The 69,697-nt window shown below is 52.1% G+C and overlaps 2 protein-coding genes across 4 annotated transcripts; one reads left to right on the top strand and one right to left on the bottom strand.

Annotated features, from left to right (window-relative positions):
- Positions 1–39,972: 39,972 nt before the first annotated feature.
- Positions 39,973–48,964, top strand: Tmem179 (transmembrane protein 179). The gene is made up of 4 exons (XM_051152189.1): positions 39,973–40,389; positions 45,788–45,925; positions 47,032–47,110; positions 48,328–48,964. Exons 1-4 carry the CDS (start codon positions 40,085–40,087, stop codon positions 48,505–48,507), a joined length of 702 nt encoding a protein of 233 aa, XP_051008146.1. The 5' UTR covers positions 39,973–40,084; the 3' UTR covers positions 48,508–48,964.
- Positions 48,965–51,310: 2,346 nt separating this feature from the next.
- On the bottom strand, positions 51,311–59,862 carry C1H14orf180 (chromosome 1 C14orf180 homolog). 3 transcript variants are annotated; one of them, XM_051152157.1, is made up of 4 exons: positions 59,601–59,862; positions 54,913–55,039; positions 53,115–53,244; positions 51,311–52,768 (listed from the first exon to the last, which is right to left on the bottom strand). In XM_051152157.1, the coding sequence occupies exons 2-4, from the start codon at positions 55,021–55,023 to the stop codon at positions 52,722–52,724; spliced, it is 288 nt and encodes a 95-aa protein (XP_051008114.1). In that variant the 5' UTR covers positions 55,024–55,039; positions 59,601–59,862; the 3' UTR covers positions 51,311–52,721. The 3 variants fall into 3 exon arrangements, with proteins under 3 accessions (XP_051008114.1, XP_051008123.1, XP_051008133.1); XM_051152166.1 differs by lacking the exon at positions 59,601–59,862 and adding an exon at positions 58,118–58,381; XM_051152176.1 differs by lacking the exon at positions 59,601–59,862 and adding an exon at positions 58,163–58,381.
- Between the last annotated feature and the right edge of the window lie 9,835 nt (positions 59,863–69,697).

Below are 69,697 nucleotides of genomic sequence, written 5' to 3'. Positions count from 1 at the left end.
GGGATAGTCTGAGGTATTTTGATGCTAATTACTGCTTGCTGTCTGACCCACCTTTTGCTTAATAAAAAGCCATTCCACCTGGGCAGGGCAGGAGGGGCTAGGGGAGAAGGAGGGAGAGAGAGAGAGAGAGAGAGAGAGAGAGAGAGAGAGAGAGAGAGAGAGAGGAATTCTGGGAAGAAGAGAAGAGAGAGACTTGAAGGGAAGAGAGGAAGGCTGCCACGGGTTAGATGGAGGAGAAGCACATGGTCGGCGTGGATGGAGAATCTGGCCCAGATGAAGAACATTAGCAAGTATTTGGGATTACGGATGGGAGGTAGCTTGATAGAAGTTATTGGAAGCAGATGGCATGGGATTGAGGCAGGGATCCCATGCCTGAGGCCCCACTATGGGAGGTAGTTTAGAGGATTGATATCTGCCCTGCCCCAGGTTAACTAAGGCTATTTTAAAATATAACAAGTGTCTGTGTCTTAATTGACCGCTAACCAGGCCTGCAGGTAATACAGACAATTTTAAAAAACAATAAGTGAGTCTGGATTGGGAGGCTCTATTTCAAAAAGAAGGAAGAAGAAGAAGAGAAAAAGGATAAGATAGAAGATGCCAACAGCAGCAAAAAAAAAAAAGAAAAGGATTTCAGAGAAAACTGGCCGAAAAGCGTGCAGGGCATGAAAAATCAAAATCATGATGAGCTATGCATGCATGCTTTACACTCCATGGGAAGGCTAGATGGAAGCAGTTGTCGCAGAGGGTCGGGGACCCTGAGCCCCTCCACCCTCCACTGCTGCTGACAGCCAGGGTTCCAACAAGCACTAAGCATAATGTCGCCATGGCCACAGAACATTTTGGGGGATCGGGGGGGTGGGGGGAGTAAAGCATGGCTGGCTTGTGTGTGCGGGCCTAGGTCCCCCTAACTCCTGCTGCCCTCTGGTCCTCACACCTGGCCTGCTGCTTCTGAGCAGGACTGTGCTGGCCACCCAGGGCTCTTGATGCTATGCATGATAAAGAGCCAGAGTTGGCAGAAGCCGGGCCTACCACACCAGCCTACCGTAGCCCTCCCTGGTGGACCCGTCCCAGAATCCTGTGGTCTTCACCTGTATCAGTAGATACCACCGGCTTGGAGCTGCGCAGAGCAAATACTACAGCTGGCTGGAGCCAGGGTCCTGGAGGCCCAGAAGCATCCTCTTGGGTGAACTGGGGTCCATGGTGTCAACTCCTGTAACTATTCTGCTGGCTAGCCCTGAGCTTAGGCCACCAAAGCTATGCCTGGTCACCGAAATCAGGTCCGGGACATCCCCGGCCCAGGCTCATATTAGCCTGTTCTATCCCTGATGGTACTCAGAGACCCACTAGTGCCCAAGCCCCCAGTTCCCATGTCTAATTTGGGGCTTTATAGCACATGCCCACTGAAGCCTTGACACCCGTTTGCTTGCTAGTTTCCACCTAGGCCAGGGAGGAAAGAGGAGCACTCCACCAGCAGCTGGGAGCACTTGGTGACTGGAGGGAGGTCTGGCTAGGTCGAGCCAAGCTCCCAGGGAAGACTGACAAGCGCCTGCAGCTGGAGCCGACACTGCCAGGAGCCACAAGCTGGGCTGAGGACTGAGCCTAGTCAGACAGCAGTCAACAGCGGTGTGTGTGTGTGTGTGTGTGTGTGTGTGTGTGTGTGTGACATTAGCAACAGTACAACAAATGGAGCCCAAGGCCAGGATGTTGGGCCCAAGCCAGCCAGCACCAGCATGTGATATATAGTGGGCCTAGGATGCATCACAGCAGCTGGGCACACCCACCTGGCATTGCTCCTACCAGGTTGGGGTGTGGCCAGTCTTAGAAGAGGGCCATGGTTCCAGAAGCCCCCTCTCACCTGTTGCTGGGGATGGAACACGTTGCGTCGTGGACGCTGGGCAAGTACACCGTTACTGTTACTGCGCTGTCCTTGCCTTCATTACCCCTGCCCCTGCCGTTTCAGACAGTGGTCATCCCCTTGGAGCAGGGACATGGGCTCCTCAGCACTCAGAAGGAGGAGCCTGTGTCAATGGTGCCTCCTCATCCTGGGTCCTTTTCACAGACTGGGGACACCTGCTTGTGCAGGGTTGGGGACAAGCCCGACTAAGTTAAGTATCACCAGGCCAGAATTTCCAGGCATCCCGAGCCACCAGGTACCAACATCCAGCGGTTTTGTCCCAGGGTGGAGCCCATGAGACAACCTATGGGTCTGAAGTGACCACGAGCAGGGTCCACGAGCAGGCGCTACAGCTGGTTGGACTGGGTAGCGGCAGAAAAAGAGTGGTGCCCTCATTGCCTGTGTTCTTTTGGTGACACAGCGCTCTCTGGTGGCGATATAGGACATCGCTCTCTTTTGTTCATGACCACTGGGTGGCGGTTTGCAAGGCCCAAGGCTGACTTGAGCTGTCCAGATTTTCCACTCCCACATTCCCCTCTGACTCCCACCTAAAGCACAGAGGTCGAGCGCCCGTGGGGGTGGAGGTGGGGGTGGGGGGCAAACAAAGCCCTTCACAGACAGAAGTACAGGCTACGTGGCCCTTGGCCTTGCCTGTCAGCTGACCTCTCAGTCCTTTCTGATAATGGAACTCTGTGGTTTGGGGGTCACCATAACAAAGTTCCTTTTGTCTCCATGGACTTGTTTGTATGAACAAAGATGCTCAGTGCTCACAGCATTTGAACCCAAAAGTGGGCGGGTAACTGGCACTGAACACCCCTCCACCCCATATCCCAGCCACAGCACACACACATGAACTATTTTCAAGCACAAAGTTTATCATATTAGTACAAAGTTATGCTGCTGTGTTGTGATTTTTTTTTTTTTTTTTTTTTTTTTTTTGTGACAAGTACTCAAGAGAAACAGTTTAACAGGAGTGGGCGGGGACTTGATCACAATTTCAGAGGTTTGTTTTGTTTTGTTTTTTTGGTTTTTTTTTTTTTTTGTTTTTTTTAAAATTTATTTATTTTCATTTTGTGTGCCTCGATATTTTGCTTGCATGTATGCATATGTGAGGGTGTCAGATCTTGGAGTTACAGACAGTTGTGAGTTGCCATGTGGGGTCCTAGGAATTGAACCCAGGTCCTCTGGAAGAACAGTCAGTGCTCTTAACCACTGAGCCATCCCTCCAGCCCCTTGTTTTGTTTTTTGAGACAGGGTTTCTTTGTGTAGCCTTGGCTGTCCTGGACTCGCTTTGTAGACCAGGCTGGCCTCGAACTCACAGCGATCCACCTGCCTCTGCTTCCTGAGTGCTGGGATTAAAGGCGTGGGCTACCACCACCTGGCTGCCCCTCTCTTCTGACCATACTCCCCTCCCCCCTGCCCAATCCAATCTCTTCCTCACAGTGTATTAGCAAATTGAACCCATCACGGGTTAAGCCATAGATTTTCCTTAAAATCGCATCCTCTCTGGAAATGCCCTCTTAGGCACACTAGAGGAGTGTTTTACTGATATAGGTGTCTTTTAAGCTAATAACTTAGTACCAGAAACTTTAATCCCAGCACTCTGGAGGCAGAGGCAGGGGGATTTTTGTGTGAGTTTGAGGCTAGTCTGGTCTACATACAAGTTCCTGGTAAGGTAGGGTGGCACAGAGAGACCCTGTCTGAAAAATCACAGGAAGGGGAGGGGGAGAGGAGGAGAAAGAGAACACAGAATCAAATCAGCTTGTGGTTCACTCACTGGGACAGGCATGGTGGGGTATCCAATGTCCTCTGCCACTTGACTTGAAACGTACCGAAGCCCATCTGGCAATGGACTAGCTTGCTGGTGGGCAGGGCAGATGGGGCGGATCCAGACCACTGGTGTTAATCTACATGAGAGGGGAGGTAGGTGCACCCACTGTGCAAGTTTTTCAAATTTGCTGCGTTTGAAAACTTTCCTAATAAAATGGTGGAAGACATGTCACAAAAAGATGAAGACTACAGAGGCCTCAGAGTCTGGTGTGGTCCCGTGGTCTGGCCCAAGCTGCCTCTGGCAAGTGCGGGACCTCTTAGAGGCAGGACAGCGCCTGAGTGCTTGGAGGGCTGTGTTGGCCGGAGGTTGATTCTTAGCATGTCAAACCTGTTCCTGTTCTTTTAGAGCATAGAAGCAAAACGGAAGGAGAGAAACCTGTTCTTTAGGATCCCAAGTGTGGGATCGGAACGGTTTAGTGAGAGAACAGGTGATGTTAATTCACTAGAAAAGCAATCACCTTGTGCAGGAGCTTAATTGCTGCCATCTGAAAAGATCCCGTGAACAGACTCTGGGCGGAGATATATCAATGAGCCCAGAACTGGCGGTGGGGAGGATTGGAGATTTGGGATAGATTTGGCTGTTCATCGCTGCCCTTCAAGACCCTCCTAGAGAAAACCACTGCAGAGCTCCGGCTCCTGCTGAGGCTCTGGGGTCTGGTTACCCCAGGTTCCAGTGGAAGAAATCCTGCGGCTCCTGACCGGAGAATCGTTCCTCGGGACTGATATCCTTAAGGTTTTGTTGTTGTGTCAATTAATCCTCATTTCATACTGTTTTGGTTAATCCAGTTATAATTGACGTAGGCTCGGTCAACAAGTTGTTAATAAAATATTTTAGAGCCGGGCGTGGTGGCGCACGCCTTTAATCCCAGCACTCGGGAGGCAGAGGCAGGCGGATCGCTGTGAGTTCGAGGCCGGCCTGGTCTACAAAGTGAGTCCAGGATGGCCAAGGCTACACAGAGAAGCCCTGTCTCGGAAAAAAAAAAATTTGGTTATGAAAGTTGAGTCTACACAAAACTGTTCTTTATAAATACCCAGAAAATACAGTGACAACAGAGGGGATAGAGACAGGCTCTGGATTTACGTGCGCCTGAAACTTGTTTGAGTCGTATTTCCTTTCTTAGCTTCTTCAATGAAGTTCCTTCCATGCTGTTGTTTGGGCACATGAACACAAGGTTACTGTGGTGCTGTGGGCAGAACCTAGGGCCTCATACCTGCTAGGTAAGCACTCTACCGCTGGCCCATTCCTAGCCCTACTCCTTTATTTATTAATTATTATTATTATTTTTGGTTTTTCAAGTCAAGGTTTCTTTGTGTAGGCCTGGCCATTCTGTTGACCAGGGTGGTATTGAACACACAGATCCTCCTGCTTCTGCCTCCTAAGTACTAGGATTAAAGGTGTGCACCGTCACTCCTTGATCCATTATTTTTTTATTTAACAACTTATTTTTATTTTATGTTTATCATTGTTTAGTCGGTATGTTTGTATATCCACCGTGTGTGCGCAGTACCAGCAGGGGCCAGAAGGGGGTGTCAGATCCCACGGAACTGGAGTTATAGATGGTTGTGAGCTGCCATGTGGGATACAGGAAATTGAACCCAGGTTCTCTGGAGGAGCAACCAGAGTGCTTTCAACTGCTGAGCCATCCCTGCAGCCCCCAACATTCATGATTTTTGAGATGCAGTGCCCTCATTATACTTAATCAAGGGTGGCACGTGACATGGCATTGCCTCTGTAAGTCATTTGGATGTCATCTCCTCTGTGCTAGTGTGGCCACTCTACTGCACTGCCTGTGCACCGAGCTCTTAGTGCCTGAGCACTAGTGTTTCACTGCCTTTAGTACTCAGAAGATGGATGTGTAGGTGGTGGCATGGTCCTCATTCTGGGCCGCAGAAGCAGACTTAACCAGCCTTCAAGAGCCGAGGGTCAGGTGTAATCTCCATGCATGTTTTTGACCATTTTGCCAAGTAGATTGGAAATTGAACCTTTAAAAAAAAATTCATAAAGCGTTATACTCATTTCTCTGAGTGCTCCAAGACCCACTCCTACCTTCCTATTCCCAACTTCATGTCCTATTTTATTTCATTTTTATAATCTTCTGAGTCCAATTTGTGCTGCCCCTATACTCCTGGGTGTGGAGTCATTTCCTGGAGATGGACTCACCGGGGGCCATATCATTGGAGAAGATCGTCTCCCACTCTCAGAAGCCATCAGCTGTCCCTAGCTCCTCAGTGAAGGGCTCGGAGCATGCTGGGATGTGGCTGCCTGACCTGATGTAGGTTGTGGGCTGGGAACCATGGCTGTGGTGGGTCCCTGACTGCAGCCACTCCATGCCCAGAAGACATTGTCCTCCCACCCCCTGATCCTCCCGAACTGCCAGCACTTCCTGCCTCTGTTCTGAGATGATACCTGAACCTTGGGAGACTGTGTGATGGAGGCTGCAACTATTATGGGGTGCAGGAGGCAGCTCCATTGGTGAAGTGCTTACTGGCAGCTGCTGGTAAAAGCTGAGCATGCAGCACTGGGGAGGCAGAGGCAGGCGGATCGCTGTGAGTTCGAGGCCAGCCTGGTCTACAAAGTGAGTCCAGGACAGCCAAGGCTGCACAGAGAAACCCTGTCTCGAAAAACCAAAAAAAAAAAAAAGCCGAGCATGGTAGTCGCCATGAGTGGTGGCACATGCCTTTAGTCCCAACACTTGGGAGGCAGAGGCGGGTGGGTCTCTGTGAGTTCGATGCCAGCCTGGTTTACACAGTGAGTCCAGGACAGCTAAGGCTACACAGAGAAACCCTGTCTTGAAAAACAAAACAAAAACAAAAATCAAAAAACAAACAAACAAACAAAAAACAAAACAAAAGCAGTGGAGTCAATGAGAGACTATATAAAAAAAGATGGACAGATCCTGAGAAATTACACCAAAGTTGTCCTCTGGCTGCCACCTTCTGGAACACACATATGCATAACACACACTAACACACACATGCACACACACACACTTACACACATGCACAAGCACTCACACACATGCACACACATCCATGCTCATTCACACACATGGACTCACACGCATGCACTCTCACACACATGCACACATACGCACTCACACACACATGCACAGGCACTCACACATACATGCACACACGCACACCCAGTCATACACACATGAACTCACACACATGCACACTCACTCCCATATACATGCCCTTTGCACACACATGCACACACACGCACAGGACTGTGGTTATCCTTGTAATTTGTTGTACTGTGCTCGGAGGACTGTTGGGCCACCTCCCCTTCTAAATCTGCTCAGATTTACTAAAGTTCCTGGAATGCTCTTTTGTGTGTTTGTTTAGTATTTGAAAGGAACGCTGCTTTCTTTCAAGGCCTACGTATCTGCTAATTTATGTGGCTAATTGTTCTATTAATAACCCCTTTTCCTTTACTCATGCCTTTGATCTGGCAATTACTGATGAGGTATGTTGACGTCTCCCACTGTGATTGTGGTTTAGAGAATCTCTCCCTGTGTGTCTAGCAGCTTTTCTCCATATGCTCTGGAGCAAAGGTTAATAACTGTGATGCGGTCTCCGTGGATGTGTCTGTCTCGCCCTGTCGGGGGCTCTGCCAAGGTCTCTGCCAAGCCTTGCATCTAATTTCTGAATTCAATTTCCTCCAAGATTGTGTGGGGTTTTGCTCCTTAAGGATTTTGGACCACAAAAATAACGGCCTGACTTCTTATGCCGATGGAGAGAAATGTGAAACACAGGAAGCAACACAGCCCATGATGCCCACACTGGGTCACCCTGGGGCTGCTCCATTCTCCTAGTCCCACTGTCCCCTCTCCCTGTCCCCCCTCCCTCTCCCAGAAGCTCAGGCCTCCTCAGACTCAGCCAGAACTTCCTGGACCCAGTCCCCCAATCCTACAAGGTTTTGGATGTGATGGTCCCATAGTCAGCTGCTGCTCCTATGCGCCACTGCAAGGAGGCTATGGGCACCGTGGGAGAGAGCAGCTCTGGGCTGGTCTTCAGGCATCTCAGAGATCGGGTGGTATTTAAACAGAGCAGAGGGAAGGATGTGTGTGGGGTTTCCTCTCCATGGGTGCTGCACCACATCAATTAAAGGCCAGAATGAGGTGCAAAGGCTCAGAAGAGGGGCAGCCACATACCTGTTGGAGCTGGGGCACTGGTCTCCCTGTCTTCAGCTTGGGACCTACACTCTTGGCCCTCCTGGTTCAGATACCGCAGATCTGATTGTTTCTGTTTCCCTTGAGAACATGGCTGGACCCTAGACGTGACCCACTGGGCTGCTGTACATACTGGAGCGCTGGACTCAGGTTATTCTGTGCTTTGGTTGCCTACTTTGGCTTCTTCCCAGCAGACTCTCCCTCTTCAGGGGTGGGGATGGGGTAGGTGTGTGTGTGTGTGTGTGTGTGTGTGTGTGTGTGTGACAATGTCTGTCTGTGTTTGTGAAAAGCCTCACTGCTAAGTGAGAAGGGTCCTGGGCACACCCAACAGGGCACTATCAACTGAATAGAAGATATTTCTTTTTAATTCCAATGTTGCCCACCCCCAAACCTCACCTTGTCTAATATCCATATTAAATAGAAGTTTTTCTCTTCTTGTCTTGCAGAGCCCCTGGTCTGGGTCCTGGCTGCACTTCCCTGTAGACCAATCTTCCCTACAGGGACGAGGACCCCCTGGAGGGTCCCACACTGTACCCTTCTTCACCCACACTTCAGCCTGCTATCCTGCACGATCACTGGGTGGGGACTAGAACCTTCCCAGGGGCTGGGAGCAGGTTAATAGGAGTGAGTGGGCCTCCTATGGGCGGGGGCCTCCTGCACCCAGCGTAGGTTTTTAACTAACAGTTGTGAACTTCTCACAAAGGGGAGGGACTTCCTCTACCTTAGTAACCAGACACCATTAAAGAGGAAAACTAGCCAGGGGCAGATACAGCTTTGAGACATCAGCACCTGCAGTGGGCATGCAGAGCTACCCCTGCGGTGGGGACCAGCTCTTTCCCTGGCTCCATGGGCCCCCAGAGCACAGGGCCATCCAGGTCTGGCCCTCTCTGGCTTCAGCTCAAAGTATTTATCCTTTGGTCCCTGCCCTTGATGGATGGGTGACCTGCCACCAGGCCATCCATCCAATCAGGATGTCCTTTTCTGGGACATGTTCACAAAGTCCTGCCCACTAGTACTGCTCTCTGTCCCTTTGAGGACTGACCTGGCTGGCCCCACCCCATCCTCATAGAGGGACAGAAGTCATGCCTAGCTCAGGGCTGACACCCGGAGTAAGTGTGTGTATTGGATCTGATGTTGCTGCACAGAGCTGCTCCAAGCACAGCTAAAGCCTAACTTCTCTTCTTTTTCTGGAACCACTGCTGGCTCTCTGCTTGGCCCACTGCTTGCCTATCACATCTCCAGAAACCACCTAGTAAGTGCAGCTCTTCACTGGGCTCCCTGGGGCCTGAGTATGTGGAATTCCCTTGCAGGGCCTTCTGCCACTTAAAGCAAACAGGGGTAGGGTGAGGTGGTGGGGGGGGAGGGGGGGGCTCACAACAGGCTGGTGTCAGGGAAGGGCAGCTGGTCCTGTAGGAACCTGAGGTAGTCCTGAGCCCTTCTGGGGACCAACAAGGAGGCAAGGAGAGAGCCTGTGAGGTGTGTTGCTTTACATGAGGTTAGACCATGGAACCCTTGGAGACTGGGCTGGAGGCCCCTTTCCCCATGGTCAATCTGGGCCATTCAACTTGTTCCACCACTCAGCCTGGCACCAGCTGGCCCACAGACCTCCTGAATGAGATCAGATGGGATCATGGGAGATCAGATCTGGTGCCAGGGAGTTGGAGGCCATCTTTAAATTGCTAGGGATAGGAAAGACAGGGTCAACGTTGTCTAGTGTGCTCTGTACAGAGGATGCCAACTGGGGACACTCTACCCCCTGTACCTTGTCTCTGAGGGGGCAGCTAAGGCCCTAGCTGGACAAATCTCGTCCAAGGCATGATGTTTCCCAGGCTGGATGAGGCAGGCTCTCCTAGCCCTGGGGCAAGCAAGGGTCCTGTGGAAGGTCTTGGATGACAAGGACATTTCTAGGAGCCCTTGAAGTCCTGAGTCTGTTCTTTTGGCTCTGTCCTCTTGTTTGTCCAGTGGTAGCCTTCAGTGGATGCTAGGCCTGTGGGGCAGTGAGACTCCACTCCCTGGAGGCTGCGCTGCCTGGCTTTCCCACCTCTAGCAGGTGCCTTGGCCCTGGAGGCTCCCTCCCTCCCTCCCTCATTCTCAACCTGCTCTTAGCAAGGCTCTTGTCTGTCTCCCTTCAGCAGGCAGGGGAGTGCTGGACTTTTGGGGCCTCAGCTCCATGCATTGAAGAAGTGAAGTGGGGTTGTGGCCTCTCTTACCTCTTGGGCATTGATGGTGCCTCGAGGAGACCCAGGCAGCTGGAAGGGTGAGGTGGGCGAAGAAACTCAGAAGCTTGTGGTCCCCGTCATGTCGTGTCCCCCCCACCCCCCCACCCGCCAACGTATGTGGGCATCCCTAGGCTCTGCCTTATGTCATCTCAGGGATGAGTCTAGATCGGCAGATGTGACTGGAGCTGCAGAGGGCACTGTTGGGCACAGCAGACCATGTCATGTGACCCAGACCAGGAGGGAAGCCAGGCTAGGGTTGTTTCAGGCCAACAAGTGAATGAAAACCTACGAACCTGACTGCAGAGAGACCCCAGCCCGGGCCTGGTCCTCATTCGTCCTGGGCTCACAGTAGCCACAAGGGGGCGCTGGAGCTCCGCCGGTGCTCATGGCTGGAGAGGCGCTTTCCAGGGATTCCGTGATGCTGTTGCCGGAAGCCAGGCTGGGGCCTTCAGCAGGCCCAGCAAAGAGGGGAGGGCTTCCTGGAATGGAAGGCAAGGCCCAGCAGGAGGCCTGAGGACTGAGGCTGGCTGGATGCTGGGAATCTAAGCTAGGATGAAAGGAGCAGGTGAGAGTGGGGTGGGAGTGGGTCAGCAACAGGAATTCCCCAGTGTGGTGACTTTTCTCCCAGGAGCCTATAGGTCTCCCCTCAGGAGCCAGGGAGCAAGGAGTAGGTCCCATCTCAGGGACAGAGCTGAATAATGCATGCTACACAAACAGAGTTATCAACACCAAGTGAGGGGGAGGGGAAGCCCAGGCTGTGTTAATATTTATTAAACCCACAGCCCGTCATTCAAGAGCCTCATAAATATTAATTGCTAGTTAAACATTTATATGAACGAGATTGCTTCTCCTCCCCCTCAAAGAAACTGTTTGAAGCTGGTGGTTGTGGTGGCCTTGGGGGAAGTGGGGTCTCCGGGGAGTGCTTGGGAGGGAGGCTAGACTGAATCTGCTGGGCTCCCCTTTGCAGTCTCTGGCCCCGAACCAGTCCCTTGCCTGCTTTAGTCAGAACCTGCCTGTTGTCCACATCCAAGTTCCCCAACAGCTCCAGCTGACCTCCAGGACACCGGCAAGGACCTCATAGTGAAGGCGCTCGCCTGCAACTGCAAAACCAGTGTTTCTGACACTGCGCTCCGGGATCTGTCAGTCATGCGCACCTCAGCAAGATGGAGTTGGCGGGTGATGGTGAGAATCTGGGTGATGGGGTCAGCTGTGGTGCCATTGCAAGGGCTCCAGACAGCTCGTTCTCCAACTGGTGCAGACCTTTGGCATCAGAGCATCTTCTGGCTTGTTCCTGGTTGCCCCAGTCCCGTGGCCAGCGGTACCGTTGTTGGGCTGACTTTGAGTATTGATGTGGAGGTGTGGTGACTGGGGTGGGGGTGGAGGAGTCTCTAGGCCTGAGCTCTGTCTTCACACGAATGGAACATGTCTGCCCTGCCTTCAGCACCCCAGCCCTTCCCACATTTTGGTTTGCTCGTGTGGCTTTTATTCAGCGTAGCCAACTTTTAAGACAGCATAACGTGGGGGAATCTAACTTCAGTTTGCACTACATCACAAGCCAGTTTTCCCTGCTGCTGTGTCGTCCACTCCCCCCAACCCCCACCCCACGATTTGCAGGGTCCCCTCTGACCACCGACACGAGCTCTCACGTGCCTGTTCAGTCAGCGTGGTCCTTAGTGGCACCTCGCCCGCTTTCTGTCATTTTATTTTTGGTTGCCATGGCTATGTGGCTTGTCTCCATCCTGGCAGAGCCTGCCCTTTCCCTGTTTTCTTCCCAATCAGCCTCCCCATTCACAGGCTTTTATTCTTCCTTTGCTAGCTAAGAAAAGAGCCTGCAGGAACTGTGATTTGCATGACATTATCAGAGACTCATTTGGGGACAATTGTTGGGGCTGCTATCCAGTGTCACCCTGTCTGACTACAGCACCTTCTCCTTTCACAGGGCCCAGCCCATCCTGTGCTACCTTAATAATTCCCAGCTACTTAATTGCTTCAGCTGCTGTCAGGAACAGGTCTTATTTGTTGCCTGGGTCCTGTGGTGTGCAGGAATATTATTGATCTTTGCGGCTTTATCTTGTAGCCGTGGCTTGTCCCAGCAGTTGTTGATCCGGTTACATTTCCTACCCAGGAGCCTTGTTATCCACAAGTCCTGGCAGCTTTATCTCTTCCTTCGCCGCTCTTAAAGCTCTTGTTACTTTTGTGTGACTTGCACTGTTGCCCAGGACTTTCGGGATTATGTCGGGCAGCGAGGCGATAAGAGATATGTCCTTGTGACTTCTGGTCATGTAGAGATTGGAGCTGAGAGGTCTCTCTTAAGTCTGACATTTCCTGAGGGTTTGGAAGATGGGTACCACCAAGGGAAGGAGGGGCCCTTTCATCACAGCCTTCCGGGAGTTTACGAAGTTATGAATAGGCATGAGATTTATGGATCCTTCCCTGTTGTCCACTGGGTCTTTCTCTGAAGTCTTGCATCCCCCCACCCCAGTCCTTCGGGGGAGCTCTGGGTCACTCATACTCCTCTCTGATGGGCAGACACTATTGCTTTTTAACCACTTTGCTCAGTGCTGGTGATTGGAAGGTGGGCTGTTGTCTCATGCACCCCTAAGAGAGAGGAAACACTGCCTATAAAACCCCGACACGATTCTTTATCATATACAAGTCCGACTAGATACTCAGCAAAGAGCTCCTTTGGACTTATTTAATCATAGGTTTTATCATAGCTCTTATGCATACATAAAAAGGAAAATAAAAATGGGTTAAAGTGGTGCTACAATGTCCAAACACCCAGAACTGGGACCCTCTGAATTGGATTGCAATTTGGTGTCACTGGGGCCACACGCTGGGGTCCAAGTGTTTGAATCCATGAGCCCGTGGGAGACATTTCCCGTGGGACAGAATATACCTGGGAAGTAAGTCTCTGGAAGTTTCTTAGCCTGGCCTCCTTCCCTGTCCCTGCTCTGCTTCCTGACTGCAGATGCAGTCTGACCAGAGGCTTCCTGCTACTGCCGAGCTGCCTCCCTGCCCACCCCTGGAACCGTGAGCCAAAATAAACCTTCCTCCTAAAATGCGTTTCCAGTCAGGCATTGATTGCAGCAGTGTGAGAGAACTTGCTGAGACTCCCCAGTAAGAGACTCCCAGAGACTGGGAAGCACTGCTGGGCCTTTGCCTGAGGTGCAAAGCACTGCTCCTTCCTGCCCTACAGCTGCCTGTAGTCTTTGGGGAGGGGCGCGTGCCAGAGTGTACAAGAGGGGAAGGTTTGTTGGGAGTGCAGCATTGGTGAGGTCATCGCCCTTCTCGGGTGGAGTTTTTCATGATGAAGGTGCTTTCCTGTCATCTGTGCCACCTTTTGGTTTGTTGGTGTCCTATCAGCCTGAACATAAAAATATTTACTTATTTATTTGCACTTCTTAGGAATAATTACGCCAGACTCTTCTGTACCTAGCATGTACTCCTGCACAGACAGCAGCACAGACCCCACTGGCTAGCGGTCACTGTCCCCAGCAAGCCTGATGCCACTCCAGGTAAGAGCTACAAGTCATCGTACTTCTGACCAACTGGTTGGCAATGCGGGGCTCCCAGATGCCCTGCAAGGGGAGGGTTGGTCACACATGGGTCAATACTCGAACCTTGGGGGCTGAAGAGATAGCTCAGAGGTTAAGAGCACACTGGCTGCTCTTCCAAAGGTCCTGAGTTCAATTCCCAGCAACCAAATGGTGGCTCACAATCATCTATGGTGTGAACTAGTGCCCTCTTCTGGCCTGCAGGCAAAAACACTGTATACTTACTAAATAAATAAGTCTTAAAAAATAAAAATAAATAGAAAAAAAAAAAAAAGAATGTCACTCATAGCAATGTGCGGTGGTGTGCGCACACGCATGCGCGCGCGCGCGCGCACACACACACACACACACACACACACACACACACACACACACACACACAAACCCCAAAAAGCAAACAAACAAAACACTCCAACCTTGTTGTGAAACTTGCAGCCCAGCGCTAAGGAAGGTAAAGAAAACCAGTGGGTTGGGTGGAGGGGAAGCAGCCAGAGACTTTCCATTCAGGAGACTATATCCAGCTTTCTCTGGCCACTGCTGCGGTGACATCTGCCATTCATTGACACCCCTCCCCCCCAGCACCCCACGGTTGAATCAGCTGCGTAGGCAGAAGTTCCTTTCTCCCTCATGGGTCTTTGCGTCCCCCAAGAGCTCGGTCGAAGAGGACGACTTCCCCCTAGAGGAGAGCTGTTCTTTGACTGAGGACAAGGTTATCCGCGCCTCCCTATAGGAACTGCCAAAGAAACTGTTAAGATATGGCTCCACCCAACGTCAGCTGGTCACTGCTCTTCTTCAGTGTCATCAGTGAGGCGGGAATCCTATTGAGTCTGTGCCAAAGACTACGGGAGGCGATCTGGGGTGAGGAGTGGTGTGGCCAATGCCTGTAGGAAGCCGCATGCAGAAGAGAAGGTGCACAGTTGTGTTCTCTCCCCATGGCTAAAGGTTCCTCCCAGGCGTCTGGCCTCTGACTCAGCGGAGAAGGTTGGGGGTGTTGGGGTGCAGGCTAGTCCAGATGAGGCCTCCGGGCTGATGAACTGGAGCAGGTGCCAGGCCAATGGGAGGCAGGGGGTGTGGGGGCTCACCAGGGTCTGCTGCCCCCTCTTGGCTTCTGAACAGGGAATTCCTAAAAGGGGCTGGGTTTCTATTTGCTGCACTGGGCCACCTATGGAAGAGTGGGTAGCGAGAAGGATAAAAGGAAGAATGGATGGAGGAGTGGCAGGAGAGATGGGCGGGGGTGGGGCGGAAGGGTAAAGGGGTCCATGAAGAGTGACAGAATATGGCGTAGTGGATGGAGGGAGAGATGGGTGCGGGTGGAAGGGTGAATGAAAGCGTGGATGGAGAGTGGTGGGGTGGGTGGAGGGGTGGATAGAGGGATAGATGGAATGGCTGATGGAGAGATGGGTGGGGCAGTAGATGGAGAGTGACCGGGTGGGTGGAGGGATGGATGGGGAGCAGAGAGATGCAGAGATGCAGCCTGGAGGGTGGGGCTGGGAGTGCCAGAGCCCTGTGGATTTCCTCAGTAATGTGCAGGCTTCTGCTTGCACAACCTTTTCATCTCGGGCAACCTACGGAGTCTCCCCGCAGCCTCAGCTACTCTCTTGAGACAGAGGGGGCGGGCCTTAGACATGGGGTCTGGATCATAGACTAACTCAGACCACAGACAAGTGAGCAAATCCCAGGCCCTTGGATCCTTCAGGGTCTGGGGCTCCTTCCAGGATGGGCACAGTGTCGGCTGACAGTCCTCAGGCAGGACCCTGGGGTACCTACACCCTCCCACTTGCAGGGAGCAAAATGGAGCTTTGGGGGGAGGGGAGTGGCTTAGTTTGGTTAATTATTCAATGATTTAAGTAAGATAGCAAAGGGCTTTTTTAAAAGATGATTTGCATATAAACATTATGAAACCCAATATATCCGCAACGCTGGTAAGTTAGTGGGCCGTAAAAACCCAAGCGTGCTGACTTCTGGGTGGCCAGGAGTTCTGGGCTGGGAAAGGTCAGTGCAAAAGACGGATGGACTCAGTCTGTTAATGGCCGGGAGTCAGTGTGGGAAAAAATTTATCCCTTCCCATGCGGCGATCACTCCTCTCTGGTGGCATCTTAAGCGTGCTCCTGTGCGTATAACCTTAATTTAGTCATAAAATAGAGGCAGCAGTTCAGAGGCCACCGAAGCGTTAAATCCATAGCGCTGGAAGTACTTGCCTGGCTGGTCCTTGCCGGGTTGGGAAGGAGAGGGGACTGTCAGGCTGGGTGTAGTGGCTGGCACTGGGTAAAGCTGTTGGGGACCCCTCTGCTCACTCACAGCCACTGGGCCTGGGCGCCGCCTTGGAAGATCTCCTCATGAGGGCACTCTGCCCATGACAGTGCGGCCTAGAATGGCAAACTCTCAGCCTAGCCTTGGGTGTGGTGGTGTCAAGAAGCACCCACAGGGCTGGAGAGTTGGCTCAGTGGTTAAGAGCACTGTCTGCTCTTCCAAAGGTCCCAGGTTCAAGTCCCAGCACCCACATGGCAGCTCACAGCTGTCTCTACCTCCAAGATCTGACACCCTCACACCAATGCACATAAATTAAAAATTAAATAAGAATATTAAAAAAAAAAGCACCCACAGCCTGGTAGGAGAGAAAAGCTTTGTCACACCCACAGCCTTGACTTAGAGATGGCTGGGACAGAGAGACAGGAAGACAGAGGCACCCTTTGCCGAGCAAGTTTGTTTCTCGAGGGGTGAGGCGTCCTCATGGAGGTGCAGTGCCTCATGAAGTCTTGCAGCAATCTGGGTGTGCAGAGCCCTGTCTGCTGCAGGGGGAGCCCCCAGAAGTGGATGGACTGAGACAGACAGGGAGAGTGATGGGGAAAGAGAGGGTAGATCTGGAGAGGATGAGGCAAAGCGGGGTTAGCAGTGGAATTCTGGCAGGGCGCTCATGCCCCAAGGGCAGCAATGATAGGCCCACTCTGCCTAGCTGCCTGGACTCCCTCCTCCTGGGCTGCTCACTTCCTACCATACTGTTACAGTGGCAGGTCTTGTAGCCTCATCCCGCTAGCCCTCAGTTTCCTCTTTGTGACGTGGAGACACCGATCATAGACATTGTTGCAGACTGGGTAGGAGCTTGCTGCCTCTCTCTCTAGTTGAGCAGTGGGGCAGGGTGGGCAACCAGAGCTGGGGCCCCTGGTCCTGGCCCTTGTTCACCAGGAGAAGGCTGTTGGGCAGCGGCTCATTCCAGGTCTTGGGAGGGTCTGTGATGTGGGTACATATCATGTCTGCCTTCAGGGCCCAGCCACTTGCCACAGCGTGGCTGAATAGGCAGAAGGGACACGGGCAGGGAGGGCACCTGGTCAGCCTTTCCAATCTCTTTCTGACTCCCAGGCCTATGCAGGACACCCTCGTCCAGGGCTGGTGTGGGCTGGATCTTGGCCAGGCAGGTCCCTTCAGCTGCCTGAAGAGTCCGATGGGACAGTTTGCAGCAGTGACTTTTCACCTGACAGTTGATGGATGTTGTCTATTATAGTCATTTAATCAGTGCCAATGTCCCTGGAGCCTCTAACAGGCTGTGTGCAAGAAGATGAATTGGGCTGAATTTGTCAGGAACAGGAACAGGGTAGGGGGCTGGTGTGTGTGTGTGTGTTGATCCTGCCGGCTGCACTGGGAGAGAGACAGGCTGAGTCCAGGGGTTTAGGGGAAAGCTGTGTCTACCACATAGTGAGGAACATACGAGGCTGCATAAGAGCCCAGGGGCTGTGGCCTTTCCATGGCAGGCACTGCAGCATGGCTGTCTCCCACTGTGGGGTCTGTGGCTTCTGTGGGCCCAGTATCACTTCCGCCTCTGCTTTGCTAGGGATCTTGTGTTCTGAACTGTGGGTACCTCACCTCCGAGGGAGGAGCTGTTTTTGGGCGAATCACACACGTTCCTTATGTGGATGAAATCAGATGTGTAGACGCTAGCAGGACAGGAAACGGGATCCAGAGAGTAGACTGTGTGTCTTGGCCCAGAGCAATACTGTTGACTGTGATTCAGAATGGTAGGGTGGGATGCTCCAGTGCCCAAAAACTCAGGGCCTAGGCACGTTCTCACCCCCTCAAACATGAGGCCTTCACCCTGTGGACACTACGGCTGGGTGGTGCAGGAGTCCGCATCCACACCCGTTGTCTCTGCGGCCCTGTGGCTGTGGAGGAGGATGAGGTCTGTCAGCTCTTTCCCGTGCAGGACTTAGGGAGTGAGCAAAGCCTATGTCCCGTGTGTGAGCAAGACAAAGTTCTCCCACCATGCTCAGGAAAGGGGCAGAGCTGGGTCATGCACAAGTGGCTGTGGTCATCTCAGCCCCTCCTGAGAGCCACTCAGCAGCCAGCCGCTGACAGCTTTGGGAAAGATGTGTTCTGTCCACAAGGGCAGACAACCATACTTGTCACCTGCCTGACTTGCCCTATGTTTGACAAGGATTTAAAAGGGGTCAGTGGCGGTGAACGCCCCAGGTGGGGCCGTGAGGGTTTGGACACATGCCGCTGCGGTCCACTCTTCCACCCACTCTCTTGCCTGAGTCACGTGGCTTTTCTTTTTAAACCATCCTTTGTAGGAGGTTTATACATCCTGGATTGGAATCTTTACTAGACACACACACACACACACACACACACACACACACACACACAGTACTCAGTTGCCTCCACTTGTCTTCTTCCTGTGTTTGTACTGTATTTTGGCGTTCCGGCATGTTGTAGTTTAGTCCAGACACATTTGTCATGCGGCCTCTTCACAGCATGAGGAGTCTGTGGCTCCCGATATCACTTGTGTCATAAGCGAGCTCTCCTGTGCTCTCTTCTGCAGGTGGTGGCGAGGCGATGTGGCCTTCCAAGGTTCTTTATTCCTTGTGGAATTGAATTTAATCCTTCCTAAACGCTAAGAACATTCCAAGGCCGTTCGCTAAACAGAACAACTTTGCTCCTGCCCTGTGCAATACCGGCCTCATGGGCTACCTGCAGCTACTTAAGTTTAAATTAATTTAATTAAGCACAATATATAAAATTCCACATCTGGAATCAGACCAGTCACGTTTCAAGTCACACTAATGGTTACAGCAATTGTTAAGGACGGTAACAGTGGGGACACACAATTAGGCCGTTTAGTGGCATGTCGACACGGGCTGCTGCCTCAATTAGAGCCGGCAGGGGACAGTTGGAGAAATTTGCCACATGTCAAAAATACCAACTGTGGGTCATGAAGGGCACCTCTCATCAAACTGCAGTGAGCTTAGGAACAGCAGAACAAGGTAATAACAGAGCCCTTGGGTGTGAGTGAACGAGCTCGGGTAAGTGGCCGTGCTCAGCCGGGGCTGCGTAGCCGAGCCTGGCCTGTGAATGGATCTGGTCGGTGGGTTGAGGTCTCCTGGATGTTTGGGTCAGCTGTCCCTCTGGTGGTTTGGTCCTCTGCGCCTCCATTCCTGCCCACATCTTATGCTCCCTTTGGTTCCGTTTCATGGTGATCATCGGCGATGCAACTCATTGCTACCGGGCTGTTTTCTTGGTCTCGTCGCTCCTCCTTCCCGAGGGTCCCCTCCTCAGCTGCCCTTTCCCCTGCTTTCTCCTCCTCAGTAGTTTCTGAGATTCTGAGCTCCTGTGCGATGTTAGGATCTTCCACTCTGTCAGTTTGCCAATTTTGCGCCAAAGTTCTGTGCATTTTTCATTTCTATGCGTTTGAAGCTATATTTACAAATCTTTAGCAATTCTCTTAGTGTGTTTTCCTTGACGTCTTTGTCTGATCGTATCTTTTGAGGTGCGTTTCACTGTCTTGAATTCCTGGACCCTGCAAGCAACCCTGCTTTAGCTAGGTGCTGTGTGTCATGTGTGCGCAACCACACCTAGGCCAGTGTTTTTGTTTTTTTTGAGACAGGGTCTCTCTGTGTAGCCTTGACTATCCTGAACTTGCTTAGTAGACCAGATTGGCCTCAAACTCACAGCGATCTGCCTGCCTCTGCCTCCCAAGTGCTGTGATTAAAGGTGAGTGCCACCACTGCCCGGCTAGGCCAGTGTTCTTTTTTTTTTTTTAATTTAATTTTATTAATTTATTCATATTACATCTCAATGGTTATCCCCTCCTTTGTATCCTCCCATTCCTCCCTCCCTCCCATTTTCCCCTTACTCCCCTCCCCTATGACTGTGACTGAGGGGGACCTCCTCCCCCTGTATATGGTCATAGGGTATCAAGTCTCTTCTTGGTAGCCTGTGTTCTTATTGTGGATATATCTCTTACGAAGGTGTTTTGTAGTGAGAATTTTGGAACCTTGGTTTCTTAAAAAAACAGCTATATTATAAGAGTGTGTTTTCATTTTAATCCCAGGTGTGGGAACATGTGGTTGCTTTGCAGCAACTGACTATGATTTGTCGCGTGCTCCAGCAGAGGTGTGGTGTTGCCAACTGCAGGCAATTTCTGTGATTGGGTGACGTTTGGAATTTTGGGAATTTTGCAGAGGGTACATAAATGCTAGGGCCCCAAGGGGTGGGTGGTTGTTTGTTGTTCAGGGGAGTTGTTGGTGGGTTGTTGGCTGCTGTTGGTCACAGTTTGTTAAGTAGTCATGTGCAAAGAAAAAACAACAAGAAGAAATTAGACAATCTGACTTCAAAGATGAAACTTTCCCCAAGGAGAGGTGCGAGCTATATTCCTAAGCAGCAGGAAGCTGCCTAATAACCATGTTGTCCCCTAACCAGCAGGAAGCAGTCTTTTTTTTTTTTTTTGGTTTTTCGAGACAGGGTTTCTCTGTGTAGCCTTGGCCATCCTGGACTCACTTTGTAGACCAGGCTGGCCTCGAACTCACAGCGATCCGCCTGCCTCTGCCTCCCGAGTGCTGGGATTAAAGGCGTGCGCCACCACACCCGGCCCTCAGGAAGCAGTCTTGTCTAACAGCCATGTTGCCCCCTTTCCAGCCCCCTCTTTCCTTTCCTCTCTATCCTTTTTTCTCTCATATCTAGTCTTGGGGGTTTAAAGGGAAGAATAAAAGGTGTGAAGAGGAAGGGTGGGAGAAAGAAGAACTCGCACATAGCTAATGCAGCTACAGTGTTTGGCTGGACTCTGCTTTGCCAAACTTGTGTTTTCAATTTGTAAGCTCAGTTCATATATATTTATTGATACACTTGAGTATTTCTACAATTTTACTTTTCAATTATTTCCAACTCTCTTTCTTTCTCCTTTGTTGGCAATTTCTCTTGTTTTATCTCCTTTCATTTCAGATGTGGGCATTTTAAGTTCTATTTCTAGTCTTATATGGGCTCCGGAGCTCAGACTGGTCATGCATTAGTGTTCCACTGTGTCTCAGCCTCCTGAGTGCAGGGCTTACAGGCATGTGCTCTATGACCAACTGCAGTTCTTCCTAAGATAAACACAGCATCCGAGCAGAATCTCCCAGCCTGCCCCACAGTAGGTGGACCCAAGAACGTCCTCACTGCAGCAAGCCCATGTGTCACATACTGTCCTGAGCTGTCCTCCTGTTCTACCATTCATATCACTAGCTCATTATTATTTTGTGTTAATAACCGGGCATATGTATGTATATATCTATCTATCCCCATATATCAGACTACCAGACTTGTTTACATATGTGTATGCATGTTGTGTATATATATATCAGACTTGTTTACATACACACACACACACACACCAGACTACCAGACCTGTTTACATATGTTGTGTGTGTATGTATGTATGTATATATCAGACTTGTTCACACACACACACACACACACACACACACACACACACACACACACCAGGCTACCAGACCTGTTTACAAGCTTCTTGAATCTCACTCCTGGTCTAGACACATTCAGCATGTTGCTGCACTGCTTGGTGACTTTGAGGCTTGAATAAGACACTGCTCTCACAGGTACCATAAACATGTTTTCCAGTTGCTTCTCAAACTTCCTGGTCTCATCTTTTTTCTTTAGTTCCTCAGAGTGAGGGGATATTAATATTAAAATTTCAGTTTTAACATATTGCAAATAATCTCCTTCCACTAGCGCTCCCAATTCTGTCTGGCAGCTTAGCTGGGTATAAAACCCCACATTGGCAATGTGATATATTCTCTCTGCACCATGAAGCCATCTTTCCACCACCCTCTGCCTTCCAATGCTTCTAGTAATTTACTGCCAGCTGAATTACAGCTCCATTGCAGGTCTCCTGCCACCATGAGCTGGCCTGTGGCTCGCTTCACCCAGGTGATGATGTCTCCTTCTCAGTTCGTTGCTCTTGGAGGACGTTTTGTAAGAGCAGATTGAACAGGGTGGCTTTAATTCCGTCTAGACAGATGTTGGTTTAAGGAGAGGAAGAGCCACACAGAGGAAAGGCCATGTAGAGGTTTGGTACACAAGTGGTTGTCTGAAAGCCAAGGAGGGGCACTTATAAACTTGCTTACAGGGTGCTGTGATGCCTTGACTCTGGGCTGCCAGTGTTCAGAACTGCAGAGATGAGTCTTTGTTGCTGGAGCCTCCTCACTCTCATCTGTCATGAGATGACAATTCAAGGGAAATTTTTATTGTGATAAAATATATTAACAACAATTAAACTCTAAGGGCTGGAGAGATGGCTCCGCAGTTAAGAGCACTGGCTGCTCTTCCAGAGGCCATAGTTCAATTCCCAGCAACCACATGGTGGCTCACAACCATCTGTAACTCTAGTTCCAGGGTATCCAATACCCTCTTCTGGCTTCTGTGGGTATCAGGCACACACGGTGTTCAGATGAGCATGCAGGTAAAACACTCATACCCATAAAATTAAAAAAAAAAAAAAGTACAATCTTAAATTTCTGCAAAATCCTGTATGAAATGCTCACTGTTTTGTGGTGTGTTCCTCAGTGAGTGTGTGCTGATGAAACAGCACGCCCCTGAAGCACAGAATATGGTACAGAGAAGTAAAAAGGGGCATGCCCTGGTGCGTGTGCCTGGGAATGACACTGCTGGACGGTGTGCTTAAAGTGGCGTCTCCTGAAGCAAGGCTATCACAGAGGTGGGCCATAGCTTGGTTGTTGTCTCTGGTGAGGATTTGGGGGGCAGAGGGCATTGCAAGCAGCTGCTGAGGAGAATTGTCTACACTTTAGTCACCTTAGTGGAGAGACGAGCTTGTATAGAATGTGTAGGTAGGGAAGGGCACACGGTCGCTGATGCAGACATGCAGATCAACATGTGTGTAACCGGGGAGGGCTGATGAGATGGGCACCGCAGTGTCTCCTATGGAGGATGCCAGTGTGAGTTGAGTCAGGGGTGTCTACTCTCCTATGCATTTCTTTGCAACTTCCTTGTGACTCCATGATTATTACAAAATAAAATGTTAAAACCTATGGAGCTCTATCTTTCTCTGTCCCTGTCTCTCTCTGTCTCTCTGTCCCTGTCTCTCTCTGTCTCTGTCTCTCCTCTCTGCCTCTCTCTGTCCCTCTGTGTGTGTGTGTGTGTGTGTCTGTCTGTCTGTCTCTCTCTCTCTCTCTCTCTCTCTTTCTCACACACACACACACACACACACACACACACAGAGTTGCTCTTTGTGCTGAAATAAGCTGCTGACTCCTTGTACTGAACTGTTGTGCGGCTCGGGCTCCCCTCACTCATGGGCTTCCGGTGTCAGTACACACATGCTAGCACCCACTGCTTCCTCTACTGAGGCTCCACGAAGGCGTAGAGTCCCCAAAGAGACAGTCTTACCTTGTAGCTTTCTTTTCTAGCATTTTGCTATTTTTTGTGTGTGTGTATTTGCTTTACATTAACTTGTTTGGTCCATTAAAAAACAACAACATTATCATCATCAACAACAAATACCAACCCAACAATCTTGTTGGTGATTTAACAATAAAGTAAAATAAAAAGTTAAATAAAGAATTGACTTTGCAAGTCAAAGTAGGGACTGGAGAAGTGGCTCAGCAGCTAAGAGCCCTGCTCTTTGCAGAGGACACGGGTTCAGTTCCTGGCATCAAAACTGTCTGTAATTCCAGTTCCAGGGGAATCTGATGGCCTAAAACTCACAGAGATCCACCTTTCTTGGCCTCCCCAGTGCTGGGATCACAGGCATGCACCACCATGCCCCGCCCCAATATATCTTAAAATAAAGGTCAAAGCATATGGAACCAGTATCTCTGGGGTGGTTTTAGTTTTTTGTTTTTGTTTGTTTGTTTTCATTTTCAGGCTTTCTTCCTGTAGGATTGCTGTTTTGGTTTTGTTTTTTGTTTTTTTTTCCAAAAAGCTTATTCCTAGAAAGATACCCAAGCTATGGGTGCCACTATGTTGGGTGAATATGTGGTAAAGATGGAACATGTGGTGGAGAGATAGGAGAGAAAACAAAGCTGAAGGGTTCATACACTGTGGAGGAAGGTACAAGTGGAGACTCATGGCAGGCGGACCCGAGGAGCCTGGGCAAGCACCTGAGGCCATGGTGATGTCCGGGCCCGTGCTGCTGCCAAGGGCCATGTCTGGGTCTGTGGTCCTGCTGCAGCTGGGGTCTGTGTTGATGTCTGAGGCTTGTGTCACCACTAAAGACCATGTAGATGTTTCTGGTCTGTGCTCCCACCCGAGGCCATGTCGATGTCCAAGTTCTGTGCTGAGCTCCACTTTCTTCCCTTTGACCCCACCCCTTGCCACACTCTGGAGAGCTGGCCCCGCTGCTCCTCATCTGCCGTGAGGTTTGAGGTGACACGGCTGAGGGAGAGATGCTCTCTCCGTCCCTGTCCCTCATTGTCTCTTGACACCTCTAGCAAGTGGAAGAGCTGGCATGGAGGTCATGAGAGTGGGAGAGCTGGTTCTGCCTCTCATCAGTTGCAGCATTTGGGACAGAGAGCCTTATACTTTGCCTTGGCAGCACAGTAGAGTTGGCCTTGGTATCATGGGGGCAGGTGAGTTGTCCCTGAGGGCATGAGAGGGAGAGCTGGCCCCACCTCTTGCTGCAGCATTGGGTGAGATAGCCAGGGCAGTGCTGGAGAGCTGGCCCTACCCCTTGCTGGCTGCAGCATTGGGTGAGCCAGCCAGGGCAGTGCTGCAGAGTTGGCCCTGGTGGTGTGGGTGGAAGAGAGCTGGCAGGCTGACCAACTCAGCTTCCACCCAGGCCCAGATTCAGGGCTGTGAGTTGGCCCAACTCAACATTTACCTCTTCTATGAGCTGCTGGAGCTTGTGAAGGGGCCAGGCTTGCAGATCCAAAGCTGCAGGATCTCCATGACACAGGGCAACAACAGGATATCTGAGAGGAATCCTGGTGAGGATCCAGTATTGATGGTGTGTGTAGCAGAAGCCAGAGACCTCCAACCAGACCAATGAGCATTTGCAAGTAAAGATGAGTGGACAAAATGGTCTCCTGTATGACACACAGCGACACACTGCAGCTTCCACAATGAGATTTTTGTTTTGTTTTTTAGTTTTAGGTTTTTTATTTTTGTGGGGCTGGGGGGTAGGTTGCAAGAGTAGAAGGGACCGGGAGATGAGTGGGATTGGGACGCATGGTGTGAAATTCACAAAGAATCAATTAAAAGTTTTTATAAATAAATAAATTTGTTTTTTGTTAAAAAAGAAGTTTATTCCTAAACCGCCTTCCTCCCTCCCCTCCCCCACTTCATGGTTCTTTTTTGTTTGTTTTGTTTTGTATTTTGTTTTTCGAGACAGGGTTTCTCTGTGTAGCTTGGCTGTCTTGGACACACTTTGTAGACCAGGCTGGCCTCGAACTCACAGTGATCCTCCTGCCTCTATCTCCCAAGTGCTAGGATTAAAGGCTTTGCCACCATCACCCAGCAGTCACTTTGTGGTCCTTTGATGGAGATTTTCTGAAACACTGTTAGTGCTTTCTGTGCAAAGACTGCTGGCTTTTGGGCACTAACTCACAGCCTCACACGTCCAGCATAGGCCGGGGGTGTGGAGTCCTTGCTCGTTCTGATCTCAGAGTTTCTTGCACTGTGTTTATTCTCTGAAAATCATTTCTGTTTATGTTTTGTATATTATTATTAGGTCAGTTTGGGTATAAATATTTTTCTAAAAATTTTTTCTTTGCCAACAAAGTGCCACACAGTGAGTGATATAAAACAGAGACACTATCTCAAAGCTCTGGACATGTCCTCTGAGGTGACCCAGGGCTATGCTTCCCAGAGGCTGGGTGTGGTGTGTGAGTCTTTCTGGGGAGATGTAAACAAGTGTCTGTGCACTCCAGATAGGACACTGACCACAGACGAAGGAACTAATTCCACTGGAGTGTAGCTTCGCGAACTGGGAAGTTTATTGGAGTCACTTGCGGAAGCCTGGCTGAAGGGCTACTCACAGGAAGGTGTGGTGCCAGAGGCAGCTGCAACACGGAGAGTCTCACTTCAGCCTGGGAGAGGACTCACAAACGCTGCGATCTGGATCTCTCTGCACAACCTGCAGTTGCCCCATTGGTATCTTCGCTCTCTTGCACTTGTCTACTGCTTGTGTAACCCTGGGAAAGGCTTTATGAGTCTTGTGCCTTTCTGCACTTCAGGAGCGAGTGAGTTTAGTAGTTTCCTGTGTCATAGGAAACTCTCTCCTCCCTCCTCCTTCAAGGGTCAAATATTTCAATTTGTAGGAAAAAGTCACACAGAGCTGTGCATGCACGCTCCTCCCCTCTGCCTGCTTCTGTGGCTGGCTGGTGCTCTTTGGCATTCCCTGCTTGTAGAAATAGCACTTGTGTCTCTGCTTTGGTCTTCTCATCAGACAGCCCTCTACCTGAGTGCTGGTGCTCAAATGTCCCTCTTCCTGTAATGGCTCAATCAGATCAGATAAAGAGCTTGGCCCCCTCCCCAGCTCCACTCAACTCATCACAGAGAGATTCTACTTCCAGGCAAGGGGCCGCTGGCAGGACTCCATCATCCCTACAGTCTGACACACAATGCCAGGCTTTCAGATTGCACACACAGGTATCTGTGAAGTGGCATATGGCCGTGAGCTGAGGAAGGCTATGTATGAGCTGCGAATGGCTGTGTGTGAGCTGTGTGTGAGCTGAGGAGGGCTGTTTGTGAGCTGAGGACAGCTGTGTGTGAGCTGAGGAGGGTTGTGTGTGAGTTGAGGAGAGCTGTGTGTGAGCTGTGTGTGAGCTGAGGAGGGCTGTGTGTGAGCTGAGGAGGGCTGTGTGTGAGCTGAGGAGGGCTGTGTGTGAGCTGAGGAGGGCTGGGTGTGAGCTGGGTGTGAGCTGAGAAGGGCTGGGTGTGAGCTGGGTGTGAGCTGAGGAGGGCTGGGTGTGAGCTGGGTGTGAGCTGAGGAGGGCTGGGTGTGAGCTGAGGAGGGCTGGGTGTGAGCTGAGGAGGGCTGTGAGCTGGTCTTCTCCAGCATTGACGTCTCCTTGCCTCTTCTCCTTCCTATAGTCAGGGGAGCCTGTGTTTTCCTACTTTGTCAGTTTCAATTCAGAATTTGACTTGATTTGATTGATTGTTGGTTGGTTTTTCGAGACAGGGTCTCTCTGTGTAGCCTTGGCTGTCCTGGACTCGCTTTGTAGACCAAGCTGACTTTGAACTCACAGCGATCTGTTTGTCTCTACCTCCCAAGTGCTGGGATTAAAGGTGTGCACCACCATGCCCGGCTCAGAATTTGATTTGTGACTTGAGTCAAATACTCTTCTGTCCTCCACCTCACGGAGGTTCATGCTGCTCTTCATCATCTTGATCTTGCTGCTCTTGTTTGAGTGAGGAACCTATTTCCCTTTCGTATTCCATTATGGTTAGAATTGAGTTTTAATCACCATTTTGACTATGTCCCATGGAGTCAGCTGAGGGAACTTTTTATTAACATTCTAACTGTGCACGTGTGTGTGTGTGTGTGTGTGTGTGTGTGTGTGTGTGTGTGTGTGTGTGCCTGTGTGTTCCTGCCATGGTGTGGGTATGTATGAAGGCCAGACAATTTGTTGGAATTGGTTTTCTTCTTCTTCCTCATGGGTCTTGAACTCAGGTTGTCAGGCTTGGTAACACGTGCTTTTACCCTTGAGCCATCTTACCAGGCCTTTCATCACCATCATCATCATCGTTGTCATCATCATCACCATCATCACCATCATCTTCATCGTCATCTTCGTCCTCATCGTCACCATCGTCATCATTGTCGTCATCAACAGCGTCATCTGTTATGGGCATGAGTGTTTTGCTTGCGTGCATGTCTGTGCACCGTGTGCCCTCCTGGTGCTCACGGAAGCTAGCAGAAGGTATTGGATCCCTCGGCCCTGGAGTTACAGCGGGTTGTAAACCACTGTGTAGATGCTGGGAACTGACCCCACGTTCTCTGCAAGAGGCGCCTCTCCAGCTCCTGGGATCATTACTTCTAAAGGCGACTCTGTGATTGCAGTTTGTAACTCTCCACATCTGACAGTTACTCAGGAGATTACAGCATCTCCCATTTGGAAGGACTTTTGCTTTTCTCATTTTATCATTAACTTTTAATTTTGTCATTTATGGTCAGGGACTGTCACATGTGATGTTTCTGCCTTATGGAATGTACCGCTTCCCGTGATCCATCCGGAAATTGGCTTTCATGCCCGTCACATGCGCGCTTGAGAGGGTGCAGTCCCTGACCCCCGTTCCAGCGGGGAAGCTTGTGTGGGGTGGATGTGAGCTCCTCAGGCCTGGGCTGGGCCATCCTCACTGCTCTTTAGATCTTTTGTCCTTCGTGGCCGTTTGGTGGTGCCACTCAGATCTCTCTTTCAGGAGAAATGCGTTGCATGGCTTCAACGAGGGCAGTTAGACAGCAGCTGTGCCTGTGTGTGCCTGAGGCCACTTTCTTCCTGGACTGCCGCAGGCAGTGGCAGTGCCAGGTGGCCTCAGGACCGGTTGCTTCCCCCACGCATGTGGGACTCCTCGATGAGCAGTCTTTGCTGAGAGCCTCCAGGTGGGTTTTTGAGACTTTTGTCAGGTGTAGGTGTTTAGAGGGGTCCCTTCATAAGCTCTTGTACCCTAACTCCATCACTGGCCTTGCCCTGGAGGACAGGAGTACTGGTGTTCAGGATCGGGCTGGAAGTCCTGTACCCGCTGGCTCCCAGCAGTGCTTGTGTCTTCTGCAGGTCATGGCTGAATTATGCTACCTACTGCTTTATCTGTGGTGGGAAACCAGTCTTTTGCCTTAAAGTCTCTTTTGTCTTTAAAGCCAATTTCTTGGCCTTCTTTTTGCCTGGGGGCTGAGTCAGCAATCTTTCCCGCATCTCATTCTAGGGGTGATGGCATTGGAAGGGCGAGTACTTCAGAGTCCTCCCAAGTCTTGCTGGACTTGAAGCCCTACCCTCTTGTACCAGTCACTTGTGTATGTACATTTCCTGTCTGTTTTTCCCAGGGCCGCTGCCTTGCCTTGTGCACCTCTGCAGTGAGGACTGAGCCTCAGAGTGATGGCTGTCCCATACTGGCCTTCATCCTCTTTTTCCCTCAACCATTCTGCTCCAGTTCCTATTGTGGTCAGGGCAGCTATGTGAGGTGCGCCTTCGCTCTTTCTCTTTCAGTTGTGTCCCAGGTGGGTATTCTGTCTTTGCCCAGGGATGGCTTCCACATGGTTCTGTTCTTCTCCCTGTCTGTCCTGTCCTAGGATGAAATTGGACCCAACAGAGCAGTGAAGCCTCTGGTACCTTGTGTGTGTGTGTGTGTGTGTGTGTGTGATGGTCTGCCTCCTTTTGTGCGAGATTAGCTCACTTCAGGGTTGTTCCTCCAAGCCTGCATTGCCTGTGGACCTTGCTGGAGCTGAATGTTGTGAGCACCACTGCAGGTGGGTGGTCTGGCCCTGGCACCTGCTGGGAACTGGGAGAGTGAGATCTTCATGCAGAACAGGGACATAGTTCCCTCTGTGTGAAGCTGCGGTGGAGGCCAGGGGGCGTAGAGGAGGCAGGACTGAGAGCCCCATGTGTCCAGAGCTGTGTACTTGTGGTGGCCTCTGCAGCTGCCACACTCAGAGCCCTGAGGTCCAGATTAAAGGAGTGGTGGCGAATATCGTGGGTGTGTGTGATCCATGCAGTGTGGCAGAGCATGGGGCAGTCTGTACAAATACTGTTTGTGAAAGACAATTAACAGTTCAGCTACATGAGGGCGGTTCTCATTTTCACTTTCAGGGACAGAATGTTGGCCCATGTGCACAGATCTGATGTCTTGCAAATGACTGAGAGCAAGCCATTATAACTTATTATTTAAAATAAATTTGGGTTCCATTTTGGCTGTCTTAGATTTGGAAGTTTTTCTTTTGAAAAAGGAAAGTAAAGTGACCAAAAGTCACTATATACCCATATTAAGTTAAAAAAAATAATAAAAGTATTGCAAGATGTGTGTGTGTCGGGGGGAGGGGTGCAGGTTCATGGTCCAAAAACTCAGGAGACCATAATAGGAAGATGGTAGAGGCTGGCTTGGAATACAGAGAGACCACTCCAAAAAGAAAGAAAGAAAGAAAGAAAGAAAGAGAAAAGGAGGAAGCAGAACAGGAAGGAGAAGACAAGAGGAGGGGAATAAAAGGAGGAAAAAGTGGAGGGAGAGAAAGGAGGAGGAGGAAGATGAGGAAGAGAAGGAAGGACACGAGGAGGAGGAGCAGGAGGAGGAGGAGCAGAGAGAGGAGGAGCAGGAAGAGGAGGAGGAGCAGGGAGAAGAGGAGCAGGAGGAGGAGGAGGAGCCACTTCTCCGAGGGCAGAGCCTCTCCTGACTTGCATTCCTTTCCCCCTTTCTCTGGTCACAGAGCCCAGGTCAGGAAGCTCACCCATGGGAAAGCCCCGGGTTGAGGATCTGGAAGGGCTTGAAGCCGTAGTCCAGAGAATGAGGATGTGGGAGCTTTGCTCACAGCTCAGCTTTCCACTTAGGGCTGAGAGTCATAGCTGGGACAGCGCCATGCTGGAGATAGAAGCTTCCTTGCCCAGCTAATAACGAGGGGGAGATGGCTGATACAGACCTTCATGTCTGTTTTGGGAGAGCAGGAATCTCCCAGGGCCACCAGTCCTACCGTGGTTTGCTTCTTTGCAGTTTGGGTTGAGGCATGTTGTAGTTCCCGACAGAACATTTCTTCATGACCAACATGCCACAGGTAGAGCTGACTTAAGGTGGTAAAGGGACAGGCAGGACATGAAGCCAAAGACACTGGGCCTTCTCATCCCATTCCAGTCACCTAAATGTGTTTATTGGCAGCTTCTTTCTAGGGAGGTCGGGGGTCATACCTTTGCATACTGCCCTCCTGCCCGCTTGGGTTAGGTGAACAGGACCTGCTTGGGGTGTTCTGTACAGTCCAGGGAATGAGCGACAATAGATGCAATTTTGGCTTTGAGTGAGTGAGTTTACTATGTATATAGCAAGCAAGTGAAAAACATGAAGCCATGTGCTGAGTCACCCGGCTGAAGAGTGTCCTGGGGAAGCGCTGTCCAGGCAGCTGGCTGGATGTCACCCCCTATCCAGTGGAGTCTGTGTGACAAGTACTACACAGGCCTGAGACTAAGACCCCTTTTTTGAGGCTAAGACCCCTGAAGAGAAGAGAGGCTCCTGGAATGGGGTCGATGTTCCTGCCAACAGAGAAACTGCAGTTTCAAAGCTCTCATTGCTGGGAGCTATTTTCTATTATTTCTCTCCAATTCTAACTTTATTTCACTCCCAAAGTAAGACTCCTCAAGCGTAGCAATGGTTGCTATAAGACCCTGGCCCGGGACTGCAGCCAGGGACTGTCCGTGGCCGAAGCAGTTCTCCTTCACTTCCGCTTATTAAAAGAAACATGACTAGAGATTAATAATCAGTTAATAAGTTATACTATGTCCTACAAAGAAATGGGGGGGGGGGGAGGAACACTTGACAAAATGATGCTTGGATTTGAAGTCCAGGATCCAATGTACTATTGCTACCACAGATGGATTCTCAGTGAGTTCAAATATCACCTGAGTTTGTCAAGGGCAGACAGCCCTCCAAGAGCAAGTACTCAGCTACTGAGGAAAAGTTCACGTGGAAGAAGGAAGATGGAGATCCCAGCAGGAGAGGCAGGAACAGAATCACGGAGCCACTGAAAACCAAGCAAATACCAGTCAGTCCCCAGAGGGGGATGAAATCCTTGGTGCCTCTGCCAGGGAGAGGGCGTGGCCTGTGAAAGCCAAGGAGGGAGGGACTGGAAAGATGGCTCAGCAGCAAAGAGGGATGGCTGCCCTCCAGAGGACCCAGGTTTGGTTTTTTCAGAACCCGTGTCTGGTAGCTCACAACAGCCTGTAACTCCAGCCTCAGAGGATCCCCTATGGGCACTTGAATAGGTGTAACATACACTCATTTATGCTATACATAAATAAAAATAGAGTAAGTTAATTTTAAAAAGCCTAAGGAAACGAAACATAAAGCCCTCCACAGGTGGGCTGGTGGCAGAGTAGACACAGGCAGAGATGGGCTGGAGGCAGTGCCAGAATCCCAGGAGAAATGTGACCCAGAGGACAAAAAGCTTGTGAATGCCACAGGTCAGCTAAATGTTAGGGTAAATTTGGGGGTTTCCAAGCCATGAGACAGGGGCAAGGAGGAAGGGGCAGTTTACTACCAAGTTTTTATAGTTTTCCAGTTAAAAAAAAAAAAAAAAAAACCGGGTTGGAGAAATGGCTCAGAGGTTGAGCACCACTTACTCTTCTAAAAGGTCCTGAGTTCAATTCCCAGCAACCACATGGTGGCTCACAACCATCGATAATGAGATCTGGTGCCCTCTTCTGGCCTGCAGTTGTACATGCAGGCAAAACATTGTATTCATAATCAACTAATATTTTAAAAAGTAAACATATTTTTTAAAAAAAAACCTATGCATCTGTTTATCTGTTTCTATCTCCCGGTTCAGTACTTCTGTCTCTATCCGCCTCTGTCTGTATTTATCTCTCCTGCCAAAAGAGTCCATTTTCCATGTTGTCATGTTGACCCTTGCTGGAGGCAGTTGCTCAACCCTGGACTTCAGGGCATCCAGAACTGTGAAAAGCAGGTTTCTATTTTTTAGGTTTCCAGCCTGTGTTTTCCATAGATGCAGCAGAATACCCCAAGACTCACCATAGTGCTGTGGGCCCAGCACTCTCTCCACAGCTGTGGGATGAGGTCATGTGTTGCTGGATTAACATAGGCATTCACTGCCACCAAGGAGGGTGTCTGCACCCATCAGCTTGGCACTTTGAAGTAAGCTTTGTGACAGACAGTCCCCCCTGCTGAGAGATCTGACTGCTGCTCAGTAGTGCATGATTTCCATCCTAAGGTTGGCCAGAACCTATCCAGCCTCCCAGTTCTGGAACAGTCTAGCAGTTTTTGTCACTGGCTACAACAGAGTAAACGTCGGTGCTCATATGTCTCTACAGCATGGAGCTTGCACTGGCATGTTGGTCCTTTAGAGAGCATAGCCAGGTCAGGGGAAGGGCACAGGCTGAAGCTTTACCCCAGGCTGTTGTTAATTTATCTCCAGATGACACGGGCCATCTTCCTGGCCATGCCTTAGAGCCCCAGCTTCCTCAGGCTGCGAGTGGACAAGGCTAGCCTTGCACAGTGGCTTTTGTGTGCCTCTTGATTTGAACTAGAACAGATGTCTTTTGTATTTCAGGAAGCACACTTACTCCTTTGCCTTATCAGCTTGCAGAACGCGCTGCACATTCGAGTGATGGCAGCGCCTGCTCCGACAAGTCCAAGTGTTTTCTCTGTGCCTATAGTTCATCTTTTGTCTCAAATCATAATGCGTTCTATTTTACCACAGAGGGCGCAATTTTTTCTACGGCCTAGTTTCTTTGCTTTTTTTTTTCTTTCACTTTATGGTTCTGTCTTGTGTGATGGAGCCACACCTCGCCTGTGACTGTGCGGCATGATCCCGTGACTTGTTTTCCTCCGTGGATTTTACACCAGACACCAGAGCGTATGACGTTTACACCCGCGGGTCTGAGTGGGGCAGGCTTAGTTGTGTGTCTCTTTCCTGGGCTACAGCTGCCTGATGTTTGTTAGCAGGCTTCTGGCCAAGTCCAAGGCTGTTCCCGGTGAGGAGGGCAGTGGACAAAGCCACACTCAGCCCTCGATTAATTTAGAATGCGGAAGTCTACCCATAACCCTGTGTGCTCCTGTGGCACTGGCTGGTCTTGGTGAACCTGTGTCTGTGTGTGCTGGGCCTCTTTCAGCCCACCCCAATATTTTTGGTGACGGTCGTTCCCATGTGTCCCCCCCCTCCCACTATAGCCTGCTTCAGAGCATCACCCCAAGTTGGGTTTCCGGAAACACTTGACTCTGAGGCTTGTGGACAGGGAATTTTTGGGTTGGACCAATACTGGTGGGTCAGTTGGCAGGGTCACCACACTGGGGGCAGGGTGACACCTCGCCAGTGGCATGAGACACAGCCACCAGCCACATCATGGATAAAAGGCAGCTGCCATTTTAACATTTGCTAGTTCAGCTTCTGACATTCATAGAGAACTTAGCTGGTGATGGGCAAATGTCCCTAGTGGCTGGAGAGCACTTCACCAGGCTTGTCTCTGCGTTGCTTTAGGCCAGGCAGCCTTGATCTCAGTCTGTCTGCTTCCACAGCACCCAGACTGATCCTATCCATCTACAGGTCCCACAGCTTTGCCATGTTCTCTCATGTTTGTTTAAAAGTCTGTCCTGGTCCACGCAGTTTGCAGGCAAAGAATTCCCTGGTCTTCAGGGCCCCAACTGCGTGCTGAGTCATGGATTTTCCTCTTGTCTGTTAAAGGTCAGACTTGATGGTGTCTTCATTGCTTCTGTTTGCTCTTTCCTTCCTCTTTCCCCACGTTTCCTGCTGAATCAGAGGTGACTGTGGAGGATGCCATCTGTGTGTCATTTACTCATTGTAACTCTTCTGTAGGCAGGCTCTTTTTGGACAAGCAGCTGACACTCAGTCATATGTCCTACAACAGCCACCATAGCCTGCTTGCTTACCATCCTGTCCCATACATGCCGCTCACAGGACTTGCAGTAGATTTTTTCTAATCAACTAGGCATTTAGGAAATGTCCTATCACACACAGCAGGGACAATGCCACGGCCATGGCAGCAAGGATGCATGCCACCCCTAATCACATGGGGAAGGATGTTCACATCCACTCCTGTGGATGCCTTACCCTTGAGAGCTCAGCATCGGCGACATGTGTTTTTGCCACAACAGGGACAATGTGGCTGTGCCTTCCAAACTCATATTTGGCTCTGCCGCTCCCTGTTCGGGTGCCGAGTGTTTTGTGACATTTCCTGGGGAGTCTATTTCTATTTGTGCCAGAGGGCAACAGACCAAAGAAACTGTCTGCCTAAGTCCAACTTGATGAAGCAAGGAGTTTAATTGGGGTTACTTACAGGACCATAGGCAAGTTATCGGCAGCTATACCACTGAAGACAAATCTTCCTCCCCAACAATTATCAATCATTTTTAAAAGATTTATTTATTTATTTATTTATTGTATATGAGTGCTTTATCTGCAGAAGAGGGCATCAGATCACATTATAGATGGTTTTGAGCCACCATGTGGTTGCTGGGAATTGAACTCAGGACCTCTGGAAGAGCAGGCAGTGCTCTTAACCACGGAGCCATGTCTCCAGCCTCCAATTATCAATCATTTACATATCCTTGAATTGGGTAGGGAGTTTTGAGCCTGCCAAGCCTTTCCATGAGGGGACATTATCAGGATCAGTCTTCTAAGAGTCATATGCAGGTTACTACAACTGGTCTGATTTCAAAATGGCAGTGACCATGCCGAACCTGGAGGACAGAGCTCCAAAATGCCTGTCAATGGTTGAATCTACCGAGTCAGAACACACGAGCCTTTTGGGGATACTTCCCATGCAGGCTGTATAGGAAGCTCTGTCGGTGTCACAGAGGCTAAGGGCATTGCAAGGACTAAGGCTGGGTGCAGCAGGAGAGCTCTTGCTTGGCTCTGTAAGAAAACCTAGCGACTCTGAGGATGGGACGCATCCTGGTGGACCTAAAGTCGGCACAGGCCACGTTTTCATCTGCAGAGGACCGCTGAGGTGGAGCCTGAGAAGGACATGAGCCACCACTGCTGGCTTTGAAGATGGAACTGGAGGGTTGGGAACCAAGAGTCTAGAAACTGGGAAAGCTAAGGAAAACCCTTCCCTAAGACCCCCAGAAGGGAGGCATAGCCTGAGTTTAGACTTTGTGCTCCAGAGTGTCAGGGGACAAGCCTGTGTTGCCCAAGCTACTCAGTCTGTTGTAATAACAAGAGAAAATGTGTATTAATATCTCTGAGGCACTGGGGAGACAGGGAGTCTACCCTATGGGAAGTGGAAATGCCAGAATGGCCCGGGCAGACCGAGGAGGAGGGCCAGGGCCTCACACATGGGATGTGAAATGGCCTTTGGAACATCTACCTGAGGTCTGTGTCCCAAGCAGGTGGCTGCAGAACCTCTCCTAACTAGAGCTGTGTGACTGCATCAGGGAAAGACACCTGTACCGCCGCAGATCCCAATGGCGCCCCCTGGAGGTGCATGGCGGGAGCACACAATTCTCAGGTACCTGAGAGGAGGATCAGAATGACACAGCAGAGGGGGCATCTCTAGAGGACGCGTGGGCACCGTCCCTCAGACACTGTGACCTCTTGCCTAGTTTCTGAACTTGAGCCATTTCCGACCCAGAACCACTGACTGGACACAAGGAAGGGCCAAAGAGAAAGGACAGAGCCTGTTCCCGCTTCCTCACAATTGATCCCTCAGGCCAGGTCTGCACTGTGCTGCTGCCTGTGGCCCTCAGCCTGTTTCTCAGGAAACATGACCTCCTCGCTCATTTAGAGGAAGGCTATTGGATTTTTATATGTTTGTCTGGTGTCCAAGCGTCTTACAAAATATTCTTCAAAATTCTAATTATCGTAGCAGAATAGCTTGAGAGCTCTTGGTGCAAAGTCACATTACCTTCCAATAAAGATAATTCCACTCGTTTCCATGGATACGCTATGAGTCTTATTTTCTTGTCTCTGTTCACTAGATAGAATCATCAAATAAGTGATCAACAGTAGCTGTGACAGTGAGTATCCCTGCCTTGTTTTACATCTGAACAGGTACAAACTTGATGCCTTAAAGGCAGACCATCATACTCTGGTGGCTTCTTCTATTTCCACACAGAAATGAAGAACTGGAAAGGGAAACTCCATACAGTAGCGTTCAGATATGCCTTGACACAGAGTGTAGGTTTCCCCCCTTTACTCCTGCACCTCAACTCTTCTTGCATTTTTAGGATAAATTTCACTTATGTGTATTTTATTATTAATACATTAAATTGCATTCAATTTACTGTTTTATAAAAAAATTTGTATCAATATTTGTAAATGCAATTTGTTATTATTTATTTTCCACACTGTTCTGGTAAGGATTTTCCATTAATGTAATGCTGTCTTTTTAAAATGAATTGTGAGATCTGGATGTAGTTGGGCCCGTCTTTAGTAATAGCACTTAGGCAGCAGAGGCAGGTGGATCTCTATGAGTTCAAGATCAGCCTTGTCTACAAAGTTTATATAGATTGAAATTACCTACATAATAAAGGGGTTCATTTTATGGCTTAAATTAGTTGGACAAGGTGTCCAGACATGTGGCTAAACATTATTTGGGAAATTTTTTATGGATTTAAAAAATAAAGTCCACATTTAAAACAACTGGGTAAAGCCATTTTTCTCGGGGCTGTGAGTGGGCTTATTCCATCAGTTACAGGTCTCTATAAAACAAACCTAGTGTACTTGGCTGCTTGGGACAAGAAGGGATTCCACGTCAGGATAACTCTGAGCTTGAACCAGGTCTCATCGTGGTCCCCAGTTTTCCAGCCAACCCCGTAAACGGAGCTTTCCAGTTTCCACATCCATGTGAAGTAATTCCTAAAATAGCACTCCACTCTGTCTTTGTCTCTGTCGAAAAAGGACACACATACATTGGCATTGTACCGCGCACATTTGTGTATATACGCATCCTGTTGGTTCTGTCTCTCTGGAGAATCTCAGCTAACACAAATGCCAAGGCAATCTCTGATTTCAACCACAGTCCAGACGTGATTTGATGTGCTGGGGTGGGGCTCCCCTTCTCTGAGGAACAGGGGAGGGGGGTAGAGGGAGGGAAGGTGGGACTGGAAGGAGAGGAGGGAATGGGGCTGTGATCGAAATGTAAAGTGGATAAATACATTAATTAATTAAAAATGTATTACTTTATTTTATATGTGTGGGCATTTTGCCTGCACCCACGTCTGTGCAACGCTTCCATGCCTGGTGCTTGCAGAGGTCAGAGTTCAGAAGAGAGTGCCAGATCTTCTGGAACTGGAGTTATACACAACTGTGCTCTACCATGTGGGTGCAGCCCCTGCGTTTTGTTTTGTTTTGTTTTTTTATTTTAGGTTTAAGTGGAACTCATACATAAGAGTACCAGAGCCTGTCCCTTTCAGATGCTGGCATTCAATCATCCCTTGGACTCAATCTTTCTTTCTTTCTCTCTGTCTCTGTCTCTCTGTCTCTTTCTTGGTCTGTCTGTCTGTCTCTCTCTCTCTCCAGGGTTTCTCTGTGTAGTCCTTGCTGTCCTGTACTTGCTTTGTACATCAGGCTGGCCTCAAACTCACAGCAATCCACCTGCCTCTGCCTCCTGAGTGCTGGTATTAAGGTGTACGCCACATGCCCAGCCTGTTTCCTTCTCAAATGTCAAGGGCTTTAATTTTTTAATTTTTAATTTTTTTTATTTTTTGTCAAAGCTTTCAAGTGCTGATGAGTGGATAGGGTCTGTGTTCAGGTTGGGGCAGGCTGAACTTCCTAAATGATCCCCCTGGTTTGGACTGGGGGATTTAGCAGTGGAAGAAACCCTGGGTGAATTCTCTGTGGAAAGGGCAGCTGCTGCAGACCTTGTGCCTGCTCTTTATATATGTTCTCAAGAGATGGCAAATTGAATCTTTTGTGCGTGGAGGCGGAAAGCAAATGGTAAGGAGCGTGAGGAGATATTTGACCTCCCAGAGAGAAGCAGAAGACAAGTGACACACTGATGAGCCATCCTCCCTATGGACAACCAATCAGACGGAAGGCTTCGCTCGGGAGAAGGTTCTGCAATGTGAGTGTGTGGATTATCTTTACAATATTGTCAGACACGAGTTGCCAACATCACTTCAAATGTTCATACCTCACAACCCAGTCATTCCTTTCCTAAGAGTGTGTGGCCGCACCAGGATTTCACAGCGCAGAGCTGGAAACAGCAAACACTAGGGACATTCAACATCCCCCCCAGAGAGGGACAGTTGTACACACCACGGAGCAGTAGCAGTCATTGTTGTGGAAGGTTACACAATTACTAAAGAGGATAGCACAGACCTGCTTGTGCAGACGGAGACCAGTGCCTACTGCACATTGTTGGATGAACGGGCTCATTTGTGGACACAGGCATTGTGGGAAACATTTTTGTAAATTGTGTGTGTTTATGTGCAAAATGTCTGGGTAGGTGGACATCAAATTGGTTTTTTGTTTGTTTGTTTGTTTTTTGAGACAAGGTTTCTCTGTGTAGCCTTGGCTGTCCTGGACTCACTTTGTAGACCAGGCTGGCCTCAAACTCACAGCGATCCACCAGAGTGCTGGGATTAAAGGCGTGCGCCACCATGCCCGGCTAGACATCAGATTGTTACAAGTGGTGATGATGTGACAGGGTGGAGAGAAGAGGACGGAACTTGGTATCTTTGTATTTCACATATTGCTCATTGTAATAATAATAACAAAGCTCATATCACTTCAGCAATAAAACAAAAGAATTTTTAGTGCCTGCAGCTATAAAAAAAAAGCTGATGTAATCTATATGCAGAAGGAGGACTCTGGGGCTTGTTCACTCTGGGAATTGGATGAACGGTTACTTGGTGTTCAGGGAAACTAGAAAAGTCATTAATTCTATTAATTAATGCACCAGCAGTTTCATCGCAGCAAAGAGGTCTTAACGAGGTGCCACTATTTATCTCACAAACGCGGACTGGGGGGCCCCACCGTGGGGTAGAGGGCATGGTTCTCGGAGCATAAGCAGTTCACAGGCCCGCCGCAGCCTAGAATACTCGACCGGTCCTGACTCCTTCACTCTCTGCCTCCCGCCTATATACTCAAGAAAGTCACCCCAGTCAAGACTGCAAATCGGTCCCCATCCTTCAGCCTCTTAGCCTTTAGCTTCTTGTGTCCTTACTGACAATGTCGGGTCCCCCCAAGGTGATTTACTAATGCCCGCGCCCCCTGCCAGGTTTCCCATGGCACAGCTCCGTCAAGGCGGTCTGGCCTTGCCGAGTGTGGCGTGCAGCTAGTCTGCCACCTCCACAGCGGGAGCTGTCCGCGGTGCTGACCGTAGGCGCGCCCCATGGTCGGCCGGTGCGCTCGCGTCTGCGCGCAAAGCGAGAGACCCGCGGGCGCCGGCACTGCGCAGCCTCCTACGCGGCTCGGGCCAGGCCTGCGCGGCGCCCGAGACTCGCCGCCCGGCTCCTGGAGCGCTTGCATCCTCGGCCCGCGGCCTCCCGGGCGGCTCCTCTTATCCTGGCATCACCATGGCGCTCAACAATTTCCTCTTTGCTCAGTGCGTTTGCTACTTTCTGGCCTTCCTGTTCAGCTTCGTGGTGGTGGTGCCTTTGTCCGAGAACGGCCACGACTTTCGTGGCCGCTGCCTGCTTTTTACCGAGGGTATGTGGCTGAGCGCCAACCTGACGATGCAAGGGCGAGAGCGCTTCACGGTGCAGGAGTGGGGTCCGCCGGCTGCCTGCCGCTTCAGCCTGCTTGCCAGTCTCCTGTCGCTGCTGCTGGCCGCTGCGCACGCATGGCGCACGCTCTTCTTCCTCTGCAAGGGACATGAGGGGTAAGTGGAGGCCTCTCAGCAGCCCAGCACAGTCAGGCGCAACACTCACACAGCTCCTGGCGACCCACCAGGCCCTCCTTTCAAGGGGTCGGGGGGGGGGGGGGTGTCACGAGTCCCTCCTACCTCTCCTGCTGCGAGGCCTGCTAGTGTCAGAGGCCTCACTGCTTCCAAGCAGACTACCCTTTGTCTACACACAGGCCCAGGGGCCATGATGTCTGACCCACATGACCTCCTTCTGTTCCCAGAGAGAGCATCACTCCAGTCTCCAGGCCCTGTCCGCTTTGGGATGCAGATGTTGCACTGTCATGGCCTCATATCTGAGCTCTCCAGCTCAGCTAGTCCACACTCTCTCTGCCCACACTCCGTGGACATTAGCAACAGTCCTCTCTTGTGGGTGGGGGAAGAGACCACACTTTGGAAAGGTGGTGTGTGTTGGGGTCTTCTATTCCTGCAACTCCATCTTGGGAAAAGAGTATGTCTGGAGAGCTCCTTAAGCTCACTCCAGGCGCTCAGGCCTTGGCCGGGGGTGGGGGGTGGGTACACGGTGTGTGTGTGTGTGTGTGATGTGTGTGAGTGTGAGTAGAACCTGCTTTGCTGTCCCAGTACCTCCTTTAATGCTTTGTCACTTGGCTGGAGCCAGTGGAATGTGGTCATCCAGTGTCCTCAGCCAGCAGCAACCAAGAGCCCACCCTCCCTGTGACTGAGGCTTCCTGGGTCCTCGAGTGACAGGTGCTTATGCATGGACAGGGAATTCCCAGATCCAGCCTTTCCCAGCCTGTGTTCCACCCCACCTCTGTTTGTAGTAGGTCCTCAGTCCCTTGCAAAGAGGCGGGTGATGATCACCAGGCTCTGAGGCTCTGAGGATGCAGGAGGCAGGAGGTTGTTGGGTGAAGTAGACTCTTGCTAGCGCCACAGATGAGGAACCTGAAACAGTTAACATATTCTCATCACACCACAGGCGGAAAGTCCAGAGTCAAAGTGTCCTTATTCCCCGAGGAAGGTCCTCCCTACTCCTCCTGGTGGTCCCAGCCTCCTGTGCATTCCTTGGCTTGGGCCTGGATTGTTCCAGTCTCTGCCTCTGCCTGCCTTTGACTAGCCTCTTCTGTTTCTGTGTCTGCTTCTCCTGAGGGAAGACAAGACAGACAAGGTACCTTGTCCACAGGTACCAAGATTAGGACTTGGAGCTGGGTGAGGCAGCACATGCCTTTACCCAGTACTTGGGAGGCAGAGGCAGGCAGATCTCTGTGAGTTCGAAACCAGCCTGGTCTACAAAGTGAGTCCAGAACAGCCAGGTCTATCACACAGAGACACTCTCAAAAAACAAACACACAAACAAACAAACAAAAATTAGGGCTTGGGTGTGGCTTTGAAGAGATACCATTCAACTCGCTATGCTAAGGTTTCGATGGAAGTCTGTTGGAAGCCAGGGATGGTGCACCTGAGAGCCTCTAAGTGATGTGGACCAAACTCTTGGCTGTGAGGCTGGGGTTCTGCCTAGGGCAAGCCCGTGTCAGCTGTAGGACAGAATCTTGTTCCTCTTCAGGACCCCTTTTTGACCCTCGGTCTTTCATTGTTCTGATGAACCTGAGTGCTTTTGTCACCAAACTGGGAGTCACCTCACTGTGTGCAGATTGGGGCAGGTGGGAGCACACTGAGACAAGAGCCATTGCAGTGGATGGTGGGAAGATATGGGCATGATTTGACAGTTTAGACATGTCGTCCTCTGGCCTCCTGGGTTTCCTCAAAAGAGAGATGGCCTCAAGGTACCCATGGCCTAGCCAGATGGACTCGAGAGTAGCTCTCTAGGGAGGACCCAGGTGTTGTGGTCTGTGTATGGGAACGCCAGAGTCTGGGCACAAGATGAGGAAGTGAAGAGCCCCTGAGCTTGCAGCTGGAAGACTTGACGACACAGGGCAGACTGTTCCCCACCAATTAGGCTGCAGACCAGGACACACCAGCTTCTTCCTTTTGTCACTGTAGGTGTTCATCTGCCCAGGGCAGTGTCATCACAAGCCCATCTTAAAGACAGAAAGGCGAGGCCTGGAGTTTCCAGCCATCCATGGCTCCTTTGCTGTGCTTGCCCTCCCAAGGAACAGTTCAGACCGACTGACGACGCAGGCGCCGTGGCCTTCCATCACACACTCAGCTGAGGCCTATGGCCGGATTTAGAGACAGTAGGTGACTTGGCACACCATAACACTTTGAGGAGCTAGCACGGTTTTTGACTCCACACCAGAGGCCAGGTCTGGGCAGCTCACACTCCCTCTTGTAGAACAACTGGGGTCTCTTGCCCTCCGCTTCTGTACTTGGTGCTCACCTGTTTTTCGCCAGGCATGACCTCTCTGCAGGCTTCTATAGACCAGCATGACTGTCTAGGGACACCTGACTTATATAGTCCTGCTTGGCTATGAGTCATTATTGTCAAAGGTCATGTGGCTGTCTGGCTGCTGTCCTTCACCCTGTCCCCTGTACAGTCCAGGTGGCAGCAGCCAACCGTGCTGTCACTGCTCACCAGAATTCAGTTTGTAGGACCTAGGCACAGCTCTGGTGAGCCACCCCAGGCCATGGATACCCATCACAGCCAGGGAGTTGAAGCCTGTGCAAGCATACACTTAGTCTGTGTCCTCAGGCCAAGCATAGAGCCCGGGGTGTAGGAGTCACCACACAATGGCGAGGGACAGAAAAGTGTCTGGACCATGAGGTTTGCGATTTTGTGGCCACATTATGCCCTGTTATGATGGGGGAGTCATGATCTGGCCAAGACTTGAGTCAGCCCTTCAGTTGCCCCCAGAAAGTCTGGGGCCACAGAAGCCTGTGATGGTTAATGTGCCCCGTGGAGAGCAGTGATTACAGTACAGTTACCAGTGCTTAGAACAAGTGAGCAAGTGTCAGGTCATCAAAGGAGTCTCAAGAGAACAGGACAGGCAATTACCATGAGCTCATTTACAGTAGCAGACAAGGCTTGTCAGGCCACTGGATACCCAGTCTGTGGAGGCTACCAGGCTTGTCAGTCCCTGGATTTACAGGGCTTGTCTGGTTGTGTTCCAGTATTCTCTGGTTGTGAGATCAGGTGCCAGCCTCAGAGGTCACTAAAGGCAGAGTGCTACCCTGTAACCTCTTCTGGGACTCTCTTGGTTGCTGCTGAACATATGGGACATATGCTATGAGAGAGGAATCATTTTTTCCTTATGTGGGGTATGTCTGCCATGCTAAGTAGGCTCTGGGTGTTCAGGCGTAGGGGTGCAGAGAGGCAGAGTCTAGGCCAGCATTGCAGAAGGAGGGGTACCACTTCAGTGAGTGATCCCTGGCACCTGCAGTTTCAGGGATGTGCCCTTGGGGAGATGGAAGGGCCCAGGTGAGCTGTGTGCCTAAGACTTTGCTCAAGAGCAGCCCTTTGGACTGGAATTGGTAGCAGGCTGTGAATAACGAATGGACTAGGGAGCACTGGCTTAACCCATCTGCCTGCTCACACCTGTCTCTCAGCCTTCAGATTGCTCCCAGGGCTTCCCGGGATAGCTGTCGCCATGGAGACAGCACATCCAAGACTGGGCACCCCTAGATGCAGTGAGAGGAGGATGGGTTAACCCTGTGTGTGCTGTGCCTGTCCACCCACTGTCCTGTGTGGGCCTGTCCTTGGAATGTGTGTTCAGGGACAGGGAAGAGTGGTATTCTAAGCCCGGAAAACGGTATACAGGTGTGGCTTTGTGCAGAGCAAGTTCTTCAAAGGTCTGAATGCCCCATGTTACATTGAGGGAGAGAGAGAGAGAGAGAGAGAGAGAGAGAGAGAGAGAGAGAGAGAGAGAGAGAGAGAGAGAGAGAACCAATAAACAGCAAACCAACCCCATGCCCCCAAGCCCAAACGAAAACAATAAAAAACAAACAACTGAGAGGAGCTAGAGACTGTTGGCTGGTGGTGACCCAGCTCAGTGGGCTGGCAGCTGGGACCAGATCTGCTGTACTAGTCTCACTTCAGGGACATGGGCTACCAGAACACTGTGCCCTGAAGGGGTTCTAGCCAGATGCTGCACATGCGCACATGCCCTGCTCTATCTAGAGATCTCAGAATGCTGCCCTACCCCCTCTGAGAGGGACAGGGTGTGATGCTGGGTTACAGCCGGTCTCACCTTCCTGTCTGCACCAGGCCGAGCAGTGGGAGGCAACAGGTAGGTTGCTGTGTCTGGGAACGTCAGGCACTGTGGACACTGCTGCTGGACAGGGACTGCGGAAGGACTGCAGGAGGGGCAGCTGTCCCCTAGGAGGGGTGCTGTCTAAAATCCTCAGTTCTCAGCTGTCCTGTGAAATTGGGTTTCTACGGCTGGACATGCCTGTGTCCTTGCCTCTGCCTGTGTGGACTTGGCCCTGGCTGGCCTGGATCACCCCGTTTTTCTTGGTGGGACAGCACAGGCAGAATGAACTCTGGGTAAACTACTGGAGAGGGCTTTGTGGGTGGGCATGGAAGCACCCCAGTTTCAGTCTCTAGGTGTCTAGCTCCCCACTCTGTACACCCTGAGTTCCTGGTGATTACATCAACTTTGTGCCTCTGCACAGCTGCAGGTGAGCTCCCTGAGGGCCTGGGAAGGCAGTGGGTTCTTCTCCTGTCCAGGCCTGTCCTGGCACAGTACAGGGTGGGCAGTGCACACTCTGGAGTACACAGGCACAGTTGCCCACTGTGAAGCCATTTTTGTCATTTTGTTTAGAATCTGAGCACTGTTGGCCAGACCTCCTGTCAAGCCTACCACAGGCTGGAGGTGGGCGGAGCCCTTATCAACTGTTTTACTCTGTGCAATGGACCTCCCACAGTTTGGGTGGCCCTGGAGATGGTGGGGTGATACCTCTCACATGTCCTCGTTCTCTGGGTAGGGGAGTGGGCTGGGTTAAGGTGTGACCTGAGGTCAGGCTGCCTCTGGCTCCAGGCAATAGAGCGGAAGGGAGAGAGGGGTCTTCTCCTCCTCCGCATCCCCTTCTCTACCCAGGGCTTAGAAGGCCTGGTGCTCACACCTTGGGGTTTGGAGATCCACCTGTGTCTTTGAGGGGACGCAGATCCATAGCTGTGACATAGAGCGACTATGCAAGTAGGTGGCCTAGGGCACCTTGTGTTTTCACTGTGTGTGTGCTGGCTCCTAGGCTTTGGGACTCATGATCTTGAGTTCTTGGCTTGGCCCTGATTCCCCAGTCCAGCAATGGCGGCAAGGCCCCAACCCTGAGTCTGTGAGAGAACAGGAGCAGCCGCTCAGCACTGGAACATCGCATGGCAGCGGAGGAGAGGACGCAGGCTTTCTGAGCTCCATCCAGTCCCACCGGGGCCCCGGGTGCTCACCAGGAAGCCTGTCTCAGTGGGAGCGGCTGGGGGACGGAGGCCGGTGGCTCCCTTAGCATCCCTCTCTTGGCCCCTCTGCAGCTCCTTCTTCCACGCTTTCCTGAACCTGCTGGTCAGTGTCTTTGTGGTTTTCCTGGTCTTCATTGCCAGCACCATTGTGAGTGTGGGCTTCACCATGTGGTGTGACACCATCACCGAGAAGGGCGCCGCACCCCACAGGTATGCTTGGGCCCTGTTCCATCAGCCACCTACTTAGAAGACCAGCCCCTTACCTGGGTCCCAAGATGTTTTCCTTCCCGAATCCCATTCTGAACCTGTGGCCCCGCCCCCCCACCTGTTGCTTTGTCCCTAAGACCCCCGCCCACTCAATGTCAAGCACCTTTTTCTCTGGCCTACCCAACTACAGCATCACACATGGAAGGTTTTTGTGAGCCAAGAGACATCTTATGACGTCAACTGTAGTTGGCATTGCCTGTCTTACTTGCTAGTTTCAGTTCCTGTTGCCGCCGTGAGGCAGTGGGAGTTAGTCTGGTTGTTGAGTAGAGGCTGTCCTCACGGTACCCCCTTGACACTTGGGCAGGGCCACTGTCCAGTGTGTCTCAGGGACATCACTTTCATCTCAGACTGGGGAACTGAAGCAGCCCATGACTCCAGTGCCAGACAGAGTGACAAGATAGATGAGGCTAGCCCTTGTGCTCAGGGCCAGTTGGAGAGGTCTGCAGCTCCTCTTCCTTGAAGCCTGTCCTGCTCTACCCAGTGAGGGGTCAAAGCTGACCCCCAGCGGAGTTCCTAGAGGCATCTGTCCCCTTGGGGGCTGCCGCCTCTGTCTTAGTCAGGGTGACTATTGCTACGATGAAACACTATGAACACTATGCCAAAAGCAACTTGGAGAACAAAGGGTTTACTTTGCTTACATTTTCACATCGCAGTCCATTAGAAAAAGAAATTGGGATAGGCGGCCAAGCAGGGAGGAACCTAGTAGCTGATACAGAGGCCACGGAGGCGTGCTGCTTACTGGCTTGCTCCTCATGGTCTGTGCAACCTGCTTTCTTATAAAACCAGGACCTCCAGCCCAGGGGTGGCCCCACCCACAATCAGCAAGGCACTCCCACATAAGTCACTAATTAAGGCTTGTCTGCGGTGGATTGTTTCTCAGTTGAGGTTCCCTCCTCCCAGGTGGCTTTAGCTTGTTCAGGCTGACATAAAACATAGCTCACTGTTTGGGGTGGTGTCCTCTGCTCCCTAGCCGGGCACTCTGCTGCCTTTTGGCTCTGGGGGCTCAGGGGCTCCCAAGTCACCAGCCACCTGACTTCCTGCTGTTTTAGCTGCGAGAAGTTCCAGGAGATGGACTTGGAGCTGAATGTGGACAATTCTGCCTTCTACCATCAGTTTGCTATCGCTCAGGTAGGTGGAGTCCTAGGCAGGAAGAGGAGTGGCTATGTTGGGGGGTTGGGGTGGGGGCCAGGGCAGACAGAACTGACTTCTGATCTCAGGCAAGGAAACAGACTCAGATAATGGTGGGCCATGCCGGGGAGGGTGCAGGCGGTGGGAGACTTCCCTGGAGGAGGGTGGGAGAGCTGGGTCCTTGAGTAGGCTTGCATGGGGGAGTCGGGGAGGGGGGGGACAAGAGAAGGCACGGGCAGACATGAGGATTAAGCTCAGAGTGGAAAGTGCATGGTGGCTGGGAGGGAAGGGGAGGGAGGGGGGCAGGAGGTGCTGGAAAAGGTTGCCGGCAGGACAGAGTTTAGATTCTGGTCTGCTTCCATCCAGGAAATACTGGGGTGGGGGTGGGGCCCTGAGCCACCTGCTGAGGGTGAGATGAGGGCCTGCCCTAGGAAGATCCCAGACTCATCTTGCCCTACCTTTCATGTGATTTTTAGATTATGGGACACATTGGTAGCGCCCAGGGGAAAGCTTTAGGGTTTTCGTGTCCCTTGATGTCTGTGTTTGTGCCCTGGTGCACAGAACCTGCCCTTTCCCATACTGCATGGGGCATTTATCCTTCTGTGTGGCTTCTGGAGGTCCTGATTGTCAAAGGCCAGCCCGAGACAATTCTTGTCACTGCCAAAAGCCCTCGGAAGTCTAAAAGTTCTTTGCCGAGATGAGCTGAAGCAGTCACGGAGACCTTCACGCTAACTTTGGCTTAAGATGCTTTAGGGCTAATTTGGGCCAATCAGATGGAGGAGGCATGCACAGTCTGAGGACGAACTGCTCTAATGAGCATTAGGCTCGGTGGGTGCAGTGCAGACCCAGAGCTGATTGCATTGTTTCTCCTTCAGCTGTTTGCAAATAGCAGCTTAAAGGTCAATTTGTTCCCTTGACTAGAGGGTCCCTCTGATCTATAGGCACTCCTTAGAGCCCAGTGGGCCACGGTGGGAAGAGCACTGCCCAGGTCCTGCTTGTCCGCAAGGATCCTCACCAGCTCAGATGAGAATGGCCAAGTAGCCCAAGCCTCTGTCACTACAGAGAATAAACCCCGTAGCCTCCTCCCACCTTAGTGTGCCCTCCCTCCCCACCCCCCTGCACCCCCCCCCCCTCCAGCTAGAGTGACCAGGTAGGTACAGAGCACACTGGGCAGGGAGCCACTCCCCCGTCTCTGACACTGTCTACCTTCCATGCAGTTTGGACTGTGGGCCTCGTGGCTGGCGTGGCTGGCGATCACCACCCTGGCTTTCCTGAAGGTTTATCACAACTACCGCCAGGAAGACCTGTTGGACAGCCTGGTTCACGAGAAGGAGCTGCTGCTGGCCAGGCCAGCCTCCCGCACCTCCTTCCAGGGCGAGAAGAGTGCTGTCATCTAGGCTGTGCAAGGGCAGGGCCCCCTTCCCCGAGGCTTGCACTGACGGGTGGCTGGGGGCCCCCTTAGACTGGCCTATGCAGCTCTGCATGTGTCTCTTGGCCTTGTTCCCATGGATATCCCAACAGCGATGGCGCAGAGGCCCAGAGACTTGGGGAAGGGGGTGCCTTCTGGCTTCCTGGCCAGGTCTTGGATGGTGCGATCCATACTCCTCCTCTGTGTGACTGTTTGCCCACGTATGTGCATGTATGTGAGCATGTGTGTGTGGATGGGAGTGTGACTGCAGAACGGAATTGATGATGCCAGGTTAGCAGCCTCTTTGCTTCACCACAGGCCCTGGCGCACCCAAGTCCCTGCCCCTCCCAGGGGGCCTGCCTTCCTACCCTACAGTGTCTTCAGCCATGGTCCCCAGAGGATGCTGCCCCACCCCCTGAGAGCAGAAGGCAGCAGGTGGAGGATCCTGGGAGGAATGTGAGACCCTGGGCTGGGCTCTGTTCCCTGTTTTGTGAGAACATCTGGGGCTGTGTGGATAGCAGAGTTCCACTCCAGGGGGCATAATCCTCTGTTTCAGGGGTGAGGCCCCCATGGCGGAAGAGGCCCAGCCCATCTGGGTCTCAGTGAGTGCATTCGGTGCTCCTGGCCCTTTAGTCTGGAGTTGTGCTACAATGCTGCCCCTCATGTACAGGCAAGGTGATCCTGACCTGTGTCCGAGTCCAGGGCCCACCAGTGGCTGATGTGTTAACAGGTGGAAGGCACCAGTTTTCCCAAAGTCTTGGACCCAGGCTCACTGTGAGGGGCCTGTTGTGGAGTCAGCTGGGCCCTAAGAACTGAAGCCAGCAAAGACGGTCAGGATACTGAGCAAGGGGGTGCCTATCTGGGGAGGCCAGGGCCGACTGACACTCCAGCCTTTTCTGAGGGCTTTGGCTTGTGGCCTGGCTGAGCTCCTATCAGGGGATCTGGGTGCTGGAGGAGTGCTTTGAGGTCTCCGAACTGACCTGGTCTCTTCTCCAGACCCTCACACCAGCCCTAGTTGATGGGATATGGGAACAGTGTCTAGCCTTGAGACCCCTCTTCTGTCTCCCCAGCATTGATTCCTTCCATGTCTTCTGCCCCACATCCCTGCTAAGGCTGTAGCCATCTAGGACCTGCCTTAGGTGTGGGCCTGCCCTTGGCAGCTGCCTCCTGGGGATTCAGGAGATTTGGGCTGAGACCTGGTATAGTCTAGAGACCTTCATTCACCTACAGATACCTAGACTTGTCCCCTAGATGCCAATGTCCCAGGGACTCCTGGGGAAGGGCCTCTGCCTAGGTGTGCTGGCAGGACCTGTTGGCTGTAGCCATGGGCAGGGTTGTCTGTCCAGAAAAGTCTCATGGGGTGGATGTTAAGAGGCAGGCCGAGGCTGAAGAGTGGTCCCCATGTTGCTCGCAAGATGCTGGGCTCCTTTCCACCTTGTTACGGGGCAGCCCTTGTGTCAATCTTCCTGATGAAGCTGATGGTGGTGAGTCCCAAGCCTCCATGTGTCTGACTCTCAAGCCGAAATAAAATAAAGATGAACCGCCTGAGATACTGCACTGATGAGGTGTTTGCGCCTTCGCCAGCCAGCCAGCCGGTCCATTCCAGGCCCCTACATCCAGTCTCCTCCCACTACCCCCTCGCGCTTTAGCCTTAGCCGTTTGTTTATAATTTAAACAGTCTGTTTGGTTCCAGGTGCTCATGGGACGCTCCTTCATGCCTGTGCATTTTTAAGGAGTTTGACTGTTGTAGCTCCCTCCGCCCCCTGCCGTTCCTACAGCATCCCCCAGGCATGAGGATGGGGTTTGGTGACATCTCTGGGACACATGTATCTCATCTATGTCTTTGAACATTTATTCTAAAACAAAATAAGCCTGGGGAAGTAGCACAGTGGCAGATCATTTGCCTAGCCGTGCTGGGTATGCACTGTAGAAATGAAACAAAGCGAAATAAAAACTCGCACTAGCTGGGGGAGTATTGGGATCCCTCCAGGGCTGGGCACCTTTTCTGTGGCCTTTGCAGCAAATGCTGCCTGCGAGGTGAGAAGCCCCACTCTCTGTTGTAAAACATGGGTGACCAATTCACCCTCGGAAACGGGGAAGGAAGGGTGGCCTGGAGGTGTTCCACCTCCTCTTAGTGCCTGTTTCCGTATCTGGAATACAGGCCAATAATGAGCCTGTCTTTTACCAGGGTGGGAGAGGGTGGAACAGGTCTTGTTGCAGCTGCGCTGGTGCAGGCAACAGTAACTGTGATGATAGCCAGTCCTGGTGAGTGGCTTTCCAGGCTGGTCCTCCTTAGATCACTCCAGAAGGCAGGGTTTCTCTCCACTGGCTCTCCCCTACTTTGTAGCTCTCCCCTACTCTGCCCCCAAACTTTGTACCTGGAGACGACTGTGTAGAGACTACTGAAGGCCAGAGAGGGGCAGATGGCACCTCAGCATGTCTTGCTGGGGAGGATGTGGGTCCCCCCAATTCTCATGAATGGCAGCTGCAAGAGACCTGTGGGTCGTGGGGGTGAGGGGTGTGCTCTGGTACTTTGATGAGCATGTTTGGTCCTGGGGAGATTCCTCAGCACCTGTCTCACGTCGCTCATTTGTGTAATAATTCTGAGGCTGAAGCGGCTGCAGGCAATTTAATACGGAATCTGTGTCTGCCCACATAAATAGAGGGACCTTTAGGAGGACCAACACAAGTCTCACCCTGGCTCCCAAATCTTGTTCCAGGGTGGTGCAGGGTCCCCCTAGTGGATCCTGCTGATGTCTGGCGGGGCTCCCTTGCTATGCTCAGGACTCCCCCTCCAGGCAGGTCTATGGGTCCTGAAGTGTGTTGCTAGCTATCCTTGCCTCCCTTGAACTTGCAGCATAAGTGACAGAACTGTCTACACAGGTTCAGGAGACTCATAGGTCCTGCAGCTGCTGGGCAGTCCCCGATGGCCTGTGGGCTTGTCTGTGGCCCTGGAGGTAGGACCGTGGTGCCATGCTTTTGTTCTGAGAGCAGCTAGGTTCAGAGCTGGACTCTACTCCCACACCATAGCGACCCCCGACAGATCCTGGCAGCAAGTTGGAGAAATCAGAAATGGGCTCAGGGCATATAGGGCCCTGCTACCTACAGGGAGGCCCCTGAGACTCTGTCTCCTGACGGCGTGTGACAAAAGCCTGGTCCTGCCCTCAAAGCAGCAGGAAGTCGGGGCTTGCATTTCCCAAACTTCCCCTCAGATGCAGGTGATGCCTACCCTCAAAGAACTACGCGTGGTGACATCTAGGCCAGAGATCCCGAGGGAGGACCGGGCAGGAGCCCCCAGCTATGGTGGCTGAGTTCTTTCTCTTACACAGTCTTAAAGTCATAAGATCCCAGCCTGTGCTGACTGGAGTAGGAGATGCCTGAATCGTCAAGCCAGAGGCAGCCCCCTTTCCCACTTTAACCTCTACAGCAGTCTCTTGAAGCTCCTGGGTTTGTCAGGCATCGGCTAGCAGAGTGCCGGGGTTAGCCTTAGTGACTGGGCTCCCCCACCATGCACAATCCCCCAAACCTCCCCGAGCTCCCAACGGCATCACCCTCCAGCGCTGTCCAGAGGTAAAATCGCCGTTCAGCCATGTGTCAGAGCTGCAGGAGGCAGTGCCAACATGCAAGGAGCACACGCCACAGGCGCAAGGTGAGGTCCTCCAGGGCTACTGTGACGTGTTTGGCCTGGCCACAGTACAGGCCCAGGACCACTCCAAGCAGAACGCACAGAATCAGCCACAGGAGTAGGGAGCCACTGCAGGGTGCTGGCTGGAGTAGAGGCCCACCATGGGAAGCTGGCCGGCTGGGGACTGTAGGAGGGTGACAGGTTAGTCCAGGCAGCTCCCCAGGGGGGCCCTGCAGGGTGCACCCTCTGCTGGTGGGGCTGTGGTAGAGGGAGACTGGAGCTGTCTGGCTGTTGACTTGTAGTTGGCCATCAGGGTGATGGTCAGGTGGGGTCCTGGGGTGAGTCTCATGGAATCCATGGGACACAAACTCTTGTCCTCCCTCACCTGCCTAAGGAAGGTTTCTGTTGCCCATCCACATGTGAGTGGCCTGGGGAGTGGCCCTGTGGGCATGGGGGCACTTCTAGAGTAGTCAGGGAGACCGACCCAGGGTCTAGAATGATTGGGGCTGTGGGGGCCGTGGCTGAGGCTGTGTCTGGCTCTGCCCTGTGGAGGACCTGTTGGAAGAAGGAGCTCCTCCTCAGAACTCACCCTTGGTGGAAGCTGTGAGGTCCTTGCGGGCAATGTCTGGGAAGGAGACCACAGATGGTTTAGTCAGGAAACAAGCTCTCCCACTCCACCATACAAAGGTACCGGGACAAGTCTCACTGGCCCGGCCTAGAAGATGAGATTCCCAGAAGCTGACCCTTCCCTAGAGGGCAGTGATGGGAGAGGCCACAGCTGCATTTGCCCATGTTGGCTGCTGTCTCGCTGACCGTGGCCCATCGTCATGACCCCAATGTACAGGTTTACTGGGGCCCTGTCTCAGAGGGCAGAATGAGGACAGGATGGTCCCAGACCATGCCAGAGTTGAAAGGGCACCTTCCCACCTACCCCACCCAGACCCTCACATCAGAGCCCCGGCCCCTCTTACAGTGGACAGCCACCTCCAGGGGCTCTCGGAACCGCACGTGCCTTGAAGCTCTCTGTGGCTCAGCCCCATGGCATCCACATCCTTGCCGTCTGGGTCTCAGGATAGATGGAGGGCATTTCCTGTCACCATCCTAGGGTGGGGATGGAGAACATAAGACTATAAGCCCTTCCTGCTTGGGACTGGCATCACAGGCCGTGGTGCCTGCTGACTCCTTTGGGCTTAGTGCAGAGGATCTACTGTGGAGGACCAGAGCGGGACACAGAGACATCAGGACCAGTCATCAACCTTCGCCCGTTTCTACAGTGCTCCACCATGCAATGGAGCCTGGACAGTTGGGAGTGAGTGAGTTTAGCAGCTGGAAGGCCCTACTCCATCCCTGTCTCCCTGCCAACCCCAGGGCTTCTGAGGGCAGATGCACACCAACTGCAGACAGCCTGTACACAACCACACTGACCCCCTGGGAATACTATCCAGAGGCCACAGGCTCAGGCATTGAGAGCCCAGTGGCCAGGGAACGTGAGTGGTAAGTGCCTGGGTACAGAGCCCAAACACCTGCCCTGCCATGTGTTTGGCTTGAGACACACTGTGCCTCTGACACAGTCCCTTGGGGTTGCCAGGCAACTCAGACCTTGCCTTGTGGCCTCAGAGATTATTGGGCCCTGTTCTCTGACTGGAAGTGCACCTCTCTGCTCCCTGAAACGCCTATGCATCGGCCCAGATGCCAGGCTGTTGTTCAGATCCCAGTAGGGATTGTGAGGGAGGGCCTGGAACATAGGGAAGAGTCCTTGGTTTAGGGGCCAGAGTCTGTAAGCTCCCTCCAGTGGGGTCCCAGGCTAAGGCAGTGACCAGAGCTGATCGACAGCTGTGGCCAGCCAGCAGGCTAGGGTCTGTCCCACGTGAATCTGTTCTTCTCTTCACCTAGGTTGACTTCAGGCTGTCTGGCAGGAGGAGGAAGGCATTGCTCACAGGCTACATGTCCAGGGCCTACCCTCAGCCCTGCTCCCGTAAACCTCGGGGCCTTCATCCATGATGATGGCGTGGGACAGCAGGCTGTTTGTGGAACACAGTACAGGGGAGCTAGGGGCCATTTCTAAGTTGCCCCCTGCAGGGAACTGGACAGTGTACAGCTTGATGAAAAGCCCTGGGGGCCTGCCCTGCTCCACCCACAGCTGCCTGCGCTAAAGTGAGCCTGGTGTATCACTGCCTCTTCCTTGGCCTGTCAGTGAGCTCGGGGATCAACAGAGCCTCTGGCTTCGCAGGTCTGGGCTCTCTCCTACTTGGAACCCCTCCCTCGCTCCCCGAGTGACTGACTCCCTTCTCCTGTCTTCTTGCTTACTCCTGGACCGAGCCATTACCAGCCTCTGTCAGGTGTGTCCTCACCCTCTCCGCCTGAGTTAACCAGCTCTGTAGCCACCCATGGCTCTCCTTTCCTGTTTCCTTCTAGCGTCCTTCCCTGTCCTCCAACTTCTCCAGTCTGATTGTCAGACCCCCTCTGTCCTCGCATGGTGCTCCCATGCCATAGCCTCTGGCTTGGTGCACGACAGAGTGTGATCCTTTACGTGCCTTTTCCTGTGCTATGCCACTCTTGGTGCTCTGGCAAAAAACCCCTCCAAAAAACGGGACAATTTCCTTGACTCCTACCGAACTCCCAGCTGTATCCCTTCCAGAGTCCCAGAGGCAGAGGGTATCTTGAGAGCAAGGGCAGGAATCCTGTCTGCCTTCTGGCCCCTGCCTCTCTCCCTATTCCCAGGAGCAGCCCGTGTCTCCAGAGCTAGCGTTTCAGGCTGTGTGTCCTTACCGTCTCAGTCCTGGGAGGCTGTGAGCCCCACGTGGCCCCCTCATTCTCTCTGGTTGGATGGCGTGTCTGTGGGTGGGAATCACGGCGAGAGACCCGAGCTGCAGACCTCATTTACTGGAACATCGTCCTTTGATAAGAAAGGCGTTATTTATTGCACAAGCCATCCATACAGAGATAAAGATAAAAGGATGAGGAAATTCTTCCCTGGAAAGCAGGCTGGTTTCCCTAGCCCCCATCTTTCTCACAGACCTGTAGACACCAGCTTTCCTTTGTAGGCCTCACAGCGCAGATAAATCCTGTGCCCTACCAGTTCAAAAGTTTTGCTGTCAGCAATTTCCTCCTCGGGCATAGTCTTCATAATTATTGCCTTTGACGGCTGTGTAATATTCCTTTGGGCTGATGCCCTGAGATTTACAGCCACCCACCCACCCATTGTTATGGGCTGCGGGAGTTTATAGTCCTGAGATCACTGGTATGGAGGCAGTAAACACTTCTGTTAATACGATAAGTCCTCATTGCAGATGGGACACAGGGAGCAGGTGACAGCAGGGGCTTGTCATCATCAGGCTGTTCTGGAAGGTGTGCTGCCTCTTCAGTTGGCCTGTGTTGGGTGGTGTGGGGCGCGATACAACCAGATTACTTGTCTTTGTCCTTTGTCCTTCCCTCTCTCTCTCTGGTCCTATTTGTCTCTGCATATGTACATAACTCTTGGCCTCTGTTTCTCTGCCAATCTCCCCATCTGTATCTCTCCCTTTCTCTGCATCTCTCTGTCCACATCTCTCTCTCCCCTCTTACATCCCACATTTGGTGTAGTGGTGTCGTCTTCTCTGCCTGTGGAGAAATGACCCTTGTCACTCCCCGGCTCCCTACAACACCCCCCTGCTGTGATCATTTCTCCCAGCTTTAGCCATGCCTTCTGAGTCCTCCAGTCCTGTTCTGGGTGCAGACCCTAGATTCCCCCAGGTCGCTGGCCTGGAGTGGGCATCACTACCCCTTGAAGCGGGGGCAAATGCTTGCTTCAAGAGGCATGGCTCTGGCTCCCATACACTCTCCACGGGCCTTGCCCTTGAAGACTGAGAGGAGACAAGAGTGAGGGTCACCCCAGGAATAGCTGCCTTGAAGGTTGACCCAGGGGCCTCTCTATACAATCTTCCATAGGAGACAATTGACCAGCCAGGCTTTATGCTTGGCAGGCATGAATATGGCAGGTGGCTGCCCTGTTAATGGTCTTTGCCTGGATGCCTTTGCATGGCTCAATTACTTGAGAAGGCAGCGAGTTCTCCTGTCACACCCTCAGGGTTTATTGCAATAGGGTGGAGAAGGGGCAGGCCATGAGGCGCAGAGAGAAGGGGGGAGGGGAGGAAGGAAAGGGGCTTATGCTCCAGGTCCACGCTCAGGAAGTCCCATACTTGTACCTTACTGCTAGCACCCACTTTGTAGCCCTCTGTGGGGAGGGTCTGTTGGGGATTGTGAGGCAGTATGTGTGAGTGGTTTCTTTTTAATATTTACTTAACTTATTTTGCTTTCTGTGTATGAGTGTTTTGCCTGTGTGTACACATGTGTACCATGTGCGTGCAAGTGGTTCACTGAGATCAGGCGGGGATGCCAGACCCTGTGGATGGTGGCGAACTACCACATGGGTGCTGAGAACTGAATCCTTGCCTTCTGCAGGAGCAGCAAGTGCTCCCAACTGCTGAGGCATCTCTCCAGACCTGTGTGTGTATTTGTACACACATAACAGCACATATATTTGTGGATGTGCAGTCTGTGTGAGTGTGCATACATGGGGTTTTATGACATATGGTGTGTGTGTGTGTGAGTGTGTGTGGTGTATGTGTTGGTGAGTGTGTGGTGTATATGAGTGTGAATGTGTGTGTTTGTGAGTGTTATGTATGTGGTGTGTGTGTGTGTGGTATATGTGTGTTGGTGTGTGTGTGTTTGTGTGTGTGTGTGTGTGTGTGTGTGTGCGTGTGTGTCTTGAATCCTTAACTCTGTGGCCTCAGTGCAGTAGAGAGTGCTCTCTGGCTTTCACACTCCCATCAAGTGTTCAGAGGGGAGCATCTCTGGCTCACATAGTGGGTGCATGCATACACACACACACACACACACACACACACAAGCACGCATGCCTGCTGGTATCCCCTCCCTCTGGCCCCAGAGCAGAGGCCTTGGCACCAGCAGAGACAGGCCGTAACCCGAGTGCGTTTGCTCAGAGGCTGGCTCGTGACAGATGGGTGATAAAGGGCGGAAAATAGTTCCAGGAGCCTGGGGCCTGGGGCTGGGGAGGGGCTGGCATCTAGGGCTTTGTCCTTCACTCAGGGAAATGACCCAGAAGCTGCCCCTCTTCCTGTCAATGCCAAATTCCTCTAGTCCAGGGGCAAGCGAGGGGCACTGTGTTCCTAGCAGAGAGGAATCTGGACCCAGGTCAAGAATGCCACCAGCCAGGTCTCAGAGCCAAGCTCAGACATTGCACCCTCAAGTCCAGGCAGGTGAGCACGGTGTGTGAAGACAGTTGGAGTGCAGACATTCCCAGGGAGAACGGTTCCGCCCTGAGGTCAGCCAAATCTCACCAAAGCCCCAGCCTGAAGATCCCCAAGAGTCTAGAGTCTCGGCTGTCTGCTAGGGTCTGTTCAAAGGCTCTTCCCCCTCACTTATTTTGAAGTTTCTGGGAGTCAGCCGAACCGCCCCCCCCCCCATGCCACATACTGCTTGCTAGCCTCCCATCTCCTCCTTCACGTACCTCCATGGTCTGTGATATATGTTCTGGGGAGTCTCTGGGAGTGCGCGGTGTGCCAAATGAAACAGCTGGCATAAGAGTAACTTCAACACTACCTACCAGCCCGGCCAACCTCACACAGGGGAGGTCCTTCCTTCCTTAGCTCTGGCCAGTGGCTGGCACTGTGCTTGGCAGCCATGGCTGCCTCCTGCCCACCCCTCACACTTTTTCTATGCTGGGGACCTGGAGGGGCAGAGTATTCTCACATCTGAGCTCTGCTGGGTTTCCTGTCTTGCTGCAAAGCCACCTCTTCTGGAGACACCCTGGAGGGACTGATGGTGGCCCAGGGTCCTGGGAAGCCAGAGCTTCTATGCGGCTTTCCTTACATGCACAAGCATACGCAGACACATGGGTCCATGCACACAAATACTCTCTCTCTCTCTCTCACACACATACACTCTCACTCTCCCCCACCAAGACCTGCCCCACCTGGGCTCCTGTGGCACTGTGCTTGTCCTGCGTGTGCTTGCCCACCTGCCTTGTCCTGCGATCTGCTGCCGATCAGAGCCCCACACAGGGCAGGAACCCGAGCTGTTGCTCCCAGAGCAGCTGAGAAGTTTCCATTACCGCAACATGGGGGCAGTGGCCTCAGCAGCCTTGAAGGCAGGCAGCCCGTTGACCTCAAGTTAGCTGGATCTATAGGGGGGCTGTTGTACTCAGGGCCTAGTGGCCCCCCACAGGGTGAAGTTTCATCCCAGGCACCTCAGCAGCTTGGCCACAGGTCTACAGAGGGGCTGGGACAAGGCAAGAGGCTGCGGTCTGCTCTTCCTCTTCCCTGCTGGAAAGGAAACAGGAAGCTGTGGACACTCCTTCTCCCTCACCTCCCCTTTGCAGGGCGGGAGGCAGAGTTCAGGCCAGGCAGGCAGTAGGGTCCCTGGAAAGGCTGGTGTTCCTAATCTGGTCCTCTTGCCAGGAATAGTCGGAAGCTCCTCAGATAGCAAACATTCCTGACTTAAGTGAGAGGGAGCATTCTTAGGAAGGCTCCCAGCTAGGCTGGTCTCTGTTGACTTTGCTCACACACCCCTGGCCAAGGACCAAGGTGTAGGAGCTGGCGCTGGGCTCATGCCCCGCCCCCCTTCCAGGCCTTGCTCCGTGATGTGGGGTCTGCACAGCTCGGCTGCATTCTGCTCTCATAGTGACAGAAGCACAGGTTGCAGCGGTGTGCAGATGAGGTTAGGAGGAGCCTTGGAATGAAACCTTAGCTGGACAGTGTGGACCCTCCCCTTAGCAGGACCTAAACTGAAGTGAGTCGGTGTGTGTGGGTGTGTGTGTGTGTGTGTGTGTGTGTGTGTGTGACCTGAGAGGCAGGTCAGAGGTCTGCTCTACTGCAGTGCCCAGCAGATGGGGTCGTCAGCCCACCGACACATGCTCTCTCAGGGAAGACTGACTGTGGCATGCTGACTCAGCCTTGTGCTGCCCTGGGAGCAGCCCCTGGCCGTGTGTTCTGTCTGACACAGCAATTACTCTGTGGCCAGGGGCGAGCCCTCCAGCATCCAGGTTTGACATGGTCACCTCCATGTTCCTCCCAAAGATAGCCTGGCAGGGTGTGGGCTTGGGGCTTTTACAGCCCTAGGGCCAGGTATAGCCACCCAGACAGAGCCTTGGAGCCTCAGGTACCTGGGCTGAGATTGAGCCTCTCTTCTGCTCTCTATACACATAAGGACACATGATGTCCTGGGCTTACCAGCTGTTGTGGTTTATCTGCTGCTGTTCCACTGCAGGAGGTCCCTCAGAGCCTGTGAAAGGGGATGGAGGCCACCCCCGAGAGTGCCCATGGTGACTTGTGTGATCTCTGCCCACACTTCCTTCATCCTGCTGCTCACCACAGTTGGCTTCCTGCCTGCACCTGTCACTGGAAACCTTGATCCCAAGAAGGTCTCATAGACCTGGTCCCCAGAGCTGGTTTACTCACCTGGCAGCCTCCTGGGTCCACTAGGGATGAAGGTACTGTGCTCTGCAGGATGACTGTGGGGCGCAGTCCAGGACAGACCTGGTGGATTTCGGTCAGCAGCATTCACTGTCCCCTTGAGAGGGAGGCCCTGGCTAGCACCTGTAGGCCACACTGGTCTCCACAGAATTCCTTCTGAAGGGACTGCCTGCCCATATGTGGGGTACAGTTATTGCTGATCTGTGCTGAACCACAGAGCTACCTAGATAGCAAGGGATGAGCTAAGACTGCCTTCCCCTTTGACAGAAATTGCGACAACGCTGAAGGCAGGCCACTGGCTCCTGATCCCAGGGCCCAGTGGACAGCTGGCCAGGCCTGTAGACAAGGCCAGGGGTCAGCACTGCTATCCCTGCCCATCTTGGGCCAATTTGTTCATACTAGGCCAGTTCCAGAGCTGTGAACCTCTTGAAAAAGCTATAGTGTGGAATTAAGGGTACAGTGCATGTGGGAGGGTGATACAGGGGGTGTGAGATGTGGGGTGACCACAGAATCCAGGTCCTGATTAGACTTTACAGTAGATCTTTGAGCTGGAGATGGGACCTAGTCTGCCCCAGGTCCCCTGCTTTACAGGACATCCTGGCCCTGGGAGTACAGGGCCCAGGTTACAGAGGTAGGCATGTTGGCTGAACCCCAGTAGACGAAGGATTCTGGCCTCTCTTCTGAAGGCAGGAATGACCAGAATCATGCACCAGACTGTCTGTTTGTTCCCGCTCTGAACTCTGTACTACAGAGTGACGTCGATCAGTAAGTCCCTGGCCTCACGCAGGAGAGAGATTCCCTATGGCCACGGGTAGTGAACACTGGAGAAGACCCGGTGCTGCTTTCCTTCCTGGGAGGGTATTGAATGTCTCCAGGAGGAGGCGACCCATGGGACAGAGGCTGTGGGGGCTCCCCGGTTGCAGCTTCTCTGGAGGCACAGAAAGAACCAAGAACATCACAGTGACCTTTGTGTTATCAGACCTTGCCTGTTTTCCGGTCCTCCCCACTGCTGTGCTGTACTGGCCGAGCTGCCAAGGCTTTCTCTGGCCTTGTCAGGCTGGAATGCAGAGGTCCCTTCCAGAAAGGCAGGACGAGCGGAAAGACAGGTCAGGGACTAGCACACACTGGTTGCCAGGGTGGGCAGTGAGTAGTGATGGTATGGCGGGACTCAGGCAGGCTGGGGACAGGCAGGCGTTAGTTAGCCTATAGGCCTGGGGCAGCAGAAGGATTTCCACAGTAGGAAATTTCCAGCAGCCTCAGTCTAGTGGGTGTGGCTGGAGCCTGGTGGCCACTGCTGGCACTGTGAGACTCAGCCCTGGGACGATGGCAGTGAAGTTAAGCTTCTACTAGGTCCATGGCCTTGGGGGCTTCATTCAGAGGTGCTCTCTGGCCCACTCTTGTACCTAGATTGCTGGGGTGAAGGGTTGTGACCCTGAACCCCTGGACCCCAGGGCCACCGCTATGCCAGGTCTGTCTGATTGTGGGAGCAATGCTCTCTGTAGTGTCAATCATCAGCCCCAGGTCTTCTGAAAGAAGGTGAGGTGAGGTGTGTGTGTGTGTGTGTGTGTGTGTGTGTGTGTGTGTGTGTGTGCGTGTAGGGTCTGTGGATAGGAATGAGCTGCAGGAAACAAGACAGAGATGCAGAGGATCAGGAGTGGCCTTCAAGCTGCAACTGTGGGCATATGAGAAGGGATTTGACGGATGAGGTTTGATGGATCCCTCACTGGGTACAGAGAAGGGCTTGGGCAGGGAGAGGCCAGAGCACAGGGGAGTCACGGGCTGGCTTGTTCCCATAAGGAAACAGGGGTGGGAGCATCAGGAGAAGGCATGGGGCCTCCTGCTGAAGTGTGGCAGATGGCCCAAGGGACTGGCTGAGGATGAGACAGGGTGGTGGTGGCTGCAAGGCTTCTGGCTCAGACACTTATTGGCAAGGTGTGATAGCTGGCATGGCAGGGTGTTTTCTACCGCAGCCAATGACAGCAAAGCTTTGTCGAATCAGGACTGTACCGAAAAAACATGACTGAGAGTGAATGGAGGCAAAACTCATTAAATTGGGGTTTGCCACATTCCAGCTAAGTTGACTGGGAAACTGAGGCAGCTAACTGGACTCCCTGATCCACACTTGTCTCCATGGATACACCCTGGCTTCTCTTTCTCACTGCGTTTCTATACTCTGCAGCAAACAATGGCGGCCTCTGTTGGAAATGTTCTAGCTGTTTGCTGCCTCATTCATTTCAGAGCCAGACCCAGGCTGACCAGAACAGGGGGCCTTTGCAAGAGACAAGAGCCTGCCTACTGAACCCCAGAGTCCTTGCCAAACCGGTGTAAACAACACGTGGCGGCAACTCACTAATGTACTGTGTGCTGCGCTGATCATGTCCCAGGCTCTGGGGAGGCTTTGAAGCATTAGTCTGCTTTCCACAGGTGATAGATGGGTGAGTTTGGGGTGCCACAGGGATTAGAAGATGAGAGCTGGGTAGAGAGCTCTAAGGACTGGGAGTCGCTGTATGTGTCCTGGGTTCTCATGATATACGAATGGAGGTGAGTTTCAGGTCATCCTCTGTGGCAGGCAGAACAAATGGTACCCAAAGAGATCTATCTACTTGAGGTTTCCTGAGTCTGTGAACAAAGCTCATCTGGGATGGTTTTTGAAGTAAGCAGAGATAAGGAGCTTGAGATAGGAAGAGACACTGGCACTGGGCTGTCTGTCCTGTGGACACGGAAGGCCATCACACAAACCCTAAGAGTCAGGGGTCAGAGGTCAGATGCAGGAGAGGAGATGGTGTGATCACAGGGCACAGACTGGTGACAGAGCCACAGGCCATGAGTGTCAGTGGCCACCAGAAGCCAAAGGTGCAAGAAGGTCTCTCCATTGCTGGAAGGCACTAAGCTACCATGGCCTGCTGACACCTTGGGTTTGAACACCCCCTTAGGTCTGAGGCTGCATCTGCCTGTTCTGTTGCACTGAAGAAAACTGGGTGCTCAGAGACAGAGGCACATGGGGGTCTCATGGGATCCTGGGTGCTTTAGCATAAGGAGAAGAAACCAGGCATAGTGTTGGCTCCTGCACGTGGTGTGCTGGGGCTCCAAGGCCTGACGGAAAAGGGGGAGTCACCTGTCCAAAGTCACCACTGGACAAGACTGAGTGGGTCACAGGTAGGCTTGGCCAGGGTAGATGGTAGGTGTGTGGCCTGAGGGCAAGGACCACAGGAGAGAGAGAAGGAAAGAGAGATGACAGGCAGAGTGAGAGCAGGCTGTGGAATGCTGGCGCTGATACATGACTCCAGTGAATACGGTAGGGTAGGAGCCCAGGCTGGGTCCATGGGCCTGGGTGTGAGGAACTTGTGGGGCAGACTGGGGAATTTTAACTGTAGAAACTGTCTGAGGGAAGAACTTCCAATAGTGAGGTACTGAGTCGTCCATTACTTCAGGTAAGCAAGGGCGCTTCTTGCCTTTTTCAGTTCTCAAGGGCCACACAGGCCTTTGAGATTAGGTACCTCAGGGAGAGCAAGCAGCAGGAGGGAAGGTGTGTGCCACGTGGCATTCGGGTATCATTTGGGGCTCACTCTTAAACATGGCACTGGGAGGGACACTTCTCTGGCTTGCAGTGCAGTTAAAGGCCTTGTCTGAGTCACAGCCTAGATACGGGATTGACACTTGTTAGTCTCTGTCTGGAGTGGAACCTCTGATGGTTAAACCTGGCCACGTGTCATTGAGCTTGAACCCTCAGTAAGATGAACATGCTGGGTAGTGTCCTTGGCCCCCAACAGGGTAGGCCCCTGGGTGTCAGAGGCTGGTCCCCTTCGGTAGGACCCTCAGAGCGGCCAGCCACAGTGCCACCCGCAGCCAAATAATGGGAACCTCTGGGTCCTATTGTACAGTAACAAAAGCGCTCTGGTTCCATTCTCCTAAATTATTCATGACCTCCAAGAGGCTGTAAAAGTCTTCAGTTCTCTCCAGGAACCGTAATTACAATGATAAATTTTATTTATAAAGTCAGTCCCTCCCCACAAGCCTGCCGCCTGGGGGGCTGTACATAAGCCATAACGGAGACAGGGGCTGCCTAAAGCCGCTGCGACAGCTGTTTCTCCGGCAGGGGCTTGGGGGCAGGCTGGAGTAGGTTCAGGGATGTTGCAGGGGCAGGAAGCTTAGTCGGCCACCTCCAGCCATCAGAGGGTGTAAGGCTCAGGAGGGGGCTGTCTCAGGGTGGCCTGGCTGTAATGGCTGTTGCCAAGCTCGACAGATTGCTGTGTGGTCTTCGCTGGCTTCCCATCCTTGGTCTCGGGTCCACAAGGACCCACGGCAGCAACATGTCTGTGTCTGTCCCAGGACAGAATCTCCTCATGTTGCACACATGCTCCAACTCTTGCACGGGAACACGAGCAGGTGCATGGACACATGCGAGCCATACTGTCAATCACAGAAGCGCTTTGAGGGCTGGGGTACAAGCAGGTCCTTCGCATGTCTTCTCAGAGCCACACTGAGCTCCTGCCATGGCCTCAGTGGACGACAAAGACTAGGGCTCTGAGGAGGTAGTGTCGTGCACAAGTCAGAGTGGTGGCAGCTGACAGAGCTGCCTCAGTACCACACAGCTGCTAGACATGGCACAGGATATCCTAGAGCCAGAGGCAGGGCCCCACACCACCTCTACTTTACTGTGCCACGAGGCAGTCAATGCCCAGCTGAGCTCAGCTGAGCCTTCCCCTGTAGGAACCCTTGCTTTGCTGTGTGTGCTACGTGCTGAAATCCAGGTGGGAAGGGCAGACGGACACCAGGACTAGTTTATATCAGTACCATCATGACAGCAGCCAAAAGCTTACGGCCGGGTCTCTGGTCCTTCAGGCACACTTTCTATGTGTGATTCCTTTTATTTGGACACAGGATGGGTCCCTCACTGAGGACCCTAGCCCAGGTGAGGGGTACAAGTCCTCCCGACCATCCACAGGGGTGGCCTCACTGAGCAGTCAGGCCCCACGAGGCAAGGCTATATTAGAGACTCTGCAGATGCTGTGCTCACAGAGGGAGGAGTGCTCAGGTGTTTTAAGAGCTCTTGACGTTAGGCATCTATGACAACACCACAGAGTGGGGACTCAAAGCAGTGGCTTTCCACATTCCTAAAGCTGTGACCCTTTACTTCAGTTCTTCATGTTGTGGTGACCCCCAAGCACAAACTTATTTTGTTGCTACATCATAACTGTAATGTTGCTGCAGCTATGAATTATAATGTAAGTATGTGATCTGCAGGATATCTGATATGCAACCCCCCCCCATAAAAGGGCTGCTCGGCCTCCCAAAGGGGTCGCGACCCACAGGTAGAGGACCACTGGCTTAGAGTGTAAATGAGCCCAGTGGACACCTGTATAGTGGAGACAGGATCTTAAAACATTTCTGGAGTCAGGCCCAGGCTCCTGGTGCATAACTGGGGCTGTTTACACGTAGGGCTGGGATAGCACACACATCAGTTCCCTGGCCCAGGAAATGGGGCCGTTGGGCCTCACAGAAACCAGAGAGATGGCCTGTTCCATCTTTGGCCAAAAAAGTAAGGCCATAGCCGATAAAGGGCATATAGAAACTAGGATCACTTCAAAGACTCGAAGGATGCAGGCTGTGGCCTTACCACATCCCTACTCAGTTTGGCCATGTGGGATCTGATGAACCAGATGGGTCCTGGCAGGTGGTAGATCATCCAGCCCAGTGACAGATGGTGATGGATCACTCAGGCTGGACCAATGGCAGATCACAATGGATTACCTGGCTTAGCTCAGAGGCGGGTGATGATGGATCACCTGTCCTAGTCCAAACGGCTGATGATGAGGGGTAGCTGTCTAGCCTAGAGGCAGGTGGTGGAGGGAGTGACCTGACCAGCCTAGTGCCAGCCTCCACTATCCTGCTCTTGTAGGTGTCGTGCCCCGTGGAACAAGGTCTCTGTATCTTCTCCCGTGGGCTGTGTGCTCTTCTTAGGACCCATCAGTAGAAGAGCCACACATTGGTAGGTGTTAGTCACGGGTGCCGCAGTAGAGAGAGAAGCTCGCTAAGATGCTAAGCCTTTGTTTCCTGAGGGAGCAGAGGGGTTTAGCCTCTTTGTGAAAGACTGACACCCAGCTAGATCCCTCCGGTTATTTTATTTAAACATTATACAAGGTTGATTGGGGCTGGGAAAGGTTCCATCGACCAAAGTTATCTTGCCCCTGCTGCCCGTGAGAGCAGACGCCCCACACGAACCTCAGTGCCCTTTGGCCATGGCTAGCCTCAATCAAAAATAAGAACTCCAGGTTTGCCAGGAGTATCTTAGGACCAAGGCCTGTGCAGCTGCAAGCTCTCAGGTAGCACCAAGTGCAGATTCTCTAAAGAGACATTTCTTCAAGGTTCAAACGGTCTCAAAACAATTTCTCGGCCTCTAGTAATTAACGCGAACATAGCGAAGGCCTTGATGAAGCCTGTCACCCAAAGCCAGACACAAAGGCTGCACTACAGCCACATCTGTTGCTTCTCTTTTGTGGGCAATGACAGTGAACATGACCTACCTGCCGTACACACCTCCATTCTCGTTACTCTGTCATTGTTCAGTCTCGGAGACCACTAATGGTCTGCATAGAATCATACAGGTCAGCTACACTATACCATTGAGCTTGACCTGGCCAGTGTTGGTGCTGTCATCGAGCTTGAACTGGCCAATATTGGTGGTGTCATCGAGCTCGACCTGGTCAATGTTGATGGTGTCATCGAGCTCGACCTGGCCATGTTGGTGGTGTCATCGAGCTCGACCTGGCCAGTGTTGGTGGTGTCAGAGCTTGACCTGGCCAGTATTGGTGGTGTCATTAATTTTGACCTGGCCAGTGTTGGTGGTGTCATCAATTTTGACCTGGCCAGTGTTGGTGGTGTCAGAGCTTGACCTGGCCAGTGTTGGTGGTGTCATCAATTTTGACCTGGCCAGTGTTGGTGGTGTCAGAGCTTGACCTGGCCAGTGTTGGTGGTGTCAGAGCTGCATGGGGCCTCTGATAGACAGAGGTGTGGAACATGGTGCCTTTAGGACCTGGAACAGTGCTCTGCTTCCCCACTGGAGATGGAAGGCCCTGCTCCCCTGGGTCTGCCTATCACAGACTAAGACGGACTGGGACATTGGACTCCCTGTAGGCAAAGGCCATTGCTCAGTCTTGTGACCAGATAGCTTAGGCTACCACTAATGTGCTGAGCGGATAGAGATGGTGACAAAGTCCAAGTCTGCTGGCTAGAAATTCAGGAAAGCCTGAAGTGACTGGTGTCCCCCTCAGAGCATAGCTGAGGGGGCCCTATCAGAGGCAGGGGTAAGCTCTGTCCACTTGGAGAGACAGCTTTACAGGGGAATGGCACAGAGTACCGGATGCTGGTGGTAGGCAGGGGACTGGGAGGAACAGGGTCTACAGGGGAGGCTGCGAGATCTCAGCATGGGCCCAGAGCACAGGCAGTCTGTGCCTCCTGGAGAGTATAGGCTGGCTGAGGGGGAGGTGAACCAGGCTGGTGGAGGTCCTGGGACGTGGAAAGAAGGAAGATGTCTACTACACAGTGCCCACATTTCTCCCTGTTCAGTGCTTACCTCCCAATGGGTGAGGGAGGGCAGGGCCAGGTATGGCTTTTCTGAGTTGTTGAGGACAGAGCTGGCTGTTTCTAAGCTAACAACTTTGATTGGCTGTCCCAGGACTTTTCATCTCAGTAATGTGTCCTGGCTTCCTCAGTCTTCTGTGTGCACACCTGTCTGCAGGGCAAAGCCAGCCAAGCAACTTCTGCAGGAAAGGGACTTTAAAAAGTGGCCCGTGCGAGACCCCTCTGAGGACCTCTGGGGAATAACAGCGACACTGTCTACAGGCTGTAGAGGCTTGTCAGGGGACAGGCAGGGTCAGACCCAGAAGTGGCAGAGAGAATTTGGTCCTGGGCAGAAGGTGTGCAGGGCTTTGAGCCTACAACTGGGGGCAGGGACCTAGCCTATGCTTCTGTCTCACACAAAAGTAGCTAAGTAGCTCCCCCCCCCCCCAACACACAGTACCATCATGATGCCCAGCCAGGAGAGAGTTACCAAGGCACAGGCATTCAGAGAACTGTGACAGGGGATGTGGCCTTACATGGAGAGTGGCAAACCTGGGATGTCACGGATGCCTCATGGTGGTCTGCTTTGGGTCCCACATCCCCTGAGTTGTACACAGCCCTTGACTCCACTCACTCATAAGGTAGTACAAGACAGGTGTCACAGCCTCATGGCAGGGTCACTTCTGCCATTGTTGTAGGCATTGTATCCACATACCTACAGGGTCACATATAGGTGTTACTTTAAGACCGCTCCCCAAAGCGAGTCTAACTGGGTGGAGGGTACATGCTCCTTTAAGAAATGGTTGTATGTCCTCTTGATGCCCGGGGACAAGTAGGAACTCCAGATGCCAGTCAGGCTGAGGACTGAACCCTCTCTGCAGGTACCAAATGACAGGTGTGACTCTGCAGCAGGTCTTCTGTATGCTCCACAGCCAAGCTTGTGCCAGAAAGGTGTACACTCCCTGCCTTATGCTGAGCTCACAGCTGCTAAGGTGTCTCCTTGGGCTAGCCTGTCCTCCTTCTTTACCTTTGCAGAACTGGGGGAGAGGTGAAAGGGGAGCAGGTTCAGGAGAGAGAGAACCCTGTGCCTTGTGCAGGTGTGTGCATACCCCGGTGTGCAAGTGTGTGCATAACCAGGCCTGCAGGTGTGTGCATAACCAGGTCTGCTGGTGTGTGCACACCCAGGCAGAGCTGAGAGTTATGCCTGGGGCCTTGTCTAATGCTCTGCAGGCAATGGGCTCTGGCCCCCAATTTGCTAGGCAGTTGTTTTAGGGACCCGTGGGCAGTGGCCATGCATAGTCAGATTTGTGATAATTAGCTGACAGATATGCTGGATGGAGGAAGGGACAGAGACACTTGAGTATGAGAAAACACTCAGGAGAGATACCTAGGTCAGAATGCATGTGTGGGCTGTCGGGGAAGAACTGTTCCCAGCCTGGCTCACCACGACCCTCTGACCTCAGCTCTCTGGCTTCGCTTGGCTGTATGCTCTCCTTTTCCATTTTTGTTGCCCGTTGTCTCATGTGCAGTGCCCGTGTTAGTCCTTCTCTCAGATCTCTTCATCCCACACAGGTGTGAGGAGGTTCAGCATTTCCGTGGACCAGGCATCCCTAAGCAGAGGTATTCCTAGACAGGAGAGGCTGGCTGCCAGCTCCCTCCTACCATATAGCTCTGGCCTTTCCAGTCCATAGCACTAGCCTATTGTTTTTAAATTACCTGTATTATTAGTATCATTACCAGCTATGTCTGGCTAGCAATCAATGAAGACATTGACACTTGTTATATTTTAAAATAGCCTTAGTTAACCTGGGGCAGGGCAGATATCAATCCTCTAAACTACCTCCCATAGTGGGGCAGGTATGGGATCCCTGCCTCAGTCCCATGCCATCTGCTTCCAATAACTTCTATCAAGCTACCTCGCATCCATAATCCCAAATACTTGCTAATGTTCTTCATCTTGGCCAAATCTCTATTCATGCCGGCCATGTGCTTCTCCTCCATCTAACCCATGGCGGCCTTCTCCTCTTCTCCCTTCAGGTCTCTCCCCTGGTCTTTCTCTTCTTCCTCCTCGTGGCTGTCTTTCTTTCTTCTTCCCAGGATTCCTCTTTCTCTCTCTAAGCCTGGGGAATCTTAGCCACACACACCTCTATCTCCTCTGCCCTGCCCAGGTGTGATGGCTTTTTTATTAATCAAAAAGTGGGTCACAGAGACAGCAAGCAATAATTAGCATCAAAATACATCAGACCACCCCCCAACACTAGCCCATTCCCCTAGTTCCGTGCTGCCCCTGTAAGGGCTCTGTACTGTGTGAAGCAATGCTTGCCATAGAAATGGAGGCTGCCCACTGCCCACGGATCTGTTACGAGGTGGAGGAAAGTGCTCCCTCAGAGGCTGACATGTCCCGCGGGGTCACATTCACAAGTGGCTATGGCTGGAATGAAGCTGTCTCAGGGGACATGTGGCGGGAGTGCGCCATGTTTGTCCCCATGCCACAGTACTGCAGAAATGGTTTAGGGAGGAAG

This window comes from Acomys russatus, chromosome 1 (assembly GCF_903995435.1).
Source record: "Acomys russatus chromosome 1, mAcoRus1.1, whole genome shotgun sequence".
Lineage (NCBI taxonomy): Eukaryota > Metazoa > Chordata > Mammalia > Rodentia > Muridae > Acomys > Acomys russatus.
This window is presented reverse-complemented; position numbering and strand designations above follow the sequence as displayed.

Coding starts and splice junctions, on each gene's coding strand:
- Tmem179 (XM_051152189.1), top strand. CDS start 40,085: ATGGCGCTCAACAATTTCCTCTTTGCTCAGTGCGTTTGCTACTTTCTG. Junction 45,926..47,031: donor AAGGGCGCCGCACCCCACAG/GTATGCTTGGGC, acceptor CTGCTGTTTTAG/CTGCGAGAAGTTCCAGGAGA. Junction 47,111..48,327: donor ATCAGTTTGCTATCGCTCAG/GTAGGTGGAGTC, acceptor CCTTCCATGCAG/TTTGGACTGTGGGCCTCGTG.
- C1H14orf180 (XM_051152157.1), bottom strand. CDS start 55,023: ATGAGGTCTGCAGCTCGGGTCTCTCGCCGTGATTCCCACCCACAGACA. Junction 53,245..54,912: donor AGCCTCCCAGGACTGAGACG/GTAAGGACACAC, acceptor TCCCCACCCTAG/GATGGTGACAGGAAATGCCC. Junction 52,769..53,114: donor CCTGGAGGTGGCTGTCCACT/GTAAGAGGGGCC, acceptor TCTCCTTCCCAG/ACATTGCCCGCAAGGACCTC.